Raw genomic sequence first — 72,089 nt, forward strand, 5'->3', positions numbered from 1 at the left:
AGGGATTACACTCCATTTTTTAGTGCTTCTTAAGGAAATATGTTGTCATCCATTTGCTGATGCTGTATTTGTCATGTTGTCTGAAGAAGATTTTAAGCGAGAGAAACCATGACATCTGGGAGGCTCTTCAGTGGCTGTGTAAAAGAGGGAAAGCAGAATCACATGGTCCCCACACAGCTTGACCCAGAAAAGTTGAGAGTAGAAGGCAGAATTTTTTTAGCCACTTTCAGTCCTTTTTGAAACTTCTTAAATAACAGAACGCATAGGTAAGTGTACATAGAGGGAAGGGATAATGGGACCATAGCAAGCTCTCTATATAGTAGGCTGTTAATTGTTTGAAAATCTACTGACAAAGGTCCCACAAGAGGCTTCTGGGGGTTCAGCATGTTGTGAAAATTTGGTCATAGAGTAAGTGAAAAATTTGCTTTGGCAGAGAGGAGAGCAAATATGTTCCATAGAATTGTCTCCATCTTACCTTTTCCCAGAACAAATTCTACTCATGTATTTTTGTGCTGGGTCTTTCTCCAGTTTTTTTGAAAGACACACTCTTCCAACTCTATAAAGAAATGGATGTATTGCTATTTCAATACTCAGAGCTTCATCTCCCTGGATTGCCTGTCATTTATTTCATCAGTCATTAAGCAGACACTAAGTAGTCTGCATACAGCATCCAAAATCAGAATTGCTAATTGGACTAATAGGGTTTTAGGTGTTACACTGTGCTCAAGGTCCTCATGAAGAGCAGGGGGCAACTGCTTAGGCACTTGCTGTATTTTTGAGCATCTCAGGCTTATGAATTCCTGTACAGAACAACTGAGTTTAGTGTAAGAAAACACAATATACAGAGTGCAGCCTGAACTCGAAAGGAATCACTAACGTGGCTCAAGAAATTGCTGGGCCAGGTAAGTGGTGGAGAGCTGAAATAACAATTGTGCAGGGGTAATTGGCCCTGCAATTGGAGCTGAGCTGAGAAAGCAACGGGAAATATTGCTTCTACTTGGTAGCTGGGAAACAGTGAAGGAAAGATGGCAGGGATATACAGAGAAGCAGATGTGACAATAAAACGGATTGATCAGGGAGTCATTTGGGGAGTCCAGCTCTGTCCTGCCCAGTGCTGAGAAGGTAATTCAGCCTCAGGGTTTGGGAGGGGTAAGGATGATGAGATTCACTGCTCAAAGGGGATGTGGCTTGGGAGACCAAATGTCATGCCAGCTCCAGCTGTTGCCAAAGAGAGACTGCAAAACCAGAGAGTGGAGTCAGTCAGGAAGATTAATTAGAATTGCCAGTACTCACTAGCTCTAGTCATTTGAAGTCAGCAGAGGTAGCCTAACGAGTGGAACTCTCAGGGAGCTGGGAAAACAAGGCACTCCTTGCCTGCTCTTCCTCATTTATGCATTAAGATAAGTTGCCATGTTTCCAAATGTGTTAGATAACATGGTCTTTCGAAAATCTCAAAGTAGGAGTTGATGCATCTTTAGATTTTGAAAAAAAAAAATCTCTCACTTATTTAGGGATCTTTTAGAAGACATAATGCAGCTGTCTATACTTCCTCTTTTTATCATTCTGATTTTGAATTTTAGGCAGAAGAAAAAAACCCTTAGCTTGTGTAGCTATTATCAAATTAAGGTAGAGGTTGTCTAATTTACTTCTTCTACTTGCTTTACTAGAAGCTTGATGGTGCACATGATTTTAATTGCTAATACTTTCCCTCTTTTAAATTCATTTCTCTAAGCAGAATCATGTGAATAGTTGTGAAAAGAAAGTCATCTGAAATAAGGATAAGAGCCTGCAAATTACCACTGCTTAAGGATATTTTCAAGCTGTGGAAATCTGAAGGCACTTTGCAAAATTAGTATGTTTAAAGATAAAAATTCCACTCCCACAGCCTCTTTATGCCACTTCACCCCATACAGGTGCCAGGAAAAATAATTTCTGGAAAAATACCTTAATACAAGAAATTTATCCAGTTGTTGCCAATGTGAGCCTTCCTGACTTCAGTACAGGGGTCGGAAGGTTACTGCAGAAACTGTTTAGATTAACTTTTTTATTAGCCTAGACTGTGATGAGCAGAAAAGTCTTATAGGCAGCTGAGTAAGCATCAACTCGGTGTTTGACAAGACTGACAAGACAGTCTCTGCGGAGCTGTTTTAGTCATAGCTTGAATCCACTTTACCTTCTCAGGTCGAATCTAGAAAGCATCAAAAGATCATTATTATCTTTGCTTGCTACCTGAATGAATGCTTTGTTCTCACAGATATTTGGGGAATGGCTGCTACTTGCAACTGTTTCCCTACTCACAGGTATTCATGGTCTGCTCTTAGCTATTTATTATGTACAAAAAGTACATCAATTGGCCAGGGAAGAGAAAAATATTTCTGATTTAAAGGATATGCCCAGTGGCACTAAAAAAGAACAAGTAAAAGTTAAACAGTGTGCAAATGCCCCATCGTTTTATTCCTGTTTGGTCAGACTGCATGGCAAATAGACATTCAGAAACAGCTCACTAGCTAGAAAGTTGGGAGCTAAATGTTACACAGTAACTGCTGGAAATGATTTGAGCACCTCCTGTAGGAAGAATGCACATCCTGAGTCACTGCCAAAGCAACATCTCTGTGATGTTGTATAGGACTGTTTCATGTATAGGTTTTGGATCAGACTCAAACATCTCCCAAAGATTAGGGCTAATTGGATTAAAAAATGTTATCAGGTCTCCTTAGATGGTAACAATGATGTCCAGATTTGGTCAGAACTCCACAGGAGGAGGTAGATGGAAGGGGAGAAGGCAAAAGAGGTTAGGGGAAATGGATAAAAGAAGACAAAAAAGTCAAGGGGAGGAGGAAAAGAAGGAGGAAGGGGGACAGTAGAAGGGAGCAGAGAGAGCAGGAGGAAATAGGAAAGGGAAATGGGAATGAGAATGGGAAAGAGAAAGGGAGAGGGAAAGCGAAAAGAATAGAGGGTTCCTCAAAGCTCATATTCTATTTCCTCCTTGTCTGTAATGAGAACAGGATTGTCCTCTTCCAGTTTTATATGGAACAGTAAAAAAATACCCTTCTTTAAGCTTTGTTAAATCTTCTGTCTCCCAGAGACTTAAAAAACCAGCAATGCAAACTGAATTTTAAATAAGGTTCTTTAAGAAACTGAATCATAAAAAGTAACTTTCTAAAATTTTAAAACTTAATTTAAAAAATTGTGTTGAATTAGGTTACTGTCCTTTACAGCTGGAAATATTTTCATTGAAGGAATCAATTTTCCCCTAAAATCTATGTATTGGAATAATTTTCAGTGTCTTTACATTTGGTTAAAACAGTATTGTCAGAGTTCAGTGTAAGTTGATTCGTATGAATTTTTAATGACTCTAAAAAGGAGAGGACAACCTCTTACAAATTAAGCAACTGAGACAATACGAATACGTCTGTACTGCTAGAAATTATTGTAAAAGTTATGAAAATGGAATTTGATAATTAGACATTTCTGCCTTAAATATACAAAATTCTAGTAATAGATTTTCTCCTCTCTAAATTTTTGTTTTTATGACTGTATTCTCCACATGAAATTTTGTATTCTTCAGGGAATCTAGGCTTCTGAATGTTTTCAGATTAAAAAGATGTGATCCACTCTTCATATTTTTTGAAAACAGTAGATGGCCATGTGTAAAAAGGGAAAGGATTGCAAGCAGAAATATTAGAAGATTCAGTATTTCTTTTGGAATGATATTTGAAAGGAAAGGGACTTGATAATGCTATCATGTGGAAAGAGTTCCTGGGTTACAGTTTTGGCTGGAATTCTTTGGATATTCTAGTTGGCTAAAGATCATGCTGAAATAAAAAGTATTCATAGTGTCTAAACAGACTATGTATTTCAAGCATTCTACAGAGTACAAGGTCATATATCCTTTTTAACTTACCATGGTATAATTTGAACACAAGACAGAGAGCCAAGGAGATTGGCAGTGGCACTGTCTGGTCTGATCTTTTCATAGCAAATAGAGCTGCTCAGGGATGTGTTATTGAAATATTTTTTTTTAATTTAAAAAATATTATCAGACAAAAGATTCATCATTTTTCATGCATTTTAAACCAAAATTTGTCTGAAATGTAAGAAATAGTCTTTGGCAGGATAATACTTCAAGAGTGTACCACAGGATGACTAGTAATGGCATAATCTAAAATGCAGAAAATTCTGGTACCAGTCCCCACATCCTAGACAGGTACATCAAGCCATTTCTTCTTCTGAGGCATATTTCTATCAGCTTCATATAATGGAGCTGTTCCACTTGCCTAAATAACTAAAGACTGAAAGAAGGGGTTTGTTTCTTCTGTAATTTCTCTACCAATAGGTTTTGCAGCCAATATCCCTGTCATTGTCATGTCCACCACCACCACCAGCTTTTGTCCTATAGTTACTCATTTATACAATTAAAATGGTTTCAGCAGAGAAGACCAAAATACCTCTTTTCCCTGTCATGCTACATCCATAATACCAAGAGACTCATATCCAGGTCATGCAGCCGAATTTGGGTAGCTGCTGTTGAAGACCTTGGATTGTCGGAGGCAAAACAAAGCCAGGGATCCAGTCCTCAGGAGTGAGCTGTGTGCTGATCGGTGGGTGTACCGACTCTCACAGCCTGAAAAGTCTGGGTTTCACTTAGCTAATGAGCAAGAAAATGTTTGACACCGCTCCACTGCAGCAGTTTGGAATACCTCAGTGGTCTTTCTCCTTGGTGATATGTAGTTGACCTCTCCTGTTACAAATCAAGCCCTGTGTGAAATGCATAACCTTTGCTTAGTCATTTATTTATTTCTTCATGACAGCTTGAACCACAGTTAGCCCATCCATTCTTTCATATTGATTCAGTATGAATATTTAGGAAGCAATATATGCTTCAATATATAGGCTCACTCACTTTTTTTATCGCTTGTGTTTGATACCATTACTTAGATGTCATATTCTACATATGTAAAAAGGGAAAATCATGTAAGAAAGCCTGGTTTGTGTTACCTCCTGACTAAGAAAACTGTGTTGGAATCACATTAAAGTTTCTCTGTCTCCATTTGAATCACTGTAACCATATTCAGACAGAGAAGATAAAGAGAAACAGGGAAGCACTGTTTATTACCAGAACTGGATTGACTAAACATGTTAATTCAAATTATGGGCAATAAGGAAGCAAAATCTGTAACAAACCTGTATATAGAAAAAGAGACCTCTGAATTCTGAAGCAAGACATAAGAAAGGGCCAAAATGCCCTTCTAAGAGGCTACAGGTCCAACTCCTAGAAACCGAGTTGGATTTGATTGGATGTTACACATATCACTAGGCAATTATTTATTAAATATCATAATTGTTCATGACAGCTCTCAGACAAATAGAACATACTGGGTTTGTTCTGCACTGAATGATATCAATGGCAAAATTTCAAACAAACTTAGAGGGAACAGCAGCATGGTCCTTGTGTCTGTCTGAAGGATATTCATCATGAAATTCATCCAGCAGTGTAAAAAACTTATTTTCTTCTTCAGTTTTGAAGAACTCAGGTCCAATGAAAAGAGCTCTGAGAAGCACATGAGGACTGCATGGGCAGAATTCATAACAATGACCAAGTCACTTCTCTTTAGTGTTTTGGAAGACAAAACTTACTAATTTCTTTAAAGTACAGACAGCTGGGAATCAGCACAGCAGTAACAAATCAAGAACATAATGGCCATGAGCACTCCAGTAACTTTTTAACAGTATTTTCAGCAAATTATGATTTAAACTCTGAATTTTTTACTAGTTTTGGGAACAAAGTTTTAACTTTTCTGGGTATTTCCCAGAAATGTCAGGTCTATAGATAGAAGAGTCTTAATTATAAAACAGAATTAATTCAAAAAGTATTCTGTTCAGCTTGTGAATGAATGAAGGTTATGATCAAATAGTAAATATTGTCTCAGCAGAAGTACAACAAAAGAGAGAAGTACACCATCACAGCAAGCGCATTCAAGCTGATTGACATCTCTGGGCTTCCAAACCGCTTGTGCCCAGCAGCTTAAACAGTATCTACCACAGCACTGGTTTTGGCAGCTGTTACTACACTGTTTTTCTAGGGGGCTGTTTGAATACCTGTGCCACATAAGTCATGATATATGGGACCTGGTTGAAATACTGCACCCACACAGGGTTGTTGGCATCCTCACCTCCCGCGACACACCACAGTCTGCCCAGGTCCCCACTGGTGGCTGTCTGCCCCCAGCCATCCAACTGACTCCCCTGGGCTAAATACCCACAGCAGCTTGCCCAGGGTCCTGACCCCTTGCGTGCTGGGCAGGACTTAGGGAGGCGGCAGCACAGATACCGACAGGAGGATGCCTGGGAAGGATGGCTAAGACAGCCGACTGAGAGACTGAAATGTAGAGGGTGCTGGAACAAGGGGTAGGGAGGGGGATAAAGGAAGGGAGGTCAAAGCTGGGAGAGGAATATGGATGTGGCTGTTGCACCACCTGATTGTAATTAGGTACTGCTATAAGGTAAATTCATTGCTGTAAATACCTGTGTATTTGCAGCCCCAGAAATAATCTGTTGCTTCATGGTGATTGCTTATCCCCAGAGGCAGCCATAACCTGAAACAGCTGGTCAGCAATGGCAGTTTAACTCCATAAATGCTGAAGAGGACGGTTGAGCAGAAGTTATACACTGCTCCTATGTTGCTGCAGCTGACAGGTTGTGACAGTTTGCTCCAAGTAGTTATTAGTCACTGCCTTGAGCTAGACAGCACTGATCCGGCCAACAGAAATTTGCTCCTGATGGTAAGAATCAAATATTTCTGCCTGAAGTTTCCTGGAGTTCAGTGCTTTCTGGATGCATCCTCCTTCCTGAGCACCCACCAAACGAAAGTCTTGCTAACGGGCTGATGGCATCGATATGCCCGGGGCACTCTGGCTGCCTGGCAGAGCCATTTAAGCTAACCTGTGCAACTCTGCTGTGAAATGGACTGGAAGCATTCGCGCAGTTAGTTACTAGGTAACAGCTGAGAAGAAGCAAGGATCAGCTTCCCAAATTGTTTCCATATGCAAGTCTTCTGGGTAAAAGGTCTGGCATTCCCAAGAAAGCTGATTTAAGTCTTGAGGTCTGAGTGCTGGTATACTTCATTGGCGACTGCAATTACCCTGTGCTCAAGCTCCCAGTTATCATTTTAGTTTCAAGAGCATTTGCTGTGTGGATGCTTACAGTAGTAAGCCTTAAATTTCAGCTTGCTGGCCTATTGTGTCCATGCAAACATGCCTGAGCATTTGTCCTGAAATTCAGCTTGCCCAAACTAATAACTCCTTTCAGTTTATTCTGAAACTGAATTTTAATTCAACAGTTGCAATAGCCGCTATAGAGACAAAGCCACTTGCACATGCCGTCTAAACTGTAAGTCCACACATCAGGTCACTTTCCTTGCAGTATTTTTATCCTGATTGCCTTAATGACACAGACCACTAGTTCATAAAGCTTTATGTATTCCAACTCTGTACAGTGTTAATTTATATTAATGGAAAGAAGTTATGAGTTCTGTTAAATAAAACTTCCGTTCTGTAAGCTTACACTTTCTACTTTAAAATTCATATATGCCTAAAGGAAGGAAATGTTTCACCGATTTGCTTGTTCTATAGGAAAACAACATTATGCAACAGAATTTGTCCTGCAGGACAGGAAGAATTTTAAAGTGCTGAGGCTGTAACTTCTCTCTAGTGATTCCAGGGTGAAAGTATGAGCAGCTGCTTTCAGCCAGAACTTCAATGTTGTTTTCTATTGACAAGAATATAAAATGAAAAGAAACAATTGACAAATTATTGAGTAGACAACTCCAATGCTGTTGATTCCAATCATCATCAGATGACAAAAATGGAGCGCTAATGAGTCAATTTACTTATTAAACCAAAATGAAATTATTTGGAATTTACTAGCTGCCTCTTTGTCTCTATTGAAAAAAAAATAGGTGAAGTATGACAGCCCGTGAAGGATTTAAATAACTCAGTCTCTATATAGTTCTCATTATTTCCTGTTCTTGCTGCAGTGGCCCCATACTACCAGGTGTCTTCTCTGGTGTATTGTGCTGTGCAGGCGCCCCCTTTCACAGCAGGTTTTTCGGTCTGTTGAGAATAAGTTACATTAGTTTCCTATGTACTTATTTTTTATTGACAGAGAGGGAAATGATATCTCTGCTCCCCTCTTTGTCTGCTAGTGTCACACTCCACCTCCATTTGGTTCTTCCCCAGACAATAGGTTAAAACTTTCTTGTTCCTGTTGGAGCAATTACAGGTATCCTGTGATTATTATCCTGGGTACCAAAGGTTCAAGGTAGAAACAGGAACCCATCCTTCTGTTCTCTGGTACAAGGTGGTGTCATGTAAGGCCATGTGTGATTTTCTTTCAGAGGAGCATATTGGTGAATTCCTGAAGCTTCTGCTGTTCCTCATCAAGTGTTTTCCAACCTACCAGTGCTGATACCAGTGAAAATATCTTGGTCATCTCTTTGACCTGCATAACCACATCTGAATTATTTCAGCTTTGGTTAGATTAGGACCAAGTATTTTTGACACAAAACACTGCTCAGCAGGCATGCAAGTTTCCTCTGGAATTCAGTTGGTCCATAATTTTGATAGCAATCATTTATATAGAAATGACAATTGGTTCAGTACTAGGCTTCTTTCAGGAAAATAATCCTCAGCTTTTGGCTTCTTGTGTAATGTAACATTCCAATGATCATTTTTCTGCTTCTTTTCTGCCTTGCTGCCTGGCTTTCATTTCTTATTTTCTCTGCATCTCATTTTACTGTGAACAGGACAAAATGCCTTGCTATTTAATGAAAATGTGAACAGTTTTGACCAGAGGGAATTTGGAGAGGTTTGAAGTTAGATGGCAATGTCCACTTTACAGAGCATCTCTGTGCTATATTTTTTTTTAATTATGTTATTATTTTTTTTTCCCCCAGAAAAATGAAGTAGCTAATGCACTGTGTTGAACAAAACATTATGCACTGATAAACCTATGCTCTGGGGCAGGTGTGTGTGTGGGGGGGTGGGGTGGGGTGTGGGGGAAGGGTACTCTCATGGCTCTTCAGTATATCAAGAATCAGAAGAATGCCAAGAATGACGAAGGTGCTATGACACAGAGGTCTGTGTCTTCTTACACCAGTACTGTAGGCATAACTTAGAAGCATGCTGGATGACATGAGTGCTTGTCATGATCACTTTTCTTTTTATTTTATTTTATTTTTTTTTATTTTAGTCCAGTCTGCAGAAGTGATCTGTGGCAATGGCTTGGCTAAATATTAGCACAGTATTGAGAGAAATGTACAAGGTATGTTCTTAAACAGCTGAATTGTTTTGGCTTTGTTATTCTGGAGCTAAGGAGCTAGAGCAAGATGGGTAGGTCATAAGAACATTCAGATTGCCTTGTGAGATAGCAGTGAAGGTAGAAATGGTAGGCTGCTTCTCGGAGAAAATAATACCAGTTAGTCAAGCTACTGATATGTCTAACTCCAGTGTAACACTCCTCAGTTTAAAACCACACCTCAAAGAACACCTCTGCATCTGCTAATCACAGAAACTATGTCTACATAGACATATCAAACAGCTTTTTGTATCCATTCCACGATATTTTTCAACTTCAGGCCACCCGTATCAGTTTGTTTTCTGATGCCTACTAGTGTTTTGGTGTGCCTAGGCAGTCTTTTGCTTAGTCAGCTTTCCTAACTTTTTTGAGCAATTAGTTTTGAAGATTTTTTAGACTGTGCTCATGTGAAAAGCCGTCAGGCCTTTCCTTTCTTTTTATAATACGTCCAACTGTCTTTTTGTTTGTTTGTTTGAACTGGTTTTGGCTAGGTGGAATTTCTTTGCATTCTTGGATATCACAATGCATGTACTTTGGAAAAGGTGATTTGCTTCCAGAGAGCACAGTGGGACATTTTGGACAATGTTTTCTTTTCTGGTTAGGTTTACATGGCATACAATAGGAATGAATGACAAACTGCTGCTCAAGGTGAGAAACTCTCTGCCCATGGAGACAAGGCTTTGCAAGCATGTAACTTTAGTACTTTGGGATCTTCTTTGAATAATTAGACCAAGCAGAAAACAGATGCCAACACATATAGATATATATTGGCAGAGAAATCAGTAGAGTGTTTGGAAAATTTCTGAAGTACATTCGGGCATTTGGATAATTTTAAAATGTGAATGTTGTACACAGGAGAGGTTGGGTAAAGTAGCATCTTCCTGTAACACCAGCTTTGAGAACAGAGTTTCATATATGACCTGAATGTAACATGACCAAACTACTTTGGTCCCAGAGACAGGTTAAAGAAATACCATCTCACCAGCACCCACTATCAGGCTTCAAAAATGGGTTCATATAGAAATGCAGCTTCTGGGAGAGTAAGGCAGGCAGGCAAATCTCTTAACTTGCTCACAACATAAGATTTCAGGATTTCCCCAGCTTCTTTACTAAATCCAGCCTGTCTGGAGAAGTAATATCTATGACTCAGAAGGAGCAGCTGATTCTCATAAGACAACAAAGAGCTTTTTCCAGGCAAGTGCTGCAGAGAATTCTCCATTTAAAAAACAAACAAAAAATTATGGCTTACCCATTTCAATGCAAGATTAAGCATCTAAATATTCAAAGGACTTTCATCCAATCTCTTTTATTTCTTGCCTTAAGTGTTCTTACAGACGTTCTTTCTGGATACCTGTTGGACAATCAAAATGAAACTACTAAGATCATCTTTGTGTCTGTTCACTTTTTGCATGTCCTGTGTGCCTGTAATGTTTAATCATAAGGTCAAGCTTTGTTTCCTCAACATCAGTAACCAACTAATCCATAATCAGCTTCATATGATTATTTCAAGTAGCAGCAATCCATGCTGAGTATCTAAATATGTTATGTGAGACATCAGGGTGGCTCCATACTAGAGAATTCTTTGGATTATTTTTTTATTATTATTGAGGAAATTGTTTTTTAAATTATCACTATACCAAGATATTGTACAGTATATATTGTATAAGAAACAGTGTGGCCAGCAGGACCAGGGCAGCAATGGTCCCCCTGTACTGGGCACTGGTGAGGCCGCACCTCGAACGCTGTGTTCAGGTTTGGGCCCCTCGCTGCAAGAGGGACGCTGAGGTGCTGCAGCGTGGCCAGAGCGGGCAGCGAGGCTGGTGCAGGGTCTGGAGCACAAGTCTGATGGGGAGCGGCTGAGGGAACTGGGGAGGTTTAGCCTGGAAAAAAGGAGGCTCAGGGGGACTTTATTGCTTTCTACAACTACCTGAGAAGAGGTGTAGCCAGGTGGGTATTGGTCTCTTTCCCAAGTAACAAGCAATAGAACGAGAGGAAATGACCTAAAGTTGTGCCAGGTGAGGTTTAAATTGGATATTAGAAAAAACTTCTTCACCAAAAGGGTTGTGAAGCTTTGGAACAGGCTGCCCGGGAAGGTGGTTGAGTCACCGTCCCTGGAGGTATTTGAACGACATGTAGATGTGGCATGTAGGACATAGTTTAGTGGTGGACTTGGCAGTGTTAGGTTAATGGTTGGACTTCATGATCTTAAAGGTCTTTTCCAACCTAAGTCATTCTATGATACTACATTTGAAAACTGAGTTCTCAAAGGGCAGGAAATGATGATAAAGTTTCTTGCTTCTGGAATAATTGCATGGGTATATATTCTGATATGGTTTTAATTATATTATATAACGTTTTCCCTGGAGCCAATGCCCAGAAGCTAAGGATCATTGCAACTCTCAGTGTTATCCTTTTCTCTGAAAGCAGTGTAAACTGAATTGACCTTGCTTCTTGCATCTGTACAAAAGCCATAACGGAAAAATAGATCCCACTAAACCAAAAACTCTGTTGTATATGTAATTCTATGTTTATGGAGATATTGAAAGAATAAATCATACTGTATTCTTCTGGAAGATACTCAGGGACCATACCAAGAAGTCCAATATAAGAAATTCTAAAGGATGGATGTGGAAACTAACACTTTCAAATCACAGGACTTCTGTACTGATGGTGACCATGTGGGAAGATAAATTCCCACATTATGGAACCAAAATTTTCCCTTGTTATATTCAGTATATTCGACTGAAGTTGTAAAGCGAAATGTTCGGACTTAAGAAGTGCCAAAGTAAAGGTTAGCCACACAACTCTAATACATTTTTCCTCTCAAAGGACACCTGCCTCATTTATTAGTGCTTCTGAGAATAAACCAGGCTTCTGTGTGAAAGGTGACTTAATCGAGAAAAGAAACGAGGCAAAGTTTTGAAGGAAAAAGTGGTATCATAGAGAGACACGGCTGTCCTTCAGGGAACACCTTACTCCCTGTTTCTCCCAGTAAGTTTGTGTGTGATCTTGGGCAAGACCTTTAAATCACAGTTTCTCCAAGGGGTTAATTGAGTATGTCCCTCATTTTCTGATACTAATTTAAGATTCCTAGATCCTGATTCTTAGGCATGCTGACCACTCACACCTGTGATTGAAATCAATGGAACCTGCATTTTGAAAAAGCTGTGTGCTGTGGAAAAGCAAGTCATTCCGTTTCAAGCTGGTTATACCATCCTGATGCACATTTTGGTCATTTTGCCTCTACTCTCCATGTATCTTGATTTTTCAGTTTTAAAATCCATATGGTAATAATAACAGCAGCTTTGGTTCTATAATAACATATACATATTTACAAAATAACATTATATATATAATAACAAGAGCTTTGGTGCTCTTTTAAAATAATGACCTAATAAGGTCAGAGTTTCAACAAGTTACAGACCTAAAAATGTAGATCAAAAAGATCTTAAAAGTCTTCTTCAGATGTTTCACTTAGATTTTGAAACTTTAAATATACCATATAATATTGAAGGGATTGTTGAAAAAATTTGTTTAAATAAAAGCTTAAAATGTATGTTTTTTAAAAAATATTGAAAAATTTTTTTATTGGAAGTATGTTTCTTAGTAAGGGCAAAGTGCTAGATTTTTAAGAACTAATTGAGTTTATTTTTAAATGTCTTTCAATGGAATGTTTGTCTTTCAATATTTGAACTTTTACCAAAACCTCCAAATTTTACATAAAATATTTTATGCAGTTCTAGTGATATAGCACTTAACAGGAGTGCTGTGAAGTTTACAAGTGCCTAGAAATCAAGGGAAGTAGATCTGAAAAGTGTTCAGGGTTTTATTTTATTTTCATTGTGACTACTTTTTAACCTTTTTAAAGTGCTAGGGATGTGATCTGCTGTGAGCTTCAAAACAGAAAGTGGGACGTTTTCATGTGTTTTATCTCTTTTTGGCATTTTATCCAGACTCACCGCATAAATGAGGACCATGGATACCACAGTGGTGTATTCTTTCATGATTACCTGTTCCAGACAGTGATGTTATTTGTGGTGAAAGGTTTCCTGGGCACTCCTCTCAGTGACAAGTATGATTTAGGTAGCCTTCCCCTCTTCTCCCCCTCTTCTCCCTGTCTCATCTCTGCTGGACATTTCCTACCAAAATGGTGTAGCTAACCAGGGAAATGATGTGCCAAACACCAGACACTTCTCAGGGTTGTCTGAAACCATGTTTTCTTCCTTTATACCAGACTGTGCAAACACTGTGTTGGGGCAATTAAGGGGGCAGTAGAGAGGGAACAGTGGCTGAAGAAAACAGCTGGGCAGTGAACAGGCAACATGGACTGACAAATGTTACCTTAAATAAATGCCTGTGAAACCTGGGCCTAGCTTAAACCAGAGCAAGTAGGGTGTGAAGTTTATATCTTTCTAGGAATAAAGTTTACCAATTCTTTTAAATAATGGATTGCTTTAGTGTTGCTGGGCGGGGGGGGAGGGGGGGGAGGAGATATTGTTAGAGAACAGAGCTGTAAATACCCTCAGGCAATTTCATATGGAGAAGGGAAACAAAAACAAAATGAGAAGTCATTGGCAATATGAACCTCTACTGATTAAATCTGATCTTTTGAGCTTTGCTGGGAAACACACAAACTACAGAGTAAACTTGCTTGAGAGTAAGTCTCTACATTGAATAAAGTTCACAACACTATGAATGGTCTTACTAAGAGAATGTGAAACAGCACTTCCAAAGAACAAAACCAGCACACTCTATTTCTTTATTCCCATAATAAAACAAGCAAGAATTTAGGGCCCAGTTGTCCACGGACTCCTTTTGTCTTAGTAAATATTAATGGCTCATGTCACCTGGTAGGATTAGTATAAAGGGATTTTTTTCTTATGTACATCTTAAAGACCCTTTACCTCACAGTTCAAGCAAAGTTGTTTCCACAGTTCAATATTCAAGATGCCCATCAACTTGATATTCAAATATTGTCATTTAGTCTTATCCCCAGTAAAATATTTTTAATGGGCAGTACTGAGGTGCACAGCAGGCAGATAATCACCCTTCCTCTAAATATACTAGTGGTATTATATTACACATAGCTAAGAGAATAAACTTATTTGAAGGAATGTTTATTTCATGTGTGTTCATCTTTTTCCTGTGGAATAGAACCTTTCCAGACCTTAAACTGCACTAGCAATTAATTTGGGGACTGAGGTATCAAACATTCTTAAAATCAGTGTGTTCCTCTTCAGGCATCGACAACACACTCCTCAGTTGCTTCCTTTCTTTGTATGTAATTATTCAGCCTCTATTCCAGTCAATTCCATGATCAGTTTGCTCCCGAAAAGGGGCTGATCTTAACCGATGAGTCTGCCGTGCATTCTACAGAATTACTCTAATAGTTGTAGATCTAGTCCTAGGTTTAATTTAATTATTGCCTGTATTCAGGATAACATAAATAAGGTCTTGGCTATGTATTAGCTGCCTGAAGCAGCAGTCTGGGTTCCAGTGCAGCCTGCACTGGAAGCCAGCCTTGCTGTTGCTACTGCTATACAAATTAGCTGTAGTTTCTCTATCTCTGCAGAAACTACAAGCGTGCTTTCCAGCTGCAGTCTAGACAAGCTTCAGCTGGAACAAGGAATATCTGGATTTAATGCATCACATAGTCTCAGCTGGACTGTAGGTAGCAGAACCAGTATGAAGGTATGTGGGTAAGGGAAAAGGCTGTGGTTAGAGATATTGTGGATGTTTTTTTTAAAAAAACAATATTGCTAGCCTTCATTTATTGCTGCTGAGATGGTTTGATTATCCACTGCCTGCACTTGTGTAATGTGAGCACATGGATAGGTGATAAGAAATGCAAAGGATTGACTGCTTGAAATGTACTGGAGGGAAGAGTCACAGCTCCTTCTCATTTATACTGTTGGGCATAATACACATGGACAATTAGAGTGCTCTAATTCTATTTAACATTTCAAGATGTGAAAGCAACAATAGTGACAAATACATCTTCAAGTATTTCCACAGGTGTTCACTGAGAAATATCCTCCCAAAAGGCTGGAATACTTAGTTCCTTGCTCTGATGTTGACTCCTGGAATAATCAGGAAGCTGATTAACACTGATCTGTCTGTAAATTGAAAAGTTTCAGTGAATTCTCTGAGAAATGTGTAGTAAAAGTTAATTTGGTAATGTAGTTTTGAGATCCCCATTTTACATAGATTTGCATTACACAAGATAATGTAAAATCATTGGAAAGTATAGGATTTCATAGCCTAATATACCTAAGCATAATACAATTCCCATATTCTCTTTCTATTGTTTGTTGATAGAATTTCAAAAGACTTCCCTTTTGAAGGCAGCTGGTGACCTACCATATTTGATGACCCTCATTGCAAGACACCAAGTAAGCACTGTCAGAGATTATCCTGATCCAAAGAAATAACATGTAATGCAAATTGTCAAAGAGAAATTCAAATTGTGAGTGTTTCTCCAGCTGAATTTTTGATCTGCGCTCTGGTGTATTTATTCTAAAGGTCAGTAGGTAAACTTTTAATGAACACGTGAACAGTAACACATAAAAAGGTAGAATTCCTACCAATGCAGACACAGAGTCCTTTTCTTTATTTCATGGACAAGGCCAGATCTAGCAGCATAGGGCCAGAAATCACACCTATTTGAGCCAGAGAAACTTCCAGAGCTGCAGGAAAGACAAATCTGTACCGACAACATAAAGCATCACACACATCACTTCTGTAGATTTTCTTCTTTCATACAATCTTTCACTGATATAAAGTGCCAAGCTGAGTTGCTGGTTCATCCACCTCTCAGGATGTTTTTGATAGTGCCATCCCTTTCCAACATTCCTGGATCACTTTTCCTGTTTCCCTGGAGTTTCTGAAAACCTCTGTGCTGTCACCAGGCAGCTGGAGCCTTGCAGGTGTTCCAGCCTGGGGGGTATCATGGCTTACCATCAAGACACTTAGAGTCTTCTAATTTTATCGGTTTTTAAAAGGTGCGAGGGATGGTGGTGGTGGTGTGGTGGTAGGGAAGTGTTCTGCTTTTCTACTATTCAGACTGAAAATATCTGTGATGTGTCAATGGATCTTACAAGGTGTAAAACCAACTGAAAATACCTCTGCATGTTTGCATGAGTGTTATACTGTAGCTCGTATGTTGTACCTTAGGTAACACCTAAAGAGTTCTGTAAGAAGAAAAAGCTTTCTATGCAACCCAACCTCTTCAGGTTATGTAAAGATTTTTTTTAAATTCTCCAGCATCCTAACCTGTACCAGAATTAGAATAATAGACATATATTCTGCAGGGGTAGTCCAAAGCAGATATTTTCCTTGCAACTGGAATTGTCTTGCGCTTACTTCAATTGAACTTAATTGAGTATCTCACTGGCTGGGATTTTGTTTTATTTCACTCATCTAAAGGATCTGCTGCATTCAGAGGAGAGAAAGAAGATGGCTTCTTAAAATTGGGTGCTGTTGATAAAGTGTGGAAAAGTTCTCTTACTGAAAACAATAACCTACATCTAATGGTAAGAAATCACTAGCAAATTCCATTATGTTTGTGGGCTTGACATGTGGTGCTTATTAAATGTAGGAACAAAGTCACTTTATATATCATAATGTTCACATTACAAATTCACTGCTTATAATAGTGCTGCAAGTGTGTATGCAATTTTTCTGAACTTATGAAATATATTTCTGACACCTCAGGTATTGATGTATGCATGTGCGATATTGTCCCAGTGCAGTAAGGGAGACTTAACTGATGTCTGCAAGATTTGATTTATTACAAGTAAATATGATTGCCTTCATAATCTGATTTTATTATGTTCGGGGCTCTCGCAGGTAAACTTTTAGTAGAAGGAAGACCAGTTTTATTAAACCAGTCTATTTCTGCAAACCAAATTGTTTCTTGAAAAAAAAGAAAAAAAAAAAAGAAAAAGGAAAAGAAAAAAGAAAAGAAGGTCAAGAAGGAGAAGGAGATAAAGGATAAATTTTTTATACCAAACTTCATTCCCTCATTTGAATATTCCGGAATGCTGAAAGTTACTTTCTGCCCCTGTTAGACAAGAAGATAGAGACTGAACCTGTCCATGTCACTGAACCTCTGCAAGATTGACACAAATGCTGCCACTAGAACTTCTGTAGTTGCAATATTACCTTGATATTGCCTCAGAATGCCTTCCTGTAAAGTGTGGCATCAGCTCCTAGAGTATTTGGTTTGCACTTCATGATACCAGATCTGTGCAGGAGATAATATTCCACACATACTTTGTGGGGTTTTTTTGGTTGGGTTTGTTTTTGGGTTTGGGTTTGGTTGTTTTGTTTTTAATATGTAAGATGTGGCAAAATTGCAAAGGAGGCTTCCTATCTGAGTGGGATATTTGATTACATATATTGACCCTTTCATATTAAAAAATGAAAAAGAAACATTCATAGTAGTATTCTGTGTCTTCCCATGCTGGTAAGCCAATTAGGTTATATGCAGTCTTATTCCCCTGTGCAAGCTAAAAAAGGTTTTCTTCAATTGTCAAAAAGTTTTCTGTAGAACTAATTATGTTTTGTTCTCTTTTATGTTAATGTAAATACTGAGCAACCCACTGAGGTCAGTATAGTTGTGGGCACCTTATGATATGAACAGAAGATGGATGAGGTGACTAGCTGAAAGAGCTGTCTAGCCAGTGTTTCAGTAAGCTGGAGAGCATCCATCCAGCACAAGCAGGCAGCAAGTTAAAAGTTGTTTACTCACATCAGTTATTTGATTTGAGAGGATCAGTGATGACACATTAATTACTGTGAAATACTCTTTCCTAGCAAAATTCTGAAATCATGGATGTGCATCCTACTATGCAATGCTGTCCAGTTGCGTGGCTTTTAAGACTACATATGCACTTTTTGGCTATAAACACTTAGATCACCAGATTTAACTCAATCCTTTAACTTGAAAAAAATATTTTGGTGACATCATGGAAAGAAATGTTTCAGAGAGCTGGCTTCTTTATCTTTCTGCTCATGTTTTAAAAGAGAAGGAAAAAAAGCAACATGGTAAAAACTGCAGTTTGGCTTCTTTGAACTGAACTGGTGCTTCTGTCCCATCTGATTATTTATCATTAGGCTCCTTTTGAAACATTTTTGAAAAAAATGGCACAAAAGATTGTTGAGATACTATCCACATCCTCCAGCATCTACTTAGCTAGGCTAAAGACACTTTATGGCACTTCTTGGAACAGTTACTAACTTGTAAAGGAAATTGAGCACTCTGTGTAAATGAAGAAAATCTGGATTGTCACAGTAAGATCAGACAGGTAGGTAGGTTTTAGAAATGGAAAAGGAGCTTTGGTTTTGCATTGTTGCTGATGTGGATAGTAGGGCTGTCAATCTGAAAGGACAACAGCAAAAGAAAGGAGAGCTTTATAGTAATGCAGCTTATGCATACTGCATCTCTGTATGCAACTTATTGCATACTGCTATTCAGTAACATTGTATAGAGATGATTGTTTCTCACTGTTTTGATTACTACTGTATTCATGACCATTTGTTGCCAGCAATAACACACAGACCTGTTTATAGCTGATGTGTCTGTTTCAGTCTTGGCTTAATTATTGCTGTTATTTCACTGTCCTTTGAGTGAGAAAGGTGGTACCTATACCTCTATAGCTAAATCAGGGACAGAGGCCTAATTCTGTTTCATCGTAAGATGATTGCATGTTGTTTTTCAGGGAATTATTCCAACAGCAAGTCCAGAATCACATTCAGAGAGTGAAAAGATGTAAACCCCCAGATGTATAAATCTAAGGAGCAAAAATTCCATCATATCCAGGGGACAGATGAACTCATTCCAGTAGCTCTCAGAAATGGACTAGGAAAAACACCACATTATGAATGTGTGTGTATGTGTGTGTTTACTTGTATGAAATACATATTTAGACCCTGCCAGTGGGAAATAAAACCCAGCAATATATCTTTTTATTTCTTCAATGACATTAATATCTTCAGTAAAGGGCAACAAAAAGTTTAGTTACTCTGTAGACATAAGTCTCTGATATGGTATAAATATAATATGTGATGGTGGACAGTGTAATGGAATTTTATTTTCATCCAGTAGGGATGACTGTACAGAATCCATTAGTGGCTTTGTTTTGCTCTGCCACCTGTGAGTTATACAGTCATTCCTAACTCATGAAAATGAAGTATGCTGTCCTTCCCGCCATCAGAAACCCTATATTTATGAATACACACAATGCAGAATATATTACTGTGTATAGTACTGGCTCATCTGTGGGCCTTCAGGCACATGTGAACCTATACAGTATGTTCTTGAATAGGTCTTAATGTGTGGCTATATACCCATAATTATATAGCTTTGAGGGCACCGTTTCTACTATATGAATGAATAATTTCAACAGAAGGTATGCCAAAAGATGTGTTTTTACAGGGAACTCAACGAGCAGGTACTTGCCAATACATGAACAAAGACAACACTTTCTGTTCTAAACACTTGAATTGAAAAATTCAGAATGTCACATAATGCAAATGACACACAGAGTCATAACAACACATTATTATCATTTATATTACTTCATTTCATGACACAATCACTGATAAATTGAAAGTAAAATGACAATAACATCGTGAGTTTCTCTTCACCACCACCCCCCACCCCCCACCACCCCCCTTCTTTCTCTATATTTTTTTTGGTAAATAGAATCCTGGCTAACGTTTGAAAGAATTCATCATTTCCTCATTTGGTAATTTTTTGTAAATTAAAACACTGTGTGACAGGAGATTTTCTAATATCAAAACCAAACTGTTTGAATAGAAATAAAATTGTTCTCTGTAAGGTGCTTGTTCCCTGTCAATCCAGTGCTTTTCATATGCACTAAATTCACTTTAAAGAGAAGAGTCCATGGGAATTAGAATTGAGTTCTTGAGGTGAATTGCTGTGCTTGTTTTTTAATTTCTCTATAAAATACGAAGCCCATCTAGGACACTTGAGCATAGCAGATATTTGATGGGATAGTCTTCAGGATTCTGTTACAGGATCCAAAAGCTGTAGCATAGTTTTCTGTATACGTGTCAGTGTCCTACACATACTTTAGCAAGCCCTGGGTTTTGTCAAAGATTTTAGTCTCAGGCCTTTCATAGGGTACCATAAACTACAAAATCATACATCAGCTAAGGAAGAATGCAGTATCAAAAATTAAGGGAATGAATATTCTTAGCAAATTTTTTACCACTTGCACATGAACGCAGGAGATGTATCATAGCTTTGATAGCAGTTCAGTGGTGTAAAGCTGGGTCATCTTGTGATGTCTTGTGTTTTGGAAGCTCATGATAGACTATGTGACAGTAAGTGGTAAGTGTGCCCAAAGATGTGGCAACGGGCTTACTACCGCATTTTGATTAACATTCATTGATGTCCTATTGACTGCTCTGTTTACAGCAAACAACAGCAGTATGGACATTGGAACTTAAGATTTCAGGAAAATGGCAAACAAAGGATGGCTTTTTCAATCAAGGGAAAATTACTGTCCCTTTGCTTGCAAAAGATTTCTCTATGCGATACAGTAAGACTCTGGTGTCAGCTTTGGGAAAGTCAAGAAGAGGAATGGGCTCAAATGAAAGTTTGATCTACATCTTCTTTCCCTGGATGTTCCTGTGTGCTGCTTAATTTCCCTCTCTTCATTGATTTGATTGAAAGTTTTTTGGATTCGTTGTTTTTGCACTCTTATAATAGCTCACTCAAAAAAACATGGTCTCTCTCTACAGCTAGGTTTGCAAACCAAAATTGACTAAAGTTAAGAAAACAATAGCAATATTTTCAAAATATCTGTAAGAAGAGAATGCTTTCAACATCATATGATTGCAAGCACATAGAATTTTTAATGTATGGGGCTGCCAACATTGAAGGGCACTGTTTGTCCCCTGCCCTCAACACAGGCTCCAAAAGTAAAAGGCAAATTTTACACAAAAGGTCTATCACAAAATGACTTGCAGCACTTTGCTGTAAGATAATTTATGTCTCCTCCAGATAACCTTATTCATTCTCTGAAAGTGTAACATACAGAACACCTTAAAATCAGACAGGAATGATAGCTCTGTAAGTAGTAAAATCACCCATTTTTCTTTATATTGCAAGATCTTCAAGACCATATATCTTTAATAGAAATAAGGTACAAATTCCATGGTTTTACATGTTCTGATATACTGCCTTTGGTAATGATTGATCAGGGAATGATTATTAATTGCTATGAAATGCCATCATTTGGTCACTTTCAGCATTTTGATGATAACTTAAATGACATTGAGGAGCATGGCAAGAACATATAGTCATAGACCAGATGTATTTCCTGGCCCCATCTAAAAGCCACCCACCTTTTTTGTCCTAAATTATTACTGGGCATTATTACCTGGGATATGTATATATATATATGTGACTTGCTGACAGTGTTCAAAGGGGTTATTAAACCCCCAGTTTCTGAGTCTTTAGCTATTGAAGCTTATGAAAAGATGACACAAAAGGTACCATCCAAAGCATACAAGATACAGCTAGTTGTGGTTACTCCTGTTTCCAAACACACCCAGATACATTTATATTTTTCAAGCATCTGGAGAGAAATCTGCCTTGTTACATGGACTTTGAAACTGAAATGTGACTGGAAATATCTGCCCTGATGTCAATTGAGGTAATTTCTCTAAGGGATAATTTCTGTGGGATAGAAGAACTTCTGAGCTGACTGGTGAGTCCTACACTGTGAGGCTGGTGGATGGCTCATACATACCGTGAAAGCATTTGTTTGTGTGACCATTCTGGGATAAGAGTCTATGTTAAATATAATTCTATTTTTGCTTGATCTAATTAATCATATTTCCTCCTTTAAGGTAACAGTCTAATGCTATGTCCACATAGTCTGTTTCTCAAAGATATGGGCTTGCTCTGCACAAACTCTTAATTGACTGGAAATTTTGTGCATGGGTTAGCTCAGGAGTGAACACAAGCTAATAAAACCTGCCACAGATTCCTGTATATTAGACTGGGAGTTTTGCAATTCTGAAGTATTATCAGGGCTTTCCATTCACACTGGTGTGTGTCTGGTCAAGGAGTGCATGGACAGACTAAGCCTGCTAAACACTTAAAAATCTGGCCCTCATGGTCACTGATTTTTACATGCCGTATCTATGAACATTTTACATGTACAAAACTTGAGCCTGTCTTAAGCATGTGACTAATGATGTTCCCATAGCTTTTTGTAGGTTTGGACAAAGTAAGAGGGTACAGCTCTATGTTCCCAAAAAATACAGTGAAGTTTGAATAGCCAAACCTCTAGACCTCACTATCTTTTACTGCATTGTCCATAGGCACTTAGAAATCTTCTGTTCAGTTAAGTAAGAAAGATGGTAAGTGTCTGAGAGCAGGGACTTATAATGGAAAATGTCAAGCAACCTTAACTTGAGGTAGCTTTATGAGTACTGTCCAGGAAAAAAGCTGAGGATATGCTGTTCTTTCTTTTTAGTTCAGTGGAGGACGTGGTTATGGGGCAGAATTACTGGAGGATTCTTTGGCCTAGACAGTAGTGAAACAGTCTTTTATTTTTTTGCTGTCTGTACAGAAGTGCTCAGGCAGGGAGTTATGGCAAATTACTAAAAACCCAAAGCATACGTTAAGATCTGGATTCTTCACCTATACACAAAAGGATACAGAAGACACCTGATACTATTTCTTCCAAAAGAGCATTCATTCCCTTTACTGCAAAATGCAATACTAAATTCAGACAAAAATATAGTATTTATTACATGCAAGTCTCAATACTATCCCCTGTCCAGTGGAGCAAACAACTTCACCTGAAGATGACTGATGTCCAACACTGTGAATCATAACTTAAAACAGCCATATGTAAGTCAGTGGGACACAAGCAAGAAAATATAAAATTAACTCAGCCCTTTTAATACAATGGAGTTGCCAGCTAAAGAAGGAAATTATATGGTGGTTTTCAAAAGAACTACTTTGAAGGCGTTATTGATCTCACAGTTGAGACTGAAGCACAGAGATGATTTCTTCAAAATGGAAGACTTGCATCCTCAAGTTCCCACAGGCAAGGCTTGACATTAAATAGGTCCAAGGAAAATCCTGTGTAGTCCTTCAATCAGGGAAAGAAATTGCCTCACAATATATAGCAGCCTGCCACAAGGGGAATCAAGAACAATGGAGGAGGAAGTTAGAAGATCGATCCTAACCACATTGTGAAGGCATCTGCCAAGAACAAGCTTTCTATATTGGATGTTAATCCTCAAATACATTTCAATGTCCTTTTTGGGCCTGATGTTCCCAATGTTTTCTGAAACAGACTTTTTACATAGTTAACACATGTATAGATCATCAGGCCAACAAATTTATGCTAAGCATATTTGCCAAGGTAAGGAAAGGGAGTGGGAGGGACAGGCATTTGCAAAAATGTATACATAAAGACAACAGCAAGAAGTTGCATGTTGTGCTTCTAGAGGAAAAATGAAGCTTTGTGATTTTTTTCCTACCTGATTATAACAGGCCTCTGCTTCTTACATGCTTGTCTTGCTGAAAAAAATGTTATTTTCCATTTTTCTTTGATAGTGTTTCTCCTTCTTCCTTTTCCCTTAGTGAAACAGGAGGTTTTCTGGATCCTGGTTTTAATCTGTTATTCCTGTTTATACGGATGTGGATGTTTTCAGGACATCCCTGGACAGTTATTAAGCCACTGACTGGTGGAGGCTCTGCTACAGATGGATTTCATTCAAGACTGGTGCTATTATATTAATGGGTTTAATTTAAACAGGACTAGCCTTGCTAGCCAAATTACTGCCATTTAAATCAATTGGCTTAGAGGAAAAAACAGCCTGACCGTAGCCATTAGACTTCAATTTATTGCTATATCAGTTTTTAAACCGGGTGAGGCATATTGCTCAGTGTCTGTCCTCCTGTCCTTTGGTGCTGCTTCCCCTCCCCCCCTGCCATACAGTAGTAAAAGACCCACAGGAAAAAAAAAAAAAATCTGAAACATCACATTAATTTAAAGTCAATTTTTCATGAGCAAAGACCAGGTATCTTGTGAAAGGGACTCTCCATAGGATCCAATACTTGTCTTTGATGTCACCTCATTAAATTGAAATCCAAATGATCTAACAGATGTATTAGTTTAAAAAGACATTTTACTGCATTTTTTTAAGATATAAGAAAGTCACAATGCCTTTTTTTTTAACACATTTCAACCTGATTCAAATAGAAAAGCAAAAGGGAAGAAAATGCTTTAGATGTGCTCTTTTGATTTTTTCCAATCTTGCCTGAATAAAATGGAATGGGAGATCAAGAACACTCAATTAATTTCAACACTGGGTGTCAGAGGGAAAAGAAGGGAGGGGGACACAACATTATAGATGCACAAGACTTAAGAAATGCATAGATTGAAAGAAGGAAATGGGAGGGGGTAGGGGAAGATAAAAAACCAAGTCTGTATTTTATTGCACTTGGTAAGCTTTTCGCTTGTATTTATAGCTGCAATTATATCTCAATGAGGTTTGTCTACAGTGTTGGCTTCACGCTAATTTTCCCCCTCACTGCATTCTTGGAATAGGCTCGGACTGTTTATGAACCAGACATATTGACCTCATTTACAGCTAGCAGTTTAAATCCATAATTTTTCCACCCACAATCCCTCTTTGACATTCCGGCGATGCGGCCGGCTCACTGAGACTGAACTAAAAGTCTCACACTTCATTGAACACCATTATGCGGCTTTATGCTTATAAGCCTGTTTCCCTCGGCTGCCTTTCAGCTTTGCTGGAGATCCGTTTGGCCACAGGCCGGCAGTGATTAACTGGAAGAATCCAATAAATCAGCCTGTCAGCCAGCAGGCTCTCCTCACTGTGTCTACAAATCGACATTTGGATTTGCACTCTTTTTCCTCCCCCTTCGCTCTCCCTCCCTCCCTCCCTCCCTCCCTCCTTGCCTCCCTTCCTCCCTCTCTCCCTCCCTCTGCCTGCCTGCCTGCTTCTGTCCTCTGCCCCCATCCTCAGCTCCCACCCCTCCACCACCCGCCCTTCCTGGGGGCTGCAGTGAGTCTCTTTTCTCCCCTTACAAGGTGAACTTGAAGGAAGGCTATTGTCGGCATGGCTGGACCTTGCAAACAGTCCTTTGGTGATACAAGTTGCTTTTGGTTCGTGTGGTATGCCAGTCTGCCTTTCTTTTCCCTTTTCAGTTTATTTCCCCCCATTAACTCTTGCAGTTCCTTCCATCAGCAGCCAGAAAGGGACGATGATGATTAAATGAGAGGGAGGAAAGACCAAATCTTTTATGCTGCCTTCCCCATCTGCTGTTAAAACAAGAGGGATATAGGGAGCAGAAACCTGGGAAACCGGCACTGTCTGCCACTGAACACATGAGCAGTGGCTCTTCAGGCTCTGTGCAACCTTTACTGATGCTTTTATATTAAAAAAAAACATAATTAAGTCCACTGCTTGTTTGTGTGAGGTTTTTTCTTTTGATTTCAGCTTTTTGCTAAGTGCTGCACCCTCCAGCCAGTGTGCTCCCACATCGGCGTGCTTGCAGACATCCTACCGGGTGGCTCTGCCTGGCCACTGCTGTTTCACAGGGACACTTGATTCCCCTCCTCACTCTCCCCTCCTTTGCTTGTGTCTCCAAGCAAAGGAAACACAGAGCCCAAGTGCCTGCTATGTTCTAGGTGCTGGATGCCCAGTTAGGGCCCTCCTCTCTTCCAGCTTGCTCCTGGGTTTCATTTTTGGGCAGTACTGGGCTCTCCTCCATTGGTATTCACACCATGGCCACGCTCTTCTTCTCTCTGGGATTACTCCTGCTCTGTAAACACAAACATTTGCTTGGCATCCAGAGGTCAAACAAAACACGCAGGCCTGCCAAGCAGCTGGTGGGACGGAAGGACACTATGGTTTTTGATACCTCCTTGGGCAGCCCATCTTGGGGCTCTTCCTCACCACCACAGCACCACCACATCTGGCACAAGGGTGGCACAGAGGGGACAGACATGGGTTGGAGTTAATCAGTTGCCTTCTGCCAGCCAAGTAGTTGCTTGATGATGCTGTTGGTGACACTCTGGATGTGTCCAGCATCCCTCCAAATGGGTCCGGAAAACAGAAAAAGCTGGACAGACCTACCTGTCACATCTTTGGTCAAAACTAAAAAATTAAACCCAAAATGTTTTGGGTTGTTATCTTAAATTTATACTATTGGAATTGGAAAAACTTGCAGGTTTATTTCTTCTCTCCAATTCGGTTGGTTAGGGACGTTAGCCCTCTCCTACTGATGTTGGCCATGCACAAGACCTGTGCTGGGATCCAACAGCATATCATAGGCCCTAATAAGCACAAATACAGGCTGAGTGGAGAGTAGATTGAGAGCAGCCCTGTGGAGAAAGACTTGGGGGTGCTGGCAGACAAGAAGCTCAACATGACCCGTCAATGTGCACTTGCAGCTCAGGAAGTGAACCATATCCCAGGCTGCATCAAAAGACACATGATCAAGAGAGGTGATTCTCCTCTGCTTCTAGGCTCTCATGAGACCCCACCTGGAGTCCTGTGTTCACCTCTGGGGCCCCCAACATAAGAAGGACACAGACCTGTTGGAGCAAGTCCAGATGAGAGCCATGAGGATGATCAGAGGGCTTGAGCACCTCTCCTATGAAGAGGTTCAGGTCAGAGAAGGTCAGGCTCTGGGGACATCTTGTAGCAACCTTCCAGCACCTAAAGGGGGCCTACCAGACAGCTGGAGAGGGACTTTTTACAAGAGCATGTAGTGACAGGACAAGGGGGAATGGCTTTAAGCTGAAAGAGGGTAGATTTAGTTGATGTATAAGGAAGAAATTCTTTACTCTGAGGGTGGTGGAACAGGTTGCCCAGAGAAGCTGTGGATGTCCCACCCCTAAAAGCGTTGAAGGCCAGGCTGGATGGGACTTAGAGTGACCTGGTCTTGCGGAAGGTGTCCCTGCCTATGGCAGGGGAGTTGGAACTAGAGGGTCTTTAGGGTCCCCTCCAACCCAAAACATTTGATGTTTCTACGATTCCATGATTCTATTACAAATACAGGGCGGGAGGGGAAAGCAGTAACTCTGCCTGTCCCTGTTGTCACAGTCATGTATTTGCTGGCCATCAGCTCCATTGCCCTGGTCTTTTTACTCCCAGCATGACCTTCAACTAAAGCTGTCATCTGGCTTTATCAGAACAGATTAGGCTGACAGTAAAATTAACTGGGACTTGGATAATGGAGTTACACGCAGGTCCAGAAGCAAGAGATTTACAGGAAGCAGGTGGGACTGGTAGCTCCTAATTAGACCACCACTAAGAAGGCAGTATGTCTCCCTGTGGGAGATGGGAGCTGCACCATCTCCCACAAGCTGACAGGCAGAATTACTATGTGGGTTTTAAGCAGTGGATCCTTCTCAGCTCTTATCTCCTCAGATGGCAGCCAGAATAACTTGTTCAGCAAAAAACCACTACTACCATAATTTTCTCCTCCTCTCCACAGTTTCATGGGAAAAGTGACTGACTGCCTTTTTTCACTTATTTCATCACTTTATTAAACATGGCTGCAAAAACATGTGAAATGTCTTGCTTCAGGTCAGAAGATAATTTTATGTAGATCTCAAGCAAACTTGAAAAATATATAAATATATAAAATGAAAAAAGACATCTTCATTGAAGTTCAGTACACTATTTCCCTTTTTGCAAGAAAAAGTAAAAAGCATGTAGTTGTCCTGAAATTTATGTCTTCATAAGAGTACATTTATACTCCATACAACTTCTGGCTATGCTTATTAACCATGTAAGTGGCCGAGCTCAAGATCTTGGTGAGCTGTTGTAGTGATGTATTTCCACAAATTAATTACAGACTGAAGGCCTTTCTGAAGTAGCTTCATTGCTTTCTGTTTCTACCTGCTTTCATGCTATTTGGAACTATAAATCAGAGCTGATGATTTACTTTCCTTAACTTGTTCTTTGTGCTTCTGACTCCATGAACTGAATAATCGCATTTTGCCTTTACATAGAAGTCTCTCCCCAATTCTGTTTTGTCCTTCAGCCTCTTTTTTTTTATTTTTCTTTCTCTCACAGGAAACATGGTTGGCTAAACTTGCAGGCTCTGAAAATACTTTTGAATCAATTTCTGTTACGATGTGAACTTTTTGAAATAACTGTCATATATGAGTTTCCTTACTTTGTAAAAATTATACCACCAAATTATCTACAAAAATTATTTTCTTGTGGTATTTCTATAAATGTAAACTTGCAAACAATTCTTAACATATACTGTAGTCAAAAGTATCAGGTTTTGATCATTGAAAATTGAAAACTTTAGAAATGTAATTTATTTTCTCTGATATATCTCAAATAAATTTTCAGTTTTCAACAAATCCTGATTTGTGAATATTTCTATCTTTGTGTGCCTAGATATGGGATTTCTGATTGGCTCTGCATTCTAATTGACTTCTTTGGGCTGCATGCCAGTATGTTTGTTTTAATTCCTGTTCTCTTATTTTTAGTATTTCTCACCCTTCATTCTTAAGTCCGGTTTATATTTGGTTCGATGTGAAGATGAAATTTCTGGCTGGACACTCTCAGTTAGAAATAAAATTAATTTTATATTTCATTGAAACATTTAGACTGTTCTTAGAGAATGAAAAATTGCAGTTGTGATAACTAGACGCGTGTGAGGCCAACAGCTCTCTCTGAACAGTTGTATGGGGCAGTAGTAACTTCAATGTCTTGCTACCTGTGTTCCACCTCCTGGTGTGAGAGATACATGTAATCCATATATAGAATATATGTGTTTTTTTTAATGTTTAAGTATATATTACCACCTTGTTAGTTGGAGACCTGGAAAAAAACAGTTCCAAGAGATTTCTTGACTAGGCTGGGGGAAATGAAACAGAAGATTGATTGCTTAAATTGTACTTGAGAAATGCAAGCTGCCTTCCTAAAGCAAGAACACAGCAGAAAAACCAAGCTTACTATAAAACCTGACAAGCCAGGGCCTGGGATTCCTTCCCCCTCATCCCCTTGACATATGAGCTGATCCTTAGCGGAGATCATATTTGGTCAAGGTCTGCTTGTTGCGGCTGGGCAACCCCTGGAGGGCTGTGTGTAGCTGAGGCCACCCAGGTGTGTGTCAGAGGAAATTAAGCAGCTGGAGCTGTGGTAGATGTGAGCAGAAAGAAGCTGTGGGTTATTTATTCCCCACAACAGATGGGCAAATGCTGTTTTGACTCTCCTAGTAGGGAAGTCAGGGCTGCTCAGGATTGACCATGCCTCTGGTATTTCTGCTGTTTGTAGCATTTTTTAGCACTGCCTGCCCTGGGGCATGGCAGCAGGTAGGAAGGGGTCAAGCTACCAGAAACCTGTCCCTGCCAAAAATGAGAGCTTGTGTCTGTACCTGTTGCTGTGCTTCCAATCTGCATGCTGCTTAAACAGGGTGCAAAAAGGTATTTCTGAGTATTGGGATGTTAGCATTTGTGCAGTTTTAAACAATCAAAAACTGATAAAATTGACTAATTAATAGCAGCCACTTTGCATTACTGAGCCTGAAAACGTTGGTCTTCTAGTGTCTACTATGCTGTCCAGGAGGAGTCCCCTAGCCAAATGGACATTTCCATGATTAAAATAATAAAATTCTGTCTGATTCATGTACACCTTCTTGTTTTTAAAGCTAGATGTCATTATCCCAAATAGCAGTATGCTATTTCTTTCCTGCTACTAACTTCTATCATTGATTGCCTTTGGTGACTCAGTCAACAAATATGCTTTCATCCTGGGTGGCCTTTTAAGCCAGATCTGATGGACCTAGGTTGCATCTGAAAACATGCTTAAGTAAGGAATTGACTGCCTTTTAACTATGCAGCTGGCAAGCCTTATTATTTCTGTTATTTCTGTTTAGCATCAAATTAAACTGTTTCCAGCAGCTGCTGCTAAATTTGCAAGGCTTCAGAAGCAGCTACACATCCTACTCTAGTTTGGATAGAAAGTTAAACCGTTGCATTTTTTTTTTTATTTTTTTTTCTTAACAGCGGAGTGCCTTCAAGTTATCTCATTAAGTCTGTGTTTCCCAGCTATGATGTTGCCACTTCCCTCTAGGCCCCAATATCTTTGATCAGAGATCCAGCCTGAGAAACGGAGGCCAGAGGCTGAGTCCCAGGGATGCTCAGTAATGTGTGTTCTTGGTCCCTTTTCCTGAAGCAGTTCTGTGTAGCTATTGAGACTTTTCCCTGTCGCAGGGAGAAATGTCTTCCTTCCCCATCCTCTGACACTTTAATTCAGACTTGCTGTTCTGCCTCCTTCACTTGCACCTAGTGGCATTCTGGCTGTCTGGGCAAGAACTTTAGGGCAAGACTAGCAAAAAAGACAGCGTTTCAGAGGTCCCTCTGACAGCAGCGCCAACTACTATAAGACAGGAGCTGCAGGTTTGTAGCAGTGGTAGCAATAGGTAGAAACACAAAGTGCAGCCTGTAAATAGGGGAGCACGTGTCCCAAGCACCCTCCAACCTGGCTGGACACTTGGTGCCTGCTCAAAGAACAAGAAAGCCACGTGCTTTTCCTCTGCTTAGGCCTCCTGAGTGATGTGTAATTCGTGCCTGTATCCATCAAAAAATTAACACAAGCTTTCATGAACTGATTGTCTAAGCATATAATTTTGGATAGTATATGGGCTGCTAGGAAACCACAGGTTATCTTGTAACTCTGATACCTCTCTAATAACCTGATTGGGGCACCTGTAAAGTCTGAATACAGTCATGTATGGTACTTTTTCTAATTGCTAGAGTGAAGCACTTTCAATTCTTGGCAAAGAGACTTCTGCTGCTGACATTAGAAAACAGTAATATGTCTATACTGTAACCACTTAATTATATATACAGGCATAATCGCATAATGTGTCACTACCCTGTAAAAAAATTTCTGCCTCTGAAACTTGTACAGAGAAACACACAGAAATATGAACAGCACTGCATTGTCCCAAAAGTAATTTTCAGAAGTCGCTGAAAAATCATAGCTTCCTTCCTGCAGGGGCTACCCAGTATCTCAAAACTAGCTTTGCTCTGAGCTGACCTGAAGACAGAACATCAAGGACCTTCCTAGAATGGAATATTACCTAGGAAATACCAGCAATTAATGTAATAAGATGCTTTATTTTTGATCAATGTGAAACACTGTCTCCTCCACCACTATTCAACAGAATTGCCAAAACCCTCAGGAAAAAAATTGTATATTTTCTAATGGAAAAAGCATGATTCAACACTTTTTGTTGTTGTTGTTTGAAAATTAACTTCGTTTTAAAAAGAAGTGAGGTGCTAGCAGTTTGCTTTTCTATCTCCATTTATATTCAGACATTCCATAAATAAACAAAACTATGTTCTTATTTTTGTAGTGTAAAAATCAATCCAATAGATCGAATGTGGTAAGCTATTTGAATACCATTAAGCTGTTATTTCTTAAGGTACCTCTCCCTCTTTTAGTGTCACTTCACAGGAAAGTAGGTTGTGGTGGGGAGTATTGTGAGGAAAAATGATTTTCATTATATGTACACAAAATTGCATCCTCTTTGACCTTTATGAAGGGACAGGCTAGGATATGAGTGATACCATCTACCCCAGACAAGAAATGCAAACAATTAAATAATACCTCATACTTAGAAGGTCATATCAAATACTGTTAACAGCTTTAAAAACTAATAGCACCTGTGCTGGCACCTAATTTATTAATTTATATTTGCGCACCACTTCAGGAGCCAAGAAGGCTAGCCAAATGTGGGTGTATGCCTCACTGAGATGGACTGAGGAAACCTAAGAGACGCCTTATTTTCATTGCCTAAATAGTATTTCATTAGAGGGAAAGAAGAGATGGAAAAGGACATGAACCAAGCCTTCCATTGGAATCACTTCTGGTGTTTCTTCTCTCCTCCAGCACAGTGTATTCCCCATTACTGGGCTTTCCTTGAAAGAGTGGTCAAAAGTCACGTTGATCAGAATCTTAATTACCTATGCCATGATATACGCATTCACGGCAAGATGCACATAAATAGAAGGAAAATAATCAGTAATTCTAAGCATCATGGTGATGATGAGACACCTGCAGGATAATCATCCAAATTAAATATTTTTCTCTGCTTCTTCAGATGATCTGTCTCTTCTTGCAGCCACTGAATGGCAGTGGAGGGGGCTGTGCTGAAAAGCAAGGGCGCCAGCTTGACAAAGGCAGGAATCCTCTTCCTGCATGCAGCGGCAAAGCCTTATTTTCCTGTCACTATCATTATTTGCCTTCAGTAGCAGCCTATATGTTGAAGAGAATCAGCAGTCTTCCACGGCATGAAAAAGGAGAATCTGATTTACTTAAGGCTTGAGAACAAAAACTTCCACATTCAGTGAATTACACAGCTGATAAATTGGTAGAAACTATTTTTGTCTATATAGCACTTTCTGCAAAGGATACTGGCTTCCAAAGGCTCTCAGGGCATATCAATGTGTGATATTTCCCTTCAGAAAACTTTTTCTCCTTTAGAGTCTTGTTTAGTATTTTTTAAAAGTTTAATCAAGAAAAGACTAGCTTGAAGATAGGCCAAACATAGAACAATGTGTTACTTTTTCTCAGATATTTGGGAAAATAATTAAGTTGTATTTCCCACCCCACACACACACACCCCCCCACACACACACACCCTGCCTCACTCACTGAAAGGGCGTATTCATTGACTAGGTGTTTCAGCTGTGTCTGGGTTGGTCAGGTATATATTTTCTGGAAATTAGAGGAAATGCTAGATGATCTTGAAATAAGACATCTGAAGAGTTTTTCCAAGTGTGGCCTCAGTGCTGCCCTTCTCACCAGAGCCATGGAGATCTAAGGCAAACACACTGAACATGATTTGTTCTTTTTTTACAAAAAAGTAGAATTGGCACCATTCTGTGTCAACAAATGTTGCCACGCTAGAGGAAACATTTACATTCAGCTGTGGAGGATGCTTTCAAAATTCACAGGTTCACAGGAATGCCTGCTGTCAGATCTTGCCAAGGAAAACTGCTGAATCAATATCTTAATCTGTTTCCTCTCTGCTTTGGCCAGTTTCTATGGTTGTGATGGCCACCTTCAATTTCTTGGGAGAGGCTTTGTGTGCCCGTTTAGGGTCACTGAATTTTCTGGGCCTAAAATAATGACCTGGAGTATGCCTAGGTTTAAGAGATATTTATACATCCCACAGTGTGTGCCTGTTTTTTTTAACTCCCTCAGAAGAGACGTATCCTGCAGTTACATCATACGTGTGGGCTAGAGGTTTCAAAATCTTTTAGCTATTTGAATAATCACATAGCACTCAGCTGACTAAGAAAAAAAAAAAGGGTAGCAAGTAATTGCAGTTTTATCAATGAAAGAGTCTCACCTGGAATTTCCAGGTCCAACTTATTCTTGCAGCTTTGAAACTTCATGCCTGTATCACTACTTCACTGTGGACAGCAATTGCAAAACATTCTTGGTTTGCAGTCTTATCTGAGGTTAGAGATTCATGGATAAAATTTAAGCATTCAGAAATGTAGACAATGAGTAGATTTGTCATCTTGTCACTCTAACTCCCTGTATTTCTTGCTTCTCATGTGATTTAGCTGAGGACCATAAGGAGGAATCTTAAACACAACAAAACTGTACTCTCTCCCTCCCTCCTCTTTTTTAAATCCTGAATATCACATATATATATATATATATATAGTGGTGATATTTTAGATTAAGGATCAGAGAGATATGGATAATTCAAGTAACTTCTTGGAAACTTCTGCTGTTCTGACTGACTCCTGTCTCCAAAATTTCTGAGGTTCAGATCGTGACTTACTCATTGTTTTAGCAACAATGGCTAACTTGTCTTCTGATATAGCAAATCCTAGACAAGTCTCTTTCTTTTGTTTGTTTGGTTGGGTTTTTTTAGCAACAGAGAAAACCTTTCTAGATTGAACCATTGATTTTATGTATATGTTAGGAAATCTATTCCCTTCACAGAAAGAAGTAGACAGAACAGAACTGAGCCCTTTCTAAAGAACTGTGAAAGTTTTCCCTAAATCTAGAAATATTTTCCATTTGACAGTCTGTTAGGATATACATACTGCAAAATATTTTTCATCAGGTAGTGGTAAGCTGTAAATACATAATGCAGAATGAGCTCAAGGAATTATTTTTTCTTCATTTTGTCTGATGAACCATGAACCTTGTTAAAACTCCAGTTCCATACTACAAAATTGTTTATGATTTGCCACTGTGACAATGTGTGTATAAACAGTATCATTAAGCCAAGTTGTTCCAATGCCATGTACCTGTTTCAGAGTGAAAAGAAAAGGACCTCACAAAACGAAGCTATGCTCACACTCATATTTAGTTTATTTAGAAACCTGGTTGCATATTGCTAGCCCTGGGGTGGGCATTTGTTGTGGTTTAACGCATGGCTGGCAACTAAACCCCAGGCAGGTGCCCACTCATTCCCCCACAGTGGGATGGGGGAGAAAATCAGAAAAGTACAAGTGAGAAAACTCATGGATTGAGGTAAAGACAGTTTAATAGGTAAAGCAAAAGCTGTGCACGCAAGCAGAGCAAAACAAGGAATTCATTCACCACTTCCCATGGGCAGGCAGGTGTTCGGCTATCACCAGGAAACCAGGGCTCTGTCAGCTGTAATGGTTACTTGGGAAGACAAACGCCATCACTCCAAACATCCCACTTCCTTCTTCTTCCCCCAGCCTGATGTCATGTGGTATGGAATATCCCTTTGGACAGTTTGGGTCACCTGTTCTGGCTGTGTCCCCTCCCAATGTCCTGTGCCTCTCCAGCCCTCATGCTGGCAAGGCCTGAGAAAATGAAAAGTCCCTGACTCAGTGTAAACATCACCCAGCAACAACTAAAACCATCCGTGTACCATCAACATTGTTCTCACACCAAATCCAAAACACAGCACTGCACCAGCTACTAGGAAGAAAATTAACTCTATCCCAGGCAAAATCAGGACAGCAAGGTTTGTGAAAGATGTTCATATTCCTATGCAGGTAAGAACCTCACTTATACAACCTACATATTCTATGGATTACACATAGCTTCTTCCTCTCCCCTGCCACCTGGACTGTTGAAGTAGTGGCATAAATTCCTTTTACAGATCTTGTTTCTTCTTCTTTAGCTATAAAGCTGGCAGAAAAGTAAAATCTGTATGGTTTTTCTTCCCTTGCACATCATGAGTCTAGAGATAGATCAGAAGACATTATGAATATGAGTTAGAGTGAATGTGACAACAGCCTGAAGCCATACTTCCCTGGGCTGTAATCTTGCTAGCTAAGCAGCCAGACGTTTCCTGATACTTAAATGGAAGAACTCAGGTGTGTTTGGTAGGAATGACTGTGCTGAATTTGCTTGTTGATATGGAGTTAATGGGTCACTGCTGATGGCATTATCTCTCAGTCTGTGGCTTCTAAACACACTATTAGAAGAATGTGTCAAACTGAATCATGAACTTTAAAGGGGAAATCTCAATGCCTAAGAAGCACTTTAAATGTCACATCCCCACATAACTTTAGCAGTCATTTCACTTGAATTGATTATTAAATTGAATAGTTAATACTTTGTCCCCTTTTTTATGCCACACTAACATTTTTAGAGGAAGCTCTGCCTCAGTTCATGGGACCAGAGGTTTGAGATTCAAAAGAGTATTTTTCGTTGAGTCCTATTAAAATACCAATCTCTCATCTTTGCTTCTCAGATGTAGAACAGGAGAATTCAAATATGGTAATAAAGTAGATAATGAGAAAAAATATGTATATGTAGACAGGAACTAAGAGAATTATGAAAATTAATTTTACATGAGATCTGCAAATGAAATCTCATTGCTTAATACTGATCAGTGTCTGCTTTGGAATTCTAATGTGTCATATGCCCAAGTTTGAAAGTGTTTCCATCATTTTGCTCATATTCTTTCCACAAGAATCTGAAATGACTCTTTCTTAAAAGAAACCCAGAACAATTTCAGCTGTCTGGCTTTTGACTCAGTTTTTAAGCCTAGTTACTGTTTAATAAGCAATTATTTTAGAAAAGATAACATAGTTATGTGGATATGTCCCCCTTCTCTATCTGTTTGGCTTTTTTTTTTTATCTCCATCCTTTCCGATCGTGTCAAGAACTTTTCACTGGGGACCTGACTGCCAGAAAGCCTGGGGATGGTTTACTCTGCAAATTATTGCACAACATATTGTAGTAGTCCATGAAATGCTGATGTTGAAGAACTTTGCTCCAGGTGATAAGATGATGCACACTCAAGGTGATAGATTTAAACTACTGTTAAAGATGAAAAGACTTAATGAAAACCTAATCTAAAGATCCAGCAGGGTAGCATCGTTATTGCAGAACAACAGCAACAATGAAGCTTTGTAATAATTGATTTTAATCCTTGAGTCTCCTGAGGCCAGGGTGAATTATTTATTCATGTTCTATATGTAGACATATCTAATAGATGTATAGACATGACCTTTGATCACTATGTGTGCACATTAGATTGTAACGCTCTTCAAATTAAATTATCTTAATTATTTTTTAACTCCTAAAATTCCTACCATACATGGCATAATTTTAAAGCTCCCATCTTGTATTACATGACAGCTAGTCCATAATTCACAGGCCTTCACCTCTCTGACAAATACTTTTTTGACTGTACCATTGCACTTTATAGAATAACTTCAGACAGAGTAGATCTTTTTTGTTAATTGCCTGTTTTGTTAACTTTTTAGCTGGCGGATTTGGTCTTCTGAAGAGTACATTTTAGATAAGAATGGATTAAGAAGAGAGTCTGGAAGCTAGAGTAAATGAAATTTTCATAATCTCCACCAGATCCTGGGGTTTTCAATTCAGTGAGAATCCATGGCAATGTAGTTCAGAAGGCAGATAACTGAGTTAATTTTGTGTCTCCGGTTCCACTTGAGTTCAGGCATTTGAGCAATCTTTATTTTAGTTTCTGAACTGGTTCAGGTAGCCCATACGTTCATAATCTAAAAAAACCAACCCAAACCCAACCCACATTGGAAGTATTCATAACTCATTATTCAGTTAGTGCCTTGTTTTTACTAAATGATTCATACTGAATAAGCCCACATTGCACACTCACCTATTCTTCAAAAAGCTAAAATGACTTCATTTCTTCACTTCTCTCATGTCATCCAGAAATGAGGGAAAAAAATACTGTTTCTTTCAGGAAACAAACTTTTCTTAATTTAGAATGAAAAAAAAAAATAACCAATACATTTAAAAGATGCAAAGCAAGGTGCATTTTAATGATTTAGCATTATTACTTCAAAACTCCAAAGCTGGAAATAGTCTAAGAGATCTGGATATATATTTATGTTGAATTCAGCTACTGGCAAGAAAGCTGGTTTTGCCCTGATTTTATGTACCAGACTGCTGCATAATAGCTGGAGCCTCCCAGTGATCTGTTCATCCATTTGACTGAACTTTCTGAAACTAGCTAGGAGCATTTTTCCCCCATACTTCTCCCTGCATAATCTTCAAAATTTGAAAAGCCTGTAGAAGAGGGACATCTTTTTACTGGCAGTCCTTTGTTGACAGCTCTATACCACAAATCAGGTATGTTCACCCTTCTCCCCTCCCCACTGTCATATTGAATGTTTTTCCTGAGCATTCCTAGTTGGCCGTGTTCAGCCTGTTTTTTTAAGGGTCAGAGACAATGGCACTGTTTTGGCAGTTGCTGTTAAAAAAATATTCAAAATATTCATGTTTCTTGAACAAAAGGTATTTTCTTCACTACAATTCTTTAGCAAAAAAAACCATAAAGACCTTTAATGAATAGCTTCAAAACTTCTGAAACCAAAATCTTCAGAAATTCTTAAAGCACTTGAAACAAGATGGGTGGCCTGTAGCTGTAGCTCTGTAAAGGCTGTCTGGGAATGTTATTAAGCGTTGTGCGGAACAAATACTCTTAAGAGTTCTTCAGAGAGTACTTAGTGTGACAGGAAGGGAGGAACAATGTATGGAGAGTCTACAATGACACATTCTTCGGAAGTGTCTGTCATGAACCTCAGAATCATGCCTGTGCAGAGTTGTGTGAACCTGAGAAAACAGGCTTGGTGAACAAACTTAATTCCTCCCTGCTCTCCTACTGTCTGTGATGCCTCTTGAGCATAGTTCAAGAACTAGTAGAGAGATAAACCAAGAATCAGTGGCCTCCAAGACTGAATAGATAAAGCTGGAGACATTTTATGAAAATATGTGTTGAAAATACCTGTGAATAAGATAATGCTAAAGATGTAGGCATTTAACACTTTTCCTCTGTGGATTTGGATTCTTTTTTAGGCTAGACTATGAATGGAAATTAATATAGTGATCTCTCCCAAGGGTTTTATCCACAGCTGTGCAGGATTGTCTGTATTGACCTCAGTGACAACCTGCCTTAGATTCTTAGTCTCATTTGGACTATTTTATGTTTCAAAAACTGTGATATAATTTGAAATATTTGAAAATTACTGTATTATAGCCATCCAGGAATAGAATTATGGGAAGAAAGGGAGTTCAGAGTCTGAAAACATGAGCAGCATTACAGTAATGTTTATACAGCACTAGAGAAATTAAACAGTTCTTTTACAATAATTCCTTTTTAACTTGTTCCACTGCATATCATGTGAAGAGCAGTCTTGTGTCGTAAGTCTTTTAATGACACTATGAATTATAAAATTAGTTTAGATTTATCCTCCTGGAACTTTTAATCTTCATTATTGATTTAAAGAATCAAGGGCATCAAAGAGATAGAAGCATAAAATACAAATAAAATAAAATATATACAAACAAATCTACAGACACAAGCATCTAACTGACTCTTCTGATGTCATGTTTCCCTTCCAAGCTCATACAAATAAGCATGAGCCTGCAAGCTGAGCTTTCCCAGTTTCTACAAAAGTGTTTGAACTTTTGCATGCTGCAGTCCAATCGCAAGGATTGCCAAACAGCCAAAATGATCAATACCACACTTCACTCCTGCAATCTTTTCTTCACTGTTATGCTAATAGTTCTGTAGTTGCTCTGAATCACACAAGTGTCTATGTATTTTGTTCTTTCAAATTGCAAGGTCGTCTTCTTTGAACTCACTTATTAATATTTTTAAGGTTCTTGTGTTCTGGGTCAAGATTTTCTGTTTTCTGGTATAACAGGTCTTCACACATAAGCAAGACAAAGTGTACCTTCAATTAAAAGAAACAGCACTTTGCTGTTTGACCTATTCTCACAAGAGCTTAGCTTTTTATTTAGGGCAGAAAAAAAAAAAAAAAAAAAAAAAAAAAGACTTCTGGGGCTAAGGCAAAGAATTTAGAGATTATTCTTCTGCTTGTCTTTCTTTTCCTCCCATCCTTGTGCTCAAAATGCAAAGTCTTTATCTTCTCACCTTGACTGATCACAGAGAAATTGGTAGGCAGAGGTGGAAAGGAGAGGGAAGAGGAGAAGACGGAACAGCTTTCTTTCGAAAAGCATGGTTCCTTCCCCAGAGCTGGAAATATCCCAGAACTGCAATGAGGGGCATCCAGCCTAGGAGGGGAAGGCAGCAGCAAGCCAAGTTCAGTGCCTTACACTTTGCTGCTCTGTTTCTACACCCAAGAATGGTTAAACTGCATGTGAAGCAGAAAGAGGGCTTGGAGGATCTATCCGATCAGTCCTTTCCCTTTTGCAGCACTGGTGGTGGGGGCAGGTGGGAACAACTGGGCTGAGCTAGCTATATATCACTATCGTTGCTTTTTTCTTCTTTTCTCAATGTTTAAGATTACTAAGAATGACAATAAAAATGCTCCTGCTCTGAAGTGTTTTTGGTGCTTGATTTGTGCTTGCTCTTCTCTTGGTTTCATAGATGCTTAAGAGGCTTAAAAGCCCTTAAAAGCAGTGTTTAAGAACCTGAGCCATTCTCTTTCTCTCCCCAATTCCCTTCTTTCCGGCCCTGCAGAGATGTTTCAAAAACAATGCTCTCCAGATAGTATTCTTTCTCTGTTTGTGTGGCACCCTCTTCACATTTTCCTCTATGTCCCTGACTCATTTGTCTTAACCAGTTGCATCTCAGCTGACTGCAACTCTGTTTTCTCAAAACTTGGAGCTGGTTTGAGTTTCCCAGTGGAAATTCAGAGTGATGAAGGTAATTCTATCCCATTTTCAGGGTTTCTCTTCATGATTGTGGCCAGCCTTACTACTGCTTGTTGAAGAGACTGCTTACTGAAAGCTTTGTGACAGCATGAAAATGTTGCATGAGTATGGTTTGTCTAAATGTGCAAGTCGTGTTGTGACTGGGAGGGAGCAAAGCTGAGGAGCGACAGCTGCAGACGGGTGGCCCAGGAAGAGGGTCCTGCAGTAGCCAGGAAATTAATTTGACAAACCCAGAAGAAGTGAGAAACTGAAAGGTAGGATTGTTAAAGAGATAAGAGAAAGCCAAACAAGCCTTGTGTACACCTCATGGATACAATAAGCCTCAGTGACTGAAACTGAGAACAGAGCTACAGATCAAGCATTTTGTTTATCCCTAGGTATATAAGATCTTGAAGCACATTTCTGGACATGGAAAAGTGTTGGCATTATTTCATATCTTACTTCCCTTAACTAACAAAGGTGGGGTTTCTGGTTTAGGCACAAGGAATCTTTTAGATGTATACTGAGATTTTAAAAGGAGAACCCCAAACTACTTCTGTTTGTCATTTCTTGATCTCATGGCTTTTCAGCACAATCACTTAGGATGAAAACAGACTGTCAGTGAAAGACCTGCCAGCACATGAGCATCTGAGCTTGGGTTAGTCTGGTGATTGACAGAATGGGTACACTTTTGCTCAATTTGGAGTATCTGTTGATGCCATTTTTTTTTTAACAGTGACTACTGATCACTGAAATACTCTAGTCTCATGTGAAAGGCAGAGTCCAGAATAATGTCTGAAGTTATTTTATATCCCAAAAGCTCAGAATCATAACAGGCTTTCTGAAGCTTGCTTTTGAATTATGCTTGCTGAATAATTGTTACAGTTTCAGATAAAACAGGGAAAAAAGAGAAATTCTGAGCAGGACAGTTTTCTGCTATCTACTCATAACTTTTTCCCAGACTACTTGGTAAATTATGGATTTTTACCACCTAGAAGTAATTTATCAGTTTTTTTAAAAAAATACACTTCTTTAGAGTTTTTCTGATTCTCTTTAAAAATAGAATTATTATTTTAGCATGCTCAAAATGCTTGACACAACCACAGAAAAAATAGTCTTGAAGCTTTCTGATCTGAGTGAAATTGTAAAATCTGTTTATGGAAATGAAAATGAAATCTAGAAATTTCTCATCGAAGTTCTTTTTTTACAAAAAAATAATAACCTTGTTAATGGAAAATGTTATGCCCTAGTTCCTTTTTTTTCTTTTTGTGATCTATGAGGAGAAAAAAAAAATGATCCAAATATCAAGATGAAGAAGGGCTAATTTGTAAAGTGTAATAATTTGATTCACATGCTCAGGCAGTGTTTTCCAAATTCTTCACAAGCTGGTTGCCAACCTGCAGTAATTCTCAAACACTCTGGAACATCATGGAAAGGTATGATGGTGTCCTTAAAAAGTTTGCTTATTATAGGTAGGTATAGAGACTTGAAAGCTTAGTGGCTTGCTCGGTATGATGATTTGTAGATAATTTGTAGAACCGCTATATAATATATTATATATAATTTTATATATTATTATATATATTATAATATAATATATTACATTTCTATAAGGATAGAAAAAAATCAGATTTTTTTTTTACTCCTGAAGATCACATTGCTTTCCAGAATATGGATTTGGGATACAAAATGGGAAATAATAGCTTTTGAGTGCTTGTATCTTCATTTATTTTTCCATTTTGATTATTGGAATAGGTACACAACTTCCAGCTCTGTGGATTTTGTTTTGTTCTATTTTTTTTTTTTGCTGAAACAACATTTAAGTTGAGATCTTTAAGTAGAACTTTAGCATCTCAGGTGCTTGCTTACATTGATTTATTGCATGGACTGAGCACCAGTAATTCACAGAGGTTAATGTGCATGCTACTAATAGATTTCTTTTGCATGTTTTTTATCATTTGGTTGCTACAGTCAGTTCTGCAGTTTGTAGATGGAGTATCTAGGAAGTTTGACTGTGAGTCAAAGATGCTTGGCTGGCTCTGTGTAAGGCACTCTGGTAAGAAGGAGACCATGTTCAGCCAGTCTCTCCCATGTACTCATCTGTTTGTGTGGTCACTAGCTCAGGAGCCTGTGCTCCAAAGTCAGCTGTCACCAATTTTCTTCTATCCTTTGCATCCTCCTTGTCCTTTCTTCTGATTTATGTGTACTTCATATGTCATATTTCTGTTTTATCCAGACGCTTCTCCTCAATTTTTCTGTCTAGCTGCTTATTCAGGGTAACAGATAATTGGCAATATGGAGGTGAAAAACCTCTTGTGTTTTAAAGAGCACCGCTTCTCCACATTCACCTAATCAGGGCTCCCTTGTCCCTGTGTGATTAAGAATTTGTCCACAGAATGGTTTTCACATTCATATGTCAGATGGCCTCAGCAGTTGTCTAAATAGGAGAGTCTGTGTTTTATTTTGGACTGTTGCCTTGGGATATAAGCATCACAGGCACTACAGTTACCATCCAATTATCCTCTCCCACCTTTCAAAAGGATCTATTTTTACACTAATTTTAAGGATGATTAAAAAACATAAAGAAAAGGGTGGGTGGGTGGGTGGGTGGGTGTGGGTGTGTGTGTGGGGGTGGGGTGGGGGTGGGTGTGTGTGGGTGTGTGTGGGTGTGTGGGTGGGTGTGTGGGGGTGTGGGGGGGGTGTGGGGGGGTGTGGGGGGGTGTGGGTGTGTGTGGGTGTGTGGGGGTGTGGGGGTGTGGGGGGGTGGGGGTGTGTGTGGGGGGGTGTGTGTGCAGAAAAAAAGCACAGCCCCCTAGCATCTCTCTATTCTAGCCACTGTAACTTTCTATAGTCAGCACTGAATGCCTCACACCCTTGCCTCTGCATCACTCCTGAAAGGACGGCAGCCTGCCATCACACCATCCAGACATCACATATTCCCCATTGCCCTTCTTCTCTATTTAACTTCCTCTGGAGACATCTCTGCCTTGTAATGGACATCTCCACTACATATGTTTGGATAGTGCTATCTTGACTAAGAAATAGTTGTTAAAAGCACCTCAGTAAAGAGAGAGGAAGTAGGCTTCAGAAAGGAAAGTAAACCAAAGGCAAAAAGACCTGGAGTAAAGATCTCCTGGACTCCATTCTAGTGTTACTTTTGGGAAAAAAGTCAATGCAAAACCTGGTATCTAATGCTTATTTGTTGAAACAGGCAAGCAAATTCATCATCTTTTGCTGAGTATAAAGTAATGAAAGGAAATGGTGACAATCTTTAGTAAATTTCATACGTTGTCTATGCTTGTGGTGCTGAGTTCAGGACAGAGCTAGAATGTTTGTGGCTTTTTTGTCACATCTTACTTTGTGATGAAAAGAGTTTTGAATATATTTTATTGAACATTTGCTGGATTACTTCTACAGAAACATGTACTTGCTTCTACATCCAACCAAATGGATAAAAATGCAGTCAGGGAGGAAACTGGTCTGTAAAGAGAAGAGAAGTCTGGGAGTTGTTTGGTGCAATGTTCCTTTAAAGCAAACAGTATCACAGCAGAGCTAGACCTAGAAAGGAGAAGCTGTCCCGTTTGTCCCTGAAAACACAAGCTTGCCCTAACAGTTTAATTCAGAACATCCTTTATGGCTTAGCAGACCAAATGAAGGCCATAACGAACAAGACCTTTTGTAGTTCTAATTCCAGGTGGCAGTTTGTACTTTTGTTATTTCTAAAGCAGCTTGTAAGATGCTTAGCATCTGATCTACAAGGTTTTATATGTGTCTTCATCAAGCTTTGATGGAATTTCTTATTTTCAGCTGGTTTATTCTAAAATTGTCCACAAAATGCAGGTCAGACTTCTGTCTCAATGAGGTAAGGGTTAAATCTGCAGTAACTTCCATGATGTTTTCTTAAACGACCCCAGCTCTAAGGAAATAGAAATCATGCTCAGAATTTCATCCCCACTGAAACTCATTATACCAATTATGTGATGGCAGCATTTGTCAGTGTTATTTGTTCATTACTTCAAAGGAGAATTACTAGGTACATGATGATGCAGTTGTCTTACATGTTAGGCAACAAGGAATAATTTAATAATGATGTGTTTACTATGTTCTTTAGCTCACAAGCAGAGCTTTTCTGAATCACATCCCTGAAAATCTTCATATGGGTTTAGGCAATATATGTCTCTGCGTGCATTTTGAATAACCAAATGTGGTTATATGCTTTGTCACATGTTGAAACGCTGCAGGGTTTTTCTTCATTATGTTTGGGACCTATTGGTAACTCTTTGTGTTCACAAGCATTAACCACCCATGGTGTTGGATACCAAGGGCCCTATCTTCATTGCCATTTGTCACAGTGTAGGCTTCCTTTGTGTCCTGCAGATGCATTCACCCTTACTCTTGAGAGCACACCCCTTCTACAGGGTGAAGGGTGAATGAGCCATTGCTCTGCTTTTAGGTTTTCCTTTAATGATGATCCATCGGTCTCATATAGAAAGAGACAAATATGGCAGTTTACTTGGCAGCTTCCTAACTTCCAAGCAGACTTGGAGAGATACAGATCAGGAGAATTATGTGACTTTGGAGAACATTTTTCCTGTAACACTGTTCAGATGAAGCAAGTTTTGTAAATGTATAGAACACAGCATAGTTCGATTAACTGGCATACTATTAATCCAGCTAATGCTTTCTGTCTGCATCAGCCCACCTCTTTTTGCTATGTTTATTGGGCCAGGGTGGGAGCTGGTCTTTGGTTTCGCTATTTTTGTGGCCCTTCTTACTGGTAGAAGGAAATGAAGGCAAATATATTTGTATAGCATAATTCATCACTGTTGCCTCAGATGAAAGTTTACCCTGAAATTTAAGATATGACTGAAATTACTTCAGTCTGTGAGTAAGACACCATTTGACCAAATATCTTGTTTACACATTGGGGATCTCAGAACAGAAGAAGTCTTTTCCAAGCATAGCACTGTGAGGCTTACAGAAAGTTTACCCTGAAATTTAAGATATGACTGAAATTACTTCAGTCTGTGAGTAAGACACCATTTGACCAAATATCTTGTTTACACATTGGGGATCTCAGAACAGAAGAAGTCTTTTCCAAGCATAGCACTGTGAGGCTTACAGTCTCTGTAACAGTGGACAGACATAGTAATTCTTTTTAGACAAAATCAGATGAGTTCCTCTGTAAAGGTAAACCAAGGTGTCACAAACAATTACATAGAGGACTACGGGTTACTTTGAGATGACCAGAGTGTCATGTTAATGTGATCATTTTATGGAATAATTGCACTTTATATCAGCACTTCTGGCAGCATGGTCTTCATTAGTGAGATAATTCCCACTACCAAAAAGGTGAAAGCATGTCAGCCCAAACTAAACTGCAAAATTGTAAAATCAGTTATATTGTATTAAATCTACTTTTTCTCTGCTTTCTCTCTGATCTTAGCATTGGATAGCAGTGCACTCTGCATTAAACAGAATTTACCCATTTGTAATCTGCATGCTATAATGTTTCTATAGTTCTCAAACACACAAACAGTACCGTATGACTGGCACCAAACCCAATGCAGTGTATAGGCAAGCTCTGGGCAATCATGCATTGAGGATAACTTCTTAAGCCAGGTAGTAGACAGCCCTATTAGAGGGGATGTGATAGTGGACCTGTTGGTCACCAAAACAAGTGAGTTAGTTGGAGACATCAAGACTGGAGGCATTCTGGGCTGTAGTAGTCATGCACTGGTGGAGTTCACAGTCCTGAGGGATATGGCTCAAGACCCTGAATTTTAGGAAAGCATACTTCCAGCTGATCAAGGATTTAGTAAATAAGACACTCTGGGAAACTGCTTTCAGGGACAAGGGACCAGAACAGAGCTGGCTGATCTTGAAGAATGCTTTCCATTGAGTGCAAGAGCTCTTGATCCCCATGCATAAGAAATAAGGAAAGAATGGCAAAAGACCAGCATGGATGAGTCAAGACCTGATGGCCAAACTAAAGGGCAAGAAGGAATGCATGAGCAGTGGAACCAGGGGCAGGCATCCTCTGAAGAATATAGGAATGCTGCCCAGTTGTGTAGGGATGGGGTCAGGAAGGTGTGTCTGGAGCTGAACTTGGCAAGGGAGGCAAAGAATAAGAAGCTGTTCTATTGGTATGTCAACAGGAAAAGGAAGGTCAAAGAAAGTGTACCCCTCCTGATGAACACAAGTGCCAACACAAGTTGCTAACAAAGGACAAGGAGAAAGCTGAGGTACTCAACAACTTTTTGCCTCAGTCCTCACTGGAAACCTCTCTTCCCAGACCTCTTGAGTGGATAGATCTCAAGGCAGGGACTGGGAAGCAGTGTCACTCCCGCTATAAGAGAAGATCATGTTCAAAAGCACCTGAGGAACCTGAGGGTACATAAATCTATGGGACCTGATGAGATGCATCTTAGAGTCCTGAGAGAAATGGCTGATGTAATTGACAAACCACCCTCCATGGTATTTGAAACATCATGGCAGGCAGGAAAAGTCCTCAGTGACTGGAAAAAGGGAAACATTGCACCCAGTTTTAGAAAGAGTAGAAACTGTGAACTACGATCCTGCCAGCCTTACCTCTGCACCTGGGAAAACCGTGGAACAGATCCCCCTAGAAGCTTCTGTTAAGGCATATGGAGGCCAAGGAAGTGATTCTAAACAGCCAGCATGGCTTCATAAAGGGTGAGTCTTTCCTGACCAAACTAATGGTCTCCTATGATTGAATCACTGCATCAGCAGACAAGGGAAGAGCTACAGATGTCTTCTATCTGGACTTCTGTAAGACATTTGACACATCCCCCACAACATCCTTCTCTCTAAATGGGAGAGAGATGGATTTGATGGATGGACTTTTAGGTGGATAAGGAATTGGCTGAATAGTTGCATCTAGAGAGTAGTGGTCAACAGCTCACTGTGTGGATGGACATCAGTGATGAGTGTTGTCTCTCAGGGGTCCATACTGAGACAGTACTGCTTAATATCTTCAGCAGCAGCATAGACAGTGGGATCAAGTGCACCCTCAGCAAATCTGCAGACAACACCAAGCTGAGTGGTGTGATTAACATGCCTGAGGGATAGGATGCTGTTCAGAGGGACCTGGACAAGCTGGAGAAATAGGTCCTTGTGAATGTCATGAGGTTTAACAAAGCCAAGCAAGGTCCTGCACCTGGGTTTGGCCAATTCCAAGCACAAATACAGGCTGAGTGGAGAGTAGATTGAGAGCAGCCCTGTGGAGAAAGACTTGGGGGTGCTGGCAGACAAGAAGCTCAACATGACCCGTCAATGTGCACTTGCAGCTCAGGAAGTGAACCATATCCCAGGCTGCATCAAAAGACACATGATCAAGAGAGGTGATTCTCCTCTGCTTCTAGGCTCTCATGAGACCCCACCTGGAGTCCTGTGTTCACCTCTGGGGCCCCCAACATAAGAAGGACACAGACCTGTTGGAGCAAGTCCAGATGAGAGCCATGAGGATGATCAGAGGGCTTGAGCACCTCTCCTATGAAGAGGTTCAGGTCAGAGAAGGTCAGGCTCTGGGGACATCTTGTAGCAACCTTCCAGCACCTAAAGGGGGCCTACCAGACAGCTGGAGAGGGACTTTTTACAAGAGCATGTAGTGACAGGACAAGGGGGAATGGCTTTAAGCTGAAAGAGGGTAGATTTAGTTGATGTATAAGGAAGAAATTCGTTACTCTGAGGGTGGTGGAACAGGTTGCCCAGAGAAGCTGTGGATGTCCCACCCCTAAAAGCGTTGAAGGCCAGGCTGGATGGGTCTTCTAGCAACCTGGTCTAGATGAAGATGTCCCTGTTCATTGTTTTAAAGGTCCCCTCCAACCCAAACTATTCTATGATTCTACAGTTTCCTGTTATAAATATGAACCATGTTTTTGCTTTGTGATACAGATATCCATCCCTATGTGACTCTGTACCTTTTAGCGAAAGAAATCTGTCATCTAGATCCCCATAAGAAATCTCAAAATTCCATCTAAACTCTATGAGTCTCCTTATAAAGTGGACTCAAGTATTTTCATTAAGAAAAAACATAAGAGTCATTATAAAAATGAGTATGAGTTTCTAAAAGAGTTAGAGGCACAAACATCTAATTATTATTATAAATTAATTTGGTTTGTTCAATTTAAGTCTCAAAAGACAAGGGAAGGATATAGAAATAAACTTGCTGGACTAAATTTATTGGATTACATTTAGAGACTGGGGCACCCTTTTCAGAATGTTAGCAAGCAGTTTGTTGTTGTTCCTACCCAACTCTTCTACAAAAATACACACAATGTTGGTTTTAATGAGTCAGCTGAATTTTTACGGAAGAGTGCTGAATGGGTCAGTTGGATTTTTCTTCTGTCAATGAACATTTAAAGCATTCTTCATTTAAGAATGCATATAGGGAATTAGGATTGAAGAACTAAGTTTACTTTGAAATATCTGTCCCTGAAAGCTAGGTATCAGCTTGGATGGAGTCCTTATTTTGAGCTGGGATAGCAAATGTTTTTCATGCCAAATGCTGTCCTCTATTTAATTTCAAAAAAAAAGAACCTAAGCTTTGGCTAATTGTAATTGGAATACCTGACTTCAAAATGTAGGTCCCCAATTTTGATACTGGAAAGTGTTAAAACAATCTTAGCTCTAAAATTCCTCACCAAACAGACATTCCTAGTATATTTTTGCCAGGCCAGGCTTAGAGTAGCATAATAACTAGAGCTCTGACCTAATGTCCAAGAAGGGTAGTACTTCTACACAGACTGTTGGAAATAAGGTTCTTTAAGACCTGGATCATATTTGAACACAGTTCCTGGGAGATGTCCCTGGCCATCACACTCAAGGATATTCTTATATTGTCTTGTCCTGTGTCAGCTTTTTTGGAGCACAAATATTTACCAGGAGGAGAAAAAGTGTGTTTTCATATCACTATGTGCAGGATTTCTGTGTGGGAGAAAGATAGGGATTCCAATTTCTTCTCTAATAAGCACTTAAAACCTAACCCAGAGTACTTAAAACAGTCAAGTCCAAAGCTCTCTTCTTCTCTTATTTTGTTTTTTTATTTCTTTCTTTCTGTGATTTCATATTCAAATTTACTTCTTTTGCTTTACAGCATTCATTAATTCCAAGTGATGAGTGAAGTTAACGAGAAATTTTCATCCCACTGTGGTGCAGATTTAATGCTTGCTTAACAACAGAGAGAAAGACTGTCTCATATTGAGAGCAAAGAGAATGTACAGGCTCTTCCAAAGGTAGGGTTATAATAATAAATTGCCAGCATCTTCACCACTGTGTTTCTCAGGGGTTGAGCTGCCACTAGTATATTATGCATGTTGTTTTTTTAAAGACACTAATTATTTTACATTATGTTTATTAAGCCCTCCAAATCATTGTTGTTCACCAGCTACCCAGTTTCCCCAAGTGCAAGCAAAAGAAATAGAGGCCATCCATGGCTTTGACGTGCTTTTGATGAATATGGCCTGTATAACATTTACCACAACTCAGAACAGAAGCCATTATTTCAGCAAAGCCTGTTATTGTTCATTAGTACAATGAAAGATTGCTTGGTTTACTATATCTTTGTCATCTAAAGCAGTTTCATGAATAACTACAGGGATTTGTCTTTGAATGACTTATTTGCTTGCTGCCTAATAAATAACATGTAATTAGGGTAATATATTGTTTCCTAGTTATGCTAGCAATGTAGTGGAGGAAAATAAAAGAATTATTTCAGATATAAAAGAATAGTAGATAATTTTAACACTATCCCTTAAAATACTTGGACTCATTATGTATGGCTTAAACTGCTGGGAGGTCTATGTGTAAAGGAAAAGCAGGAAATAGGTTTAATGAGTTCTTTATTACTCAGTTCATGAATTATTACACAGGTGTTATAAAACTGCAGGAACTGTTCTGCATGTAAAATTTCCCTCTGTTTGAATAAGGTACCCATGGTGACCTGACACTGGTGAGTGAAAACAGGCAGTGCTAGTTCACAAGTCTGGATGTTTTACTCCATCTGTCAACATTTTTTCAGGAGCTAGTACAGTGTATTTCAGGATCAAGCATGAGTGGGTGTCCATTCTCATCAGCTGGCTGCACTGACAATAAATGTTTGATAAGGTGCCTTGAAAAGACCTCACGGCACTCAGAGGAGATGCTTGTTTACTGTATGAATGTTGAACAGGGTGTATGCCATGTGTGTAAGAGCATTGACAAAAAAAAGCAGAAGGCAAAAAAAATTCATTGGATTTTTACTAAGGAAACAATCAATTTGAAACCACTAGTGATACTTTCATGATAAAAAGCTTGTTCAGTAATATGTTTGCATACTACCATCCTGTGTTACAAGAACAGATGTAGAAAACTTAGAGATGCTTTTCAGGATTTTGAGACAGTGTATGTATCCCTTATGCCAATTTTAGAATTCTATCAAACTCCCAATACCAAATCATCCACCATTTACAGAGCTCAGTATTAGCAGCAATGAGTAACAGTGGCCTTCAGACATCTGAGTAAAATTTCCTTAGTCATGTGTGATTTTTCTTTTCTGGTGCAAGTACCTTATTTATTCCCTAATGTAACAAGCTGAATGGATTGATATTGTTTCTTTCTATTCCCAAATGGGGTCAAATATGGAGAAAGATCAGATTTAAGCATGATTTGATTTGCAGTCAAAAACATACTCAGATAGTATCTCCAAATTCGTTTGTGCTACCAAATGAATTACAGGTGAGGTTTAAGTAATGGTTGTACAGATCTTCTACTGCTTTTCCTTCAGTAGCATCTTCTCAGTTCATGTTTGCTAAGTTTGTTTGTAAAAGATGTGACAGATTTAATCCTTGGTCTTAACCACACTGAAAACACTTGCCTGTGGAAATCATCACCTCAGACAATAAATGTTTTTCCTGATCCACACTTCTGAGTCAGCATGACCCCAGTTGCTGGCAGGGAGGCCAGAAGGCAGGATAATGTTGAGCAAATTGGTGTAGGCTGCCAAGGAAGTTGACTTTCCTCAATAATAATGAGAATGGAAGCAACTATATCAGGTGACTGATGATGGACTGTATGTGTCCACACAAACGCTGCCCCTATCATCTGTGGAAGTGTTTGCTCCAGGGACGAGGGCTGACCTCATTGAAAGAGGCTTCATTGGTGGGTTTCAGTGCTGGGTCTGGCTGGAATGGAGTTATTTTCCTTCATGGAGGCCCATAACCTGCTATGTTTTGGGTTTGTGAGTAAAACAGTGTTGATACACCCATTTTGGCTATTGCTGAAAAGCATTTGCACAGCTGTGAGGCCTTCTATTTTTTACCCTCTGTCCCTGAAGTGAGTAAGCTTGGGGTGAGAAGACACAGCCAGGACAGCTGACCCAAACTGACCAAAGGGATATCTTATACCCCTGGATGTCATGCTCAGCAAGGAAAGTTCAAGGAAAGGAGGAAGAAAGGGGGACGTTTGTGGTTCTGGTGTTTTTCTTCCCAGTTAGCTGTTATATGGGCTTAGGCCCTGCTTTTCAGGGAGTGGCAGAACACCTGTCTGCCCATGGCAAGTAGTCAATAAATTCCTTATTTTGCTTTGCTTGCATATACAGATTTTGTTTCACCTATTAAACTGTGTTTGCCTAGATCCATGAGCCTTTTCACGTCTCTTCTAATTTCTTCCTGTCCTGCAGTTGTGTGGGTGCTTGCCTGCTGGCTTGGGTCAACACACCATAGTTTCCTTGTAAGCCTGGGACAGGTAACATACATTTTCAGAAGAGTAAATCATAATTCCATCCTTACAGTCCTAGGATTTCTCCATCTCCTTTTGGTTCCTACTTGGTGTGTGTTTTGCACCTACAATCTGTTCCCAGCAATTTGAAAACCAACTTGTGTTCCTGAAGAGTGGCTACAGGCAACTAGCTCTGCACATACTGCTTTGAACATCTAGCCCTAAGGCTCTGGCAAATGCACTAAGGTGAGGAATTTTAGAGCTAAGATTGTTGGTTTTGTCCTTAATTCACCCCACTGGATTTACCAGCCACCATGAATCACTGTATGGTCTGTATCAGACACTGTTCTTCCAGCTTTGTGCAATGTCAGAGGCACAATGAGACCAGACAGGGAAAGCTGATCAACTCACAGTTTGAAGTGAAATGGCAAGCCTGTTCTTCTGTGGGCTTAGAGTAGGCCAGAGTAGAAAAATCTGACTTTGGTGTGCACTATGTGATATCATTTGAAATTTGCAGTGCACTCAGTTTGAGAAGCAAGGCCTACATTAACCCCTTAATTGCAGGCTTTCCAACTCTTCAGTTTTTCATTTTTCCCTGGACTATTTAGTAAATGACTGATTCTAGTGCACATATAGCCTGCTTAATAATATTAATTAAAGTCGTGGGTTATTTTGGGTAAAGCTGTTACAGATTTTTAACAGGGAACTGCATCAAACCTCAGTTAAGACATACACCGCCTGATCTTCAATGGGTATGAATTGTAACTAATGAATAGACCATTTAGTGGAACTTACCCCTTATTTCTTGTCCCACTGCAAATTGATCCTCCATGTGTTTATCTGCTGACAAGGGTGTTTTAAGCATGTCTACTGAAATCCTCTAGCGTATTGTCTATTATAAATTTCACATGATGTCCTTTTAGATCATCTGTCTGCATAAGCAAATTTGAAATATATGGGTGTGCACACAAACACACACATTCCTGGCTGTTCAAGGCCAAGTTTCTAGGAACAGAAGAGTTTGCAAATCTGACTTTTAGAGCCCTTTCATTAGCCTCTATCTTCCCTTTATAGTTTTGCACATAGTGAGAAGAATCAGGATGACCCCTCTTCAGTACTTACAAATTCACAAGTTCAGTTCAGGGGAGGGATTGCTAGAGAAGTGCTGAAGCACAATGAACCAGAACAGGACAGAAGCATTTGCTTAAGTGCTTTGCTAGATGCACTTTATGCAGCATTTATATTTGCACCTGTGTTAACTCTGTATCTATTAGCTGCAATTCAACAAGGTTATCAAGTGAGGGCATAATGTAACACTGTGCGCAGCCCCCCTGCTTCATCAGCAATAGCTCCTAAGCTTGAAGTTAAGCATATATTAAACTACCTTACTGAGCTGCCTGTTTAATGAATATGTTTTATTTAAGCTTATCTAGAGTTATAATCTGGGGGCTTCCCCACTCCCCAACCCCCTATTTCAAGGCCAGGGAGTGCTGCATCAAGTCGTTTCCCAAGCTAAGGATTTTCCCTTCCCTCCAGTTCACAATGAAGCCATATCCTGTGTTTGCCGCTGTCCATGGAATAATTAATTGGGGTGTGTGTGCATCTTCTAAGTAACACAGACAACGTAAACAGAATAGTGACATTCCTTAGTGCAATAAGACAGCTAAGTGTTTCCTCTTTACTAGTGTGGGAGACACAATTGCGGAGACAGGGAGGAAAGCTTTCTCCATTGTGCTGGAGGGGGTGTGCACCATTTATCAAGCTGACTGCTCTGTCATATCAGTGGAAGGACCCTGGAGAGCCCTGGCCATGAGATTGAAGGTTGGTACCAATTTACTGCAACACAAATGCATTGAACAGGAAAGAGAGAGCTCCTAATCTCTTCAATTTTCTTACATTACCCTGAAGGCTAGGGAATTAAATGAAACAGTAGCTGGTGACAACTTTAGAGGGTCCTGAATGCATGACAGGAAAAGTATTAAAATAGCTCAATAGTTTTATTTTATATGTGTGTGTTAATCTTACCCCTGCATAAGGAACCAGGTTAGAAAAGACTGCCTCTTGGATATATGTCTTTTCGAGAGGACAGAAGCCTATTGAATTCAGTATCTGTCTGGTTCAAACTTGGAAGCAACATTTTAAAAAATATATTAAATGTTATTTTCAAACACAAGCAAAGCATATCCTGGGGTCTTGTCATTTTCTGTTTGTTCATTGACTTTGGCAAACTTGCACTGGAACTTTGATCTTTAGCAGTGTCAGTCTGTGCAAAATCATGTGAACATCAGAATCTGTTGTGCGGTCAGCCTTCCTGCCCACCTTCTCCATTGCGCCAGTCTTTCCAGGAAAGGAGGAAAGAGATTCCTGTGTGGCACCAATGGGAAGCAATCAAGATCTTGTTGAAACATGTTATCTAGAGAGTGCTTTAAACATTAAACATCCAGCTTTATTTCCTGATTAGTCATTTCTCAGCTTGTATTAACTTTTGCAGTGCTGGGTATTTATATCTATATAAATGTCCATCCCCTCATTAAATCTTGCTTATTTCTGTTATTGCTGATTACTGGGTGGAATCCTCCTCTCTTCAGAGGAGCATTCATTCAGGAAAATATGAAAAGAAAACATTTATACAGCATCATCTCCTGTACACATTTAATACTTGTTCAAAATGCATAGCACCTTCCTTTACAAGGTTACCAAAGGAACAGCTGCATTCCAAGTGCCGCTAGCAAGGTATAAATAATAATACTACTACATGGTTATATATAAATGGGAATAAACTTAAGGCATCCCTATACCTTCAATTTAAAGGACTGCTAAAGGCCATTATTTCCCATTTCCTGGTGGGCTGGCGGAGTGGGTAGTCACACAATAAAAGGACATACACAATTATTATAGCATTACCATTTGCAATCCTAGAGTTAAAGGTCAGTGTGGTTTGCTACTGTAATATTTCCAGGGATTTATAACTTGCCTACATAAAGATTTGCTCCAGGTTAATAGTCTCTACTCGGAGTATTAGTCCGGATATGAATTTTATTTTTTTATTGTTGTTTGTGGGATAAAAAAAGAAGAAAAAACTTTACTATAGATAGTTCCAGTCCTGGGTTGTTTTAAATTTATGCTTATTTGTAAACATATACAGTTTAGACTTCAGAACACTGCTTTAGAAAGTGAGATGGGAGCAAGTGACCCAAGTGATTTCAGAGTCTGAAAATAAAACAAAGAGTAAAAATATTGAAGTCATCATTTGCAAGTGTTGTAAGGCCTCAAGCATTTGTGTGTCCACATACATATGTCATGTGTTGATTTTATTATTTAGAAAAGCGACATGTATTTTACACAGGTAATTCCTCTTTCATCACTTGAAAAATATTTGTGTTTATACTGTAGGAAATAGTTACATATTATCACAAGAAAAAATTCACAGTTCTGCAAGATAAGTGACATCTTCCTCCCAAGAGAGCCTGCCAGACTAAGCAGCTGGGCCTCAGATCAGTAAGGTATTTGAGCATGTTTTTTCCTAGGGAGCTCCCCTGCAGCTGGGGCAGGGGCAGGGGCTGGCAAGTGCTGCAAATCACTGCTGTGCATCACAAGGGCTTCTGCAATTAGCTTGGAAGGTCATTTTGGAAACTGCGGCCTCCCCAAGCCTGTGGCTCCCCCTCACTTTCACTTCAATGACTTGTGAGGACTTCCCAAAAGTCTCCCCGCTCCCATCCTAGCCGTGGCTGAGGGACCAGCCTTCCTGCCTGCCACCTGGATGTGCACATGTGCCAGTTGTGTTTGCAGCCCCCTCGGCTGTCTTAGCATCTTCTCGGCAGAGTCACACTGCATATAATTTTAAATGCTGCAGGTTTAAAATAGTCTTCTTTGAAGCCAGCTTCCCATGATGCTGCTCCTTGGTAAGTCATGTTTCTTTGTTAAGAATTAATCAAGCAGATTAAGTAGCTTTCGTCCTCCCTCTTCACACAGTTTTAGCTTATCTCTTTTGCTAATGCCCCATCTGAAAGAGATGTACCCATACCAGAGTGGTGGTCCTGAGGACGAAGAACATGTAGGACATCTCTTTCAGTCTTTTTCCCACTTGATTTTTAACCCTGCTGCTTTCTCAAGAGAAATTCACGCTTAAGTGGTAAACACAATCTTCCCTAGGTCATGTGGCTTTGAAGGAAGGACTGGGGCAAGGCGCTTCATGCTTTGAATCCTGGGCATGGACATGTCTCTGTTGCCCTCCCTGATCCCTCATGCTCCTTGTACAGGAGAGGTTATTTGTAGACCTTTGGAGACCTAGGCCTTTGAAGATGTCATCTTTCTTGTCTCTCTTTTCCTCTGTCATTGTCATCCTCTATTTTTTCTCCATCTTCATCTTTCCTGGCTTTGCTTAGTTGGATGGTAACTCCTCTCCAGCATGGCATCATTCTCCAGTGCTGCTGTACATGTTCTGGCCCAGTCTCATGCACCTCTGCATGCAGCTGTGGACAGATCTTTAGAAAGAACTTAAACCTTTTCCTGTTATTTGAAATCATGACCTAGTTTATGTTTGTTCTTATTTTCTTCCACCTCTATGAATTAACCCTTTTTGTCTTTGTTTTGTTTTGTCAAATTATGTCATACAATGTTTTCCAAGGAAAAAATGTGTCATTTCCATTGAATCAATGTCCTGTGAGAATACCAGTTTACCAAATGTTTGCCCTCTGTTCAGCAACTCAAAGTCTTGCCTCACATTAAAATATGACCCAGACTTTAAGAAATAGGTTTAAATACTATTGCTCCTAGTTTAAATTCAAAAGGAAATAGATGACAACAATCTGCTAAATTAACTTAAAATAAAATAGGGTCTCACTGTACTAGGACTTTTCAGCTCTTTCTTGCTGTATATCAGTTTCCTGTTTTAAACTTTCATTCAACATCAGCCCAAAAGAAATGGTGCTTCCCTTTGTCCCACTGTAAATTGTAAAGCTCTGCGGTGGAGAATTATGATGGTGAAACTAAAAACTGCTTTTCTTACATTGGCTAAATATTTCCACTTTGTGAGGAGACTTCTGCTTTGTAAAAGCTTGTTAAATCCCTTGTCTAGGCATTTCTTCTGTCCTTAAAAGGTAAATGGCCTTGCGGCATTTTTTTTTCCTTTCCCCATCAGAGGGATTTTCTTTCTGAGTGTTTTGTATTAATCATTACACATATTGTAAGATCTAATCCTAAGAAGCTTCCAAAAATGACAGAATCTTTTAAAATGCTATCTTTTTGAACACAAATGCTAAAAGAGTCTCTTTTAATGTGAGTGCAGTTCCTGATTTCCTCAGCTGCAGTGCCCTTTTAGGTAAGAAATACCATGACATTTGATCTACTGTCATGGAGGCATCTGTGCACTCTAATTCAGGACAGGTGAGAGCGATGATAAAATGCTTCTTTTATTAGGAAGGATAAGAATTAAATTGCTTTCTACAGAAAATGAAATTAGGATAAATGAAGTAATTAGCTGCTCAGCTTTTATGTTTGTGGGTGTTGAATATTTGGGTACTGCTCATAAGAAGTGGTGTGAGAAAGTTAACCAAGGGTCTAATCCTGAAGGAGCTCAGTGTTCCTGATTTCCACTGCATTTTTTGTTTTGTTGTGGTTTTTTTCTTTCTTTCTTTCTTTAGACATCTGTAATTCCAATGTCTGGAGGGTACACTTTTTATTATTGTAAAGCAGTAGCTGAAAGAAGGGTATATTCATAAATTTTTTTGAAACCTTAGAACTGTGTGTTTGTTAAAGAATGAAGTCTTTTTACCTGTGATGGATCTTTAGTAGGAAAAGGGATTTAGATATTTTGGCCTTGGTGTGTACTTGCTCACAGACAGGTTTGGGGTAGGTTGCTGTAAGCTGCATAAGGTGACAGCAAGTGGTGGTGCTTTACACATCCGTGAAAACTGCTTGATTCATTTAACTGATCCTTTCTGTGCAGTCTAATGTTTGAAGATTTAACACGCCATCAGCCTGACTAATTAAGCAGGGCAGAGCACTGGGCTGAAGCCTGTGAAGGGTTTTCAGTGCCTTATTGCCGCATCTCACTGCAGCGTGCATGGAGAGCAGAGCCGATGGGTTGTGCATCCAGCTGGAGGTCATGGGAACATGCATGGTCCCCTGGCTCAGTGCAGAGCTTTAGGATCACAGTGCTGTAGCCTCTGTGTGTCATCACGCTGGTCCCACAGGCTCCAAGGACCTGCGGCTGTTTCAGCTGGAATAGGGGTAAGAGTTTACCACCAAAAGAAGATTGGTTCATAGGATGGGACAAGCCCTGTCGTCACTGCGTCTAATTGCTTGCTAGTGCTGGTGGCCTTGTCTTCTCCTGGTCCTGATCAGGCCCAGCCTCTGGAGGAACCAGCAGGCAGTGGTCATTCAATCACTCTGCTAGGCTTTGTGGCAACTTTTTGTAGCCTTTCATAACACTATCAAAAGTAGTCTTCAGAGTCTGAGATTTGGGGGAAGAAGGCATGTGAGTGCATCAGGGAAAGCTGAATGAGAAATGACAACTGCACATGGCATACATGTGTGGGCAAGCTGCAGGAGGGTATGTGAGAAACCACACTGCAATCTGAATGCTTCCCTTGTTAATGAACCTTAAGAGGTGTTATGAGAAAGGTAGCTTAAAAACACATGGGGGTTTTACATTCACAAATGAGTTTAAATGTTTCTGCTGTGGTTTATTTCTTTTGTAAAGGCACGGTGGTAACAAGAGGTACACTAGAAAGCAAGACACTTAACAGCCACTAAATTAGTAGCCATGTTGTGGCTTGCAGAACCGAGTCTTTTGATTACTCAAATTAACCTACAAGTACACAATTTCACAAAATAAAAGCCAGCAGCTTTGGTAGGATCAGAAGGAGAGAAGGGAACTTTTATGCACTAAGGAACCAGCCCTGTTACTTACTCTGAGGCTTGATAATTTTAAAAAATGTGACAGCTAAAACCCACTGGCACATGCTGCAAAGAAGGATGTGATAAAATAATGTTACTCATCTTCAAGGCTGTCAGTTCAGCAATCAGTACTTCTATTCATCTCTGCGGCCTGCTAACTCAGTGCTACCATGTGATAGATAAACCCTAATCCAAGTGACAGCGTTCAAATCAGAACTGATTTGATTGTTCACATATGATACCACAAGACACCAGAAGCCTAAAGAGTTTATAAAAATGCACATTCTCTTGTAGGCACACTTCCCCTCAGAATCTCTCACAGTATAGGATACACCAGCTCTTAAACCTGGGGTAATTTGTAGGTCATGAAAATGCTTTGGTGGCACAGTCAGTTCTTATCATCATCTAACTGTAGCTGGAACAGGGAATGCTCAAAAATAAAATGCAGTTCAGACCTTGTAAAGCCCACCTGTTCTGCTTTCAAGTCTCTCTTGCAGGAAGTGAAATCCTTGTCTTTCTCTGCAGAGACCAGACTTACTCTTGAAGAGATCAAACATGAACACATTTGTTTCCATGCATAAAGCACAGTACATGGGAGAGTGGTTTTATGGCACGTATGTCGGTATCTCAAAAGTCTCTGTTGCCTCTCAGGATGCAACAGAGGTCCTTTCAACAACAGTCACAACGGAGCTGCTCTTCAGACCTGAGGCAGTAATTGGGATTTTGCAGGTGTTCAGTGGGAGCATTACATTTAGGTTTTGAAACCTAATTCTGAACAAAACTCTGATGATACTTGTACTTTGCGAAGATTTCAAAGTTTAGTATGCCTTTCTTTTCTTATTTTTCACTAGCGTATCCTGAAGTTTTAGAGTAACAGGAGAATAATTGTTCGAGTAGTTCAAGAAGACAATAGCTATGGAGTAATTGAAGGCAAAATGTGACCTGTAGCTTTTCAAAATCGAGAATGAAAACTGAATGACTTTTCAAGGAAATTGTCAAAGTGTCTGAATATAAAGTGAAATTATGGGAGTTCTAGAGGCAATAGCTGTTCCTGTTATGTCCGAGCCATTTCACAAAACAAAGGGGAAAGTTCTCTTTGTAGTCTTCTGTTAAGGAGGACAGATGTCTCAGTTTAACAAGGTACTTAAGCCTGTGTCTAGTTTTGAGCTTATGAGAAATCCTTTAGCTGTGTGCTTTAAATACTCAGCTGAACTAGGATACTGAAGTGAAGGGTTTCTCTGCAGTCTGCACAGATTTTGTATGTATACATACACATACACATATGTCTATATTTTTTTTTTTTGTTTATTAGCAGGACTGTGTGGTTGTTTTCTTTTTCAAAGGGCATAAATGAGAAATAAATGTGCTTTTTGTATGTTTTTAATCTTTGATCTCCTAGCTCCTGGTACTACTATATAGTTTCTATTTATTTTTTTTTTTCTAAGCATGGATTTAGGTGTGTATTGAATACTATTTTTCTAATGTCATCCTCAAGAAAATCCTAATTTACACTTGTCTCAACTACAGTATGTTTCTTTTCTTGGCACTCTGTTTATTTTATCTTGGGGTTTGCTTTTGTTAGTTTGTGGTTGTGGGGTGGATGCTAATGGAGAAACAGAGAGAAGTCCTGGTGAATTCAAATCAGGAATATGGAAATATTGGAAATATTTCCATATGGAAATATAACAAAGTTGTCTTGAAAATGGAAAAAGGTGCCACGTGGAATTTACAAAAACATGTAGGCAGCCTGTGTATGTACTTTTCTATGGCTTAAGTGGAATTTCTGCACTTACTTCCCAAGATACTTGCGTGACTTTTAGGCACTTAAAAGTCTTTTAAGCTTGATCTTTTGATTTTGTTATAGGTGGGTTTTTTTCAGTACTTTTGGTCACTGTTACAACTACTGTAGTCTCTATACTACTTGTAGAGTTAAACCATGGATCAAATTGTGAATTTACGTGATACTCAGAGCATCTCACTTGGCAAGTTTACTTGTGTTAGTGTCACCCTCCTCATCACACCCATGTTGCATTGGACAGCTGTGGTCTCTGTTACAGCAGAGGGGCTTGTCCCAAACCGGTCACGTTTGTCTTGCTCTCTCTGTATGAAAAAGTTTCTATTTCCACATGTACCATCTTGCCCCAAGTTTTGATCTACCTGCTCCCAAATCATTAACACTTCAGTAGTTAGCTCATTGAAGATTTCCCACACTTAGCAACAGCATAATGTACCCAGGCCTAGGGAGTCAAATGCAGACAGAGCCTGCAAATCTGTGCGAGGACTGACTGTACCCGTGCTGAATGGATGCTGCTCATCCCAGCACTGCCCACTGGCTGGTGCCACTGTACAGGTACACTTGACAGGCCAGAAAGATTTAATCTTGCCTTGACAGTGCTACCATACCTGAGTATATGATACCTGTTGTGTGTTTTATCACTAGTGAAGGGATCAGAAACTGCTCTCTCAGGTACGATTTTCTGATTTTAAAATCTGTCAGAATTAATAAACAAAACCAAGCTGTGGCTATTCATCAGTGGTTTTTTTTGATAAAAACCCATGCTTTGGTATTGCTAGTTGAGGTTAAATAATAGCATTAGAGTTCATATAGGGTTTTTTATTGTTTTATGTGATAGTAAGGAAAGATATAACCTTGCTGAGAGGGTGACAAATTCTGTTACAGACAACCAGTACTTGGCAGGTTCTATCAGAAAGCCAAACAAGGGAAAAGTATGTATGCCCGCTACCAGCTGTTACAGTATTGAACAATGAATGTTTGATGAACCTGACCCGCAAATACACACATGCCTGTGAAAGTCAACTTTAAGGAGTGTCTGGGCTGACAAAATTAACAAAAGGCCTCTGTGGGTAATATATATAAGTATATATAAAAAACTTATTTATTTAGGTCTCTCGTGATAGAACCACATCAGTAAAATTTGAAATATAACTGCATTTTTGCTAAATGAGATGTGACAGAAAATGCAGTCGTGGTCTAATGGCAGCTGAGGATGGTGGAGCTGTGTTCTTTTACAGCAGAGATTAACTTGGTCCATGTTGTTTATACAATGAAAATCTCTTTTATTCTCAATGAATCTTGCAGATAGGTACAACCTGGTGAAGCTCCGAAGGTATTTTTTCAGTTTTAATAGCTTTGTCTGACTTTTTGCTAAAAAAACCCAACAAACGAACAAAAAAACAACAAACAAAAAACTCCTTGTGAAGACAACTTCCTCTAAACAGCAGGTCCTGAGGTGCACTATCCCAGCTCACTGTGTTCAGGCAAGGTTCCTCTTCTCTTGCTGTTGCTTTTACCTACTTGGGGAAGGTCCTTATAAGTCTATGTCCTTAATATTAGAATGCAGGTGCTAACAATGTTCTTCACACTGGAGAAGGTGCTAACAGGGAACAGAGCATATAGTACAAGTAACATATTGACCTAGTCACACTCCTGGGCAATAACTCTTTGCACTCATTATTTTGTTTTCCTTAGATACAGACATGATATAAAGTATCTAAATATACCAACTCAGAAACAATGAAGAGTTGAAAGAGTAGTAAAAAAAAAAAAACCCAAAACCAAAACCAAAACAAAAACATCGATGTTGAGCTGCTTCTTTGTGTTTTGTTTTTGTTTTTGTTTTTGTTTTTTTTTGATTAGGAACTCAGAGTTTGGACCAGCTGTCCTAGGTATTCTCTAGGGCCTTTTCCCTCATACTAGTATTGAGACAAGCTTTATTTTGCATGGAAAATACAGCTAAGGACTGGATACTAAATAGCCCCCAAAAGTAGGAGAGAGAGGAAGATGCTCATGCCCCAGTTCAGGGAAATCAATACTTACCAGTCTAGGTGTTTTTGCCTTTATTCCACACTCTCTGACTCTTTTTTCTGTTTGCCAAAAGAAAGAAATTTAGACTCCTAGTGTTTAAATTACAAGTGACATAGGCAAAGTTTGTAGAACTTTTGTCTTTCTTTAGACTGGCTGATGTAGTCAGAAATAACAGATGAGCCCTTTTGGAAGACAGTTCTGCAGCTGGTCTGGTTTTTTTGCAAACATGTCAGTTAGTCTACATAACAGATATGATCTTTTCTTACAGAACTTGTGCTAATAATATTCTCAGATTGTTACAGCTAGAACAGTACTAAATCAGTTCTAGAGAAGATAACAGCCCATCTGATTAAAAAAAAATAATCCCATAAAATATGGGATGTCTGATCCCTTGGCTACAAAGCAAAAAAAGCTGTATTTAAAATAACAAACAAGATACACAGATTCACATGTTTTGTTGTACTTGGCTATCACAATCTGAGAAAATCTTCAAGACCTTGTTTTTCAGAAGTTCTCTATCAGAAATGCTCAACCAATGCTGTATGATGTGATTCAAAACACACAGTTTTCTCTTGAAAAAGGCAGTAGTCAAGGACTACTATCTTGAGTTATGTTTCAACATTTGAAGGATATTAATATGAATGACTCGGTTTGGTACTGTCATCTACACGTCATTGTTCTGTGAGACCTTTCCTCAGCTGCTGAGGCCAGCATGAAAGTGAGCTGTTTGGTGCAATTCCACTGAAGTCAGTGGTGGTACCTTCCCCTCTAGGAATGTGATTATTTAATATATTATCAGAGGAGATGCCTCTTTCTTTTACTTTGTCTATTTCTTATGTAAAAGGCAATTTATTTTTTTTCCCCATGGCGATAATGAGAAGTTACATATATGCATGAGCATCTGGTTTGTCACTGATAAACAAAAAAATTTGTCCTTAACCTGTTCCCATGCAAACATGAACGGATTTCAGTGCTGAGTGTCAGGGAGAAACTTGGTGTCAAAATTATTTTACATCAATGCTTTTTTGCTATATCATAATGAAGGGATAATAAACTGCAATAATAAAGTTCAGGGGCTTTGATAATACAGCCTGCAGGTGGCTAGTAAGGATAAGTGAACTGGCCCACTGCCTGGCCTGGCATTTGCTTCAGTAGTTCAGTTTTGGCAGCTTTTCCCAATCTGAGATTAACGTCTCCCCCTTCCACCTCTGATTTAACCTTTAAATAGATGCGTGCCAGTGAAAGACCAGATAGTTGAGTGAAGAACTGAACTAATATTTATTTTTTTATATAATAGGGCCATTCCCAGGTCACCCCTTGCACTATGATTCCTAGTGCACAACACCACTACTTATCTTTGGCTGCAGGACCAAGCTGTGTTATTTTCTAAGTGTATTTCAAGAAAACTATTGAGCTGTACAGTAATTTTAGTAATTATATCATACCAGGTCAATATGTTTTGGCTCTGTTGTTCAAAACTCATCTCCTTGGTACTTTGGAGAACATCAGATTGGTGTAAGTGCCTGCTGTGACCTATATTTACTGGACTATTGAGACAGTATTACAAGGTGACAAACTTGAAGCACTGTCTATTGATATGAAGCAGACTATAGGCTTGGTTGAGTGATGCACTCTCACACTGGCTTACTTTGTAGTTCTTCAAGTCAAGACCACATGTGCCATGCTTCCCTCCTCTGTGGAAAACCAGAGATGTACTCAAACTCTAGTTAACCCACAGCTATTCTTACAGTAGAGACAATACATTTAACTTCTGATAGAAGAAGCCTGATGCTGGTGTGTCTTTCATTGGTAAAATTGCATTGGCTCAGGCTGACTTACCTGTGTTTCACTAGTGTGCATGTTAGCTATGAATCTGACAAAGAGCTATAAAAACCCCAATAAAAACAACAGTAATAATCAATATATATCTATGAAATAACTATTTTTTTATATATTATGAATTATAGTTAAAATATTTGCAGTTATAGTTATTAATAATGCTCTGAAGCTATCTTACTAAGTATAACATTTAAGTGGATACAGGATTTTGGAAGAAAATGCTTCTGACTTTGCTTTAATGTTTTTCCTTCCTTTTTCTTACTTTTGGTGCAACTCATATATTCAGTATCCTTTCAGTAAGATGCTATGGTTTCACAGTGTGAGCATATACAGGTTCATATTACTCTATAGAAAATCTGTGATCTGTCACGTAAATCTCTTTTATGACCCTGACATTGTCTTATTACCAGTGTTTTTACCTTGCTCATGCTTTTCATTATTTTTTCCATTTACTCAGCATCTTTCCTATTCTGTCCCAGTTCTTACACCTACTTCTCCTTCCTTCTGTCACTGGCTCTGTCAATCCTTTTAACTAAACCCTTTCCTATCCTCTGTGTCCCTGCCCCCTCTCACTCTCCCAGAGGCCAGACAGTGCATGCAAGCTTGGTGCTGTCATTATGACTCCATGAGATATTTGAAGCTTACATCTTTTTGTCCAGCTTGGCCATTTACATTTTGGATGAATTCAGTAATGTTTTAGAGATAGGCCAACAGCCGGATAAATGTCGGTGCATCAGCTGGGCATGCTGGCTTAGGAAATGCTGCCAAGCTACCAGCCTCAGAGGCTTTGCCCTGCTCCCTTAAGGGGCTGAAATACTGGTTTGATATCACTGCTCATGCCTCGGTGCCTCATGGTGAGCAGGACAAGCTTCTTCCAACTGAAAGCCCTGTGGGGTAATAACTGGAGCTCTCCCGGGACTCCAGGATGCCTCTGCCATTGCCTTTGCTTGGGCTAAGTCGCATCTGAGTTTCATGCTACCTCCTGTTCAATGCAAAACTGTTATCCATTGCTCCCCCAGTAAGATGGGTACTTTCTGACCACATCACTCACTGCTCTCTTCCCTCCATGACCTGACATGGTGAAAGACTCATCTGCGGGAATGGTCCTGGTTGCTCCTGGGCAACTGTGTTGTTCATGGCATGACTGACCTGGGCTTGGCTGCTTGTGAATCTGGCTACTGTATTCTGGGTTTTGGTGCAGTTCAGCATGATGAAGAGCAGATATCTGCAGGGAATGCAGCGTTTGAAATCCCAAAATCCTGGAAGTGCCAGGTAAAGATAGTTCAAGAGAGACTAAGACAACTGCAGCACATAAAGTCATCCCTGTGAGATGCCACATTTACTCTGCATGCGAGATACATTGTTACTTCTGTGGCTTTGAAGTGCTCATGATGGGCAAAGTGCTATGCAAACATGAAACAAAGCCTGAACCATTCCTGGAGAAGATAAACATTTGATTATTGTCCTTGCACAATGGAAAAACAATAACATTTAACTCCAGGTTAAATATACCTTTCAGGTTATAAACTTTTATTGATAGCTGCATTGTTTACTTCTATCTTTATAGACTCCTGGATCAATGCTTTTATTTTACAATGGATTTTTTTTCTTTTTCTTTGATGGACACTAGCTCTTGAAATATTGACACCACCGCTCTGAGCAGTGGAAATAGGAGGTAACATCTTGTTCTCTGCCAGAAATTCTCCTCCTCAATCTGGGTCTTTCAGTGACAATAATGTTGGCAGCTCTCATTTTGAAAAGCCTGAGGTATAATGTGATTTCAGGCTATTCATACTTTGCAGGTTGAAGAGGCCTTTTCCTCTTTTTTCTTTATATTGCTATCACGCGCCCCACACCCCCACACCCCCCACCCCACCGCCTTTTTTTTTTTTTTTTTTAAAGAAGAAAATCTGTACTTATCAAATTCCTTTTTCCTTGACCAGGTTGCTATCAGCTGTCGTGTCATGAAAATCTTACAGCAAACAGAGAAGACATAGGCTCTTGTGCCACAGCTTTGGCTTAGGTTCAGCCTGTCCACACAGTTAGCACTTCCGTTCAATTGATACACTTGTAGGTAACATACTTTTGTCCATGTCTAGTCTTTGTTCCTGCACATGTAACCAACAGAACTAGAACAGTTTATACTGCTCACAGCTAGGAGTTAATTTGCTCATACCTTGCATGTAGGCTGTGGTTTTGATAGAATTTTCTGTTGTACCCTGAGTTTTCTATGGTGCTTTTCTTGACAACCGCAGTACTCTGTCACACCACCTTCTTCTGGTAGCTGGTACTTACCTTTTCTGTCAAGGGAAGAATGAGGTGAAGAATGGTGTAGAAAATATCACAATGGCAGGATCACAATTTCTGGGGTGCAGTAAATAATGTGGGTCAGGAATGGTTTGTCAAAGAGGACTTCAGAGATGGCTAAAGAGAACTGAAAGATCTACTTGAAGAGCACTGCCCATATGAAGATGGACTTAAAATAACTAGACCTGTTTACCATAAGAATGAGACAAACAGGTAGCTATAGAGAGTGGGAAAAAGAGTGGCCATCTGCAGAAGAACAGAAGGATGTTCAGAAGAAAAGTAATGTGTAGGCTTATTAGTGTGTGAGGCTTGTTATCACAACCATTAGCTGAGGCTTTGGTGAGGGCCCTTCTGTTTCCAAAACACATGTGCACACACAGAGGTATGAGTTTTGAATGAGAATAAAAACTTCCAAGCTTCAGAGTTATGTCAGTGGTAAAGAAAGAACTGTCTGTGGACAGAATATCCTACAATTTTAGATTTTTAAAATTGTTCCTTTAAAACATTTTTGAAGCACTATCCATTTAGTATTGAACTTAAACAGGCCATAGCAGTTATCATATTGGCTCAGACAAACATTTCTGACAACATGTTTTAAACCCAAATAAGTAAATTTTTATTCAAAACAGAGTTGGCTTTAAGTAACAGAGCACAGCAAATTGATTAGAATATGTATTATACCTTTCTGTCTCCCCATTTCAAAGAGTTGTCTGTGGCATTTTAATTAGGAAAAGAGAAACATAAGCTTCTGCAGTCTTGCTCTGATTTTGTTTTTTGTTACCTATATGACATGCTATATGGTTCTTGGGGCAGCTGTGGGAGGCTGACTTTGCGACTCTAACTTAAAATCAATGACAGCCACATGGTAGCTCTTTCAAGAAATATGTTTTTCAGAGAAGAGGCTCCCCAGTGTTCTGGAAAGACATGGATTGACTGAGGATTAAGAATGAATTGTCTCTTCCGGAAACATATCCTGCACCTTTTTTGGCTGCAACTTTTCAACACAATTAGAAGAATTAAACCTAGTTCTGCTTTTCCAAACAACTATTTGATGAGACAAAGCCAAGAATGTGGTAAACCTATTTCTTAGAGGGGGAAATTAAGGAACTGGAAAAGAAAGGAATTTTAGCAAAATGAAATTAACAATGTAAATCTGAAGTCAAATAACTCCCACAAATATCAGATAACATAGACAGCCCTTAGGGGAAAAAACACAAAATGACCTCTTTTTTAGAATTTAGGGTGAAAAATACCTAGCATAGTTAGCTGAATATTCTTTCCAGTTGAAGAGCTGTTTTGAGCAAATCCTGATTTTTCTTAAAAGCACTTGTAGTTTGAAATTGTTTGAATTGTGTCTGTTCCTCAGTGAGTGGTTAACCACCCAAACAGTAAGTTTTATTGCAATGGGACTATTCATAAATAATTGTATGTAAGTGGGAGTGAGAAAATGACAAATTTCTTCCTTTGCTATTTCTGTGAATAACATCTTTTTTTAATTGACTGCAAGTGAAAGCCTTTCTCTTTCATGATACAGTTCTTTTCTTAACTGCCCCAAGGATTGGGTAGATAACATTAGCGCACTCAAGATGATACCATCAGCAGCAGTCTAACCTGCTCCTCTGGTGAAGGCTGTCAGCCCTGCTGTGGATGATATCATTGAAATAACAGATTTGTGTACTTGCTGACAGTTTCAGTACAAGCTCAAGTTTGTGGTCCATTTGAAGTGAATATACTGGATCTTGAGCAGGAGTAGCTTTGCCACAAGTATGTATTGTACTCTTTCACTTGCACGTGGAAGCAAAAATGTATGGCAGTGTGACAGGGCAGACAGCACCAATGTCTTGAGGTCCTTCTACTAAATCAGCCAGATGAGTACACTATGAGCCCTAGCCACTTTACACATGCAGGGCAGGTTGCCAGCACTCCTAATAAAATTTGTATTCTACCTGGGTAACAACGATTTAATTGAATACCTTATGGGGGGAAAATGTAGCATTTTAAATCAGTTCTTTGCAAATCATAGGTGAATTCTCTTGATCTGTCTGAGACCCATGTATCACAGTTTGGGAATTACTGCCACAGCCTGATCTCCGCAAGGTTGCTATAACAGGTATTTCAATATTCAGCTATGAGTAGTTAGTTGTGAAAATAGTTAGGCTGAATACCAGTGACATATATTTTTGTTGCTAGCATGAAAACAACACTATAGTCACTACTTGATATTATCACCAAGTCAGCAGTCCAATCCCACCCCTTCTCCCTACTACTTGTTCAATATGTGCCCTGCTTCTGTATCTTGCCAGCACAATTAACTGCATAAAAGCCTCGTAGCAAACCACATTGAGAAACTGATCAGCTAAAAATGCCTCTTGTCCCCCTCTGTTTAGTTATGTTTTTAGTTGGGTCATACTCCAAACCTTGTTAGTTTGCCAATGATTTACCAGCACAATGTAGGGATTAGTGTAAGAGCGGTAACAAAGGAGCAGCAGAACAGGGGTGGGGCTGGGGGTTGGGGCAGACTGGAGAAAGATGTGGACTTTTTTTGGAAGGTGAATTGAACTGAAACCTTAAAATCAGGCTACTAGTTCATACACACTCAGAATTCTTTTTTCCGTGGACATTGTTGCATTTTCATTTAATTCTCTGTTTTCCTCCAACTTTGCCACCAGCAAACATTCCTGCATTTGTTTCTGAAAACAAAAAATAGAAACAACAAAACCATATGTTTTTTTAACAATATCTTAACATTTATAGTAAAAAATTGATAACACTTGCCCAGATTTTTGCAGCTCTGATTAGTTCTATGGAATGATGATGGACTGACTTACCTAAGTATAAGATTTTGTTGAATAGACAAGTAGTGCTTGTGATTAGAACTAAAAAAACCCCAACAAATAACCTGCCTTTTTTTTTTCACAGTTCCACTGGGCTGAATAATAATCCTCCACTGTTGAAATTACTATTCATTCTTGTTTTGAGAGGAGGAAATGGGCTGGCCATTAGGAATAAATTGAAATAATCACTTTCTATCAAAGTGAATATGCTGCTATTGTAAAGCACTAGTAATCTTACTGTGTTTAAAAGCCATGCAAAAATTAGTAGTTTTGCACCTCCTTTTGGCTGCGTTATCAACAATGGATGAAACAGTGTAGTTTTCAGTTCCTGAAAATTTGGCTAAACAACATGACCATTACTAAGCACAGAAAATCAGTGTTTAACCTATTAGGTCATCTCCCTTTCCATAAACTTTTCAGCCAGTTTTTTACATTGTTACAGTAATATAAATACTTGCCTAGATTAAGTATTTTACATAAAAAGTAGAGATAATAAAATGCTGTATTATGTCTACAGCAAAATTCCTGTTATTCCATACTGGGATTTCACCCAAGAGGTCTAAAATAGTTTTAGAATATAGAATGCTTCTTACTTTGAAATTTAAATACATATACAGACACATACATGAGACCAGATTTGCAGATAATGTAAATCAATGCAATTCCATTGAAGTCAGTTATTTATAGCAGATGAAGTTCCGGCCATATGCTGGTACATATGTATATGTACTTACAACACACACACATGTATATGTACGTGTGTGTGACATAAGATCACGTGTGCATGTAACTATGTAATCACATACAATTGCTTTCTTCTGCCTGCAAATTTTCCATTACACTGGAAAAATGGATAACTGTCATGTACTTTAGAGATTAATTATTTCTGGTTGTGAAGCACACAGTGTTTCACGGTCGTCCTGTTTTTTAGGGTCTCCCTTGCTGAAAGAGCAGCAAGGTTATTTGTCTGAAAGTCTTCATGATAGAAATAAAAGACTTGGGGCGGTAGGAGGAAAGATGGAAGTTTAATTTCACTGAATTGCTCCATGTAGAATACATTCAATTAATATTATGACTTTTAAAATGTGGCTATTGAGAAACTGTTTATAAATATTTGATATATAGAGGGAGCCTGATACGTAAAATTTGCAGCTCTGTGGTTTGAATGAAGGAAAAAGACCTCCACTTTGCAACAGCTATCAGGTCTCAGATAGGAGGGGGCTTCTTTTCCTGCATCAGCTACCATTTCAAGGGACAGAAGATACTGATGGGGAGAAAATGCTTGAGCAACTTTAAAGGGAATGTAGTTGGTACCACCTGCAAAACCCTTTGAAGGGAAAACAGCAATTCATAGAAATTCAGAAGCAATGGATTGAAAGATGGAAGAGGTTGATAGTCAAAAGATTGGAGGAAGTATCTCAGGAAGCAGAATTTCCCTCCTGATCTTCTGTGTATGTACCCAAACAACTGCTTTTCCAGACAGCTGGTTTCATTCTTGAGTGTTTTCTTACCTTTTTTATTTCTTTTTCTTTCTTTCTTTTGTTTTTCTCTTTTCTGTTTTAGCATGTTTGGTTTTGTGCTTTATAAATATGCCGTGAATTATTCCCAAGCGGACAACAAGCCTAATTCTTTTCTCAGCTACAGCTTCATAAAACCAATATAATTCTGTCAAAACAAATGGATAGAATAGTACTGTTAGTTTGCAGAGTGTTAAAAACAACCTTGCTCCTGCAAAGGAAGGATATCTGTTTTTCTTTGAGCTTCCTATTATCTATATTAAGCCTCTAGGCTACTTATTACTTCTATTGTGGTTGCTAATGCTTGTTCCTGTTTAGCACTGGGATTTTCTGTTGCATGGTCTAAGCCTAGCTTGTTCTGTCTTGGTGTTAAGCGCTGGTGAAATGCAATCACATTTTGTACCTTCAGACCACCATAAGTGACACAGAAGGAGACGATTCATCAACGGGAACTGCTTTAATGAGCCTCTCCAGCTTCACAGAGTATTTGCTTTTCACCTGTGATCCACATATTACAATATAATCCTGAAATATGTTACTGAAGCATGAACTGCAAAATCTAAATGGAAAAAGGGAGGTCAAGTAAGTCAAGGAGTGATCCCAAAGCTGATTCAGACCCATAGCTTGTTT

This window comes from Falco cherrug, chromosome Z (assembly GCF_023634085.1).
Source record: "Falco cherrug isolate bFalChe1 chromosome Z, bFalChe1.pri, whole genome shotgun sequence".
NCBI classification, from domain to species: Eukaryota; Metazoa; Chordata; class Aves; order Falconiformes; family Falconidae; genus Falco; species Falco cherrug.